The following is a 60,948-nucleotide window of genomic DNA, read 5'->3' on the forward strand; positions in this document are numbered from 1 at the left end:
GAATTATTTCGCGGGGGCACTTTGCAATTGGAAGGAACACGACTACGCCAATAAAACCCGATCCCAGAACTGCCAAGTCAGAGTCTGCCAGGACGCTAGCAGGCTTCGTTTGTTGTTGTGTGCGCCGTTTGCAGCGCCGTGTATCACTTGTATCATCGCATGTTTACTGCTGCTGCTGCTTGCGATGGTGTTCAGAGCTATCCTGCGAGATTATCCCAATTCACGTGATCGCACTGTCAGGTAGAGTCGCAAATCTGTCGATTAGCGGCGCCTGAAACCCCACACACTCACGTGGCATGAACCCCCATCACGTCACCTGAACCCCCACAACTCACTCACGTCGCCTGAACCCCACTCACTCACGTGACCTGAACCCTCACAACTCACTCACGTGACCTGAACCTCCACACACTCACGTGGCATGAACCCCCACTCACTCACGTAGCCTGCATCGTCCGTCACTTCTCAGCCTCCACCACCACCACCACCCACTACTACCACCACCACGACCCACTACTACCACCACCATCCAACACCTACCACCATCTCCCACTACTACTACCACCACCACCACCCACTACTAACCCCACCACCACCCACTACTACCACCACTCACTACTACCACCACCATCCAATACTACCAGCATCCCCACCCACTACTACCACCAGCCACTACTACCACCACTCACTACTACCACCACCACCACCCACTACTACCACCACCACCACCCACTACTACCACCATCCCCACCCACTACTACCACCATCCCCACCCACTACTACCACCAGCCACTACTACCACCACCACCACCACCCACTACTACCACCACCACGACCCACTACTACTACCACCATCCAACACTACCACCATCTCCCACTACTACTACCACCACCACCACCCACTACTACCACCACCACGACCCACTACTACCACCACCATCCAACACTACCACCATCTCCCACTACTACTACCACCACCACCACCCACTACTAACCCCACCACCACCCACTACTACCACCACTCACTACTACCACCACCATCCAATACTACCACCATCCCCACCCACTACTACCACCAGCCACTACTACCACCACTCACTACTACCACCACCATCCAATACTACCACAATCTCCACCCACTACTACCACCACCCACTACTACCACCACCACGACCCACTACTACCAGCATCCCCACCCACTACTACCACCACCCACTACTACCACCACCACGACCCACTACTACCACCATCCCCACCCACTACTACCACCATCCCCACCCACTACTACCACCACCCACTGCTACCACCATCCCCACCCACTACTACCACCATCCCCACCCACTACTACCACCAGCCACTACTACCACCACCACCACCCACTACTACCACCACCACTACCCACTACTACCACCATCCCCACCCACTACTACCACCATCCCCACCCACTACTACCACCATCCCCACCCACTACTACCACCAGCCACTACTACCACCACCACCACCCACTGCTACCACCACCACCACCCACTACTACTACCACCACCACCACCCACTACTAACCCCACCACCACCAACTACTACCACCACTCACTACTACCACCACCATCCAATACTACCACCACCACCCACCACTACGACCCTATAAATCACTTCGATTTTGCGTTCTTTCGATATTCGTCGTCGCACCTTTCAGGAACGCATCCCCCCCCCCCCACGTAAACCGAGGTATTGACGCACTGTGTTTCGGTTCAAGTACAGCTTTGTATATCTGCTAGACTTGGACATTGAACATCAGAACAACAAGACCGAGAGAGATAAGAAATCGTGGCATTCGAAATGTTTTGCGACGGCAGGTTTGCTGGACCCGAAGGGTTGACCAACGTCAATGTCAGAACAAGGTTGCAGCATAGAAGAATTTAACACGTAGCAGGCTTTCGCGACCAATATTATTCATGATCAAGGTTTTTGGGTTTAGACCGCGTTATTTATAAATGTGTCGTAAACCCTCCACCACCCGACACGGCCAAACAGTAAAAAAAATGTGTCACTTTGTCAAAGGACAAAATAATTCAAGACTAATTAGAGAATCCATTTAAATTTAGAGAAATAGAAATACCTTCAATCGCTCTGACAGCTACAGGCTTAGTGCGGCCTGGAAGCGTATTATCAAATAAATACAATTACAATTCCTTATAAGGGAAACAAATACCAATGAATAACAATTGAATGACTACCAATCTATGTTGGTGTCTTTCTTGCCTTCCTTCTCGCAAAATCATCCACTAGATCGTCAAAATGTCGCTGTCTGACAAGGTCTATTGACACAAGTGACAATATCAGCTGAGATGTGTTTGGCCACATGCAACTCCGCAGCTCATTTTTTATTCTGCCTGAAAGGGAAAATGTCTGCTCGGTCCTGGCAGTTCGTCACTGGCAAAGGTAGAAAAATCCCAAGCGCCTCGAAAAACATTGGGGACACATTTTCGATTTAAAGCTTTCGTGACTGCAGGGATTCATCTTCTTGGTTCTTTCGGTAAAGTCACGGAGAATGGAAATAATAAAATAATAAAAATAAAACATAATAAAATAATTCTCACGACGTTTCGGCTGCTTGCGTTGTGGCCGAAACGTCGTGAGAATTATTTTATTATGTTTTATTATTTTATTATTTCCTTTCTACGTGACTTTACCGAAAGAACCAAGAAGATTGGGGACACACACTGACTATCAGATTAGGTGCCTGCAACGTCTCAAACAATTTAGTTGGGTACTTCTCAACCTCAGAGTCAGACATGAAAGTACTTGAGAATTGGATGAGTTCGTTGGCAAAATTCATGTCCAGGTCTGATGGATATGCAGTGGAGAGTGCATTTACCTTTTCCGCTGTGACATCCAGTGTTAGACACCTGATCTGACATCAACATAACTCCAAAGAAACTGGTCAAACGCTTGTGAGCGTCCAAGCGATGTTCTAGGCACGCCACTAGCTGATCAATCACATAGAAATGTTTCTATTTTTAACTTCTTCCTCGCCTCAAGTGTCACACCGGGCTCCGAGCTCTCATCTGCAAACGTTAATATAGCATATCTCAATACTGATTAAATAATAATTGAATCAATATAAATCGATCATGACAGCACCCTTGTTGTCGTTATTGGGCCTCCCCAATAATGACCACGGGGAGGCCCAAGACCGGTTGAGATAATCGTCATTGGTGTTGGTGGGCCGTGAGACGGGGAATCGAAGTTACCACCACCAACACCACCACTACACACCACCACCAACACCACCAACACCACCACTACACACCAACACCACCACTACACACCAACACCAACACCACCACTACATACCACCAACACCACCAACACCACCACTACACACCAACACCAACACCACCACTACATACCACCAACACCACCACTACACACCACCACTACACACCACCACTACACACCACCACTACACACCACCACTACACACCACCACTACACACCACCACTACACACCACCACTACACACCACCACTACACACCACCACCACTACACACCACCACTACACACCACCACCAACATCACCACCACTATAAACCACCACCAACACCACCACTACACACCACCACCAACACCACCACCACTACAAACCACCACCAACACCACCACCAACACCACCACCAACACCACCACTACATACCACCACCAGCACCACCACTACACACCATCACCAACACCAACACCACCACCAACACCACCACTACAAACCACCACCAACACCACCACTACATACCACCACCAACACCACCACTACACACCACCACTACACACCACCACCAACACCACCACTACACACCACCACCAGCACCACCACTACTTACCACCACTACACACCACCACCAACACCACCAATACACACCACCACCAACACCACTACTACACACCACCACCAACACCACCACTACTTACCACCACTACACACCACCACCAACACCACCAATACACACCACCACCAGCACCACCACTACACACCACCACTACACACCACCACCAACACCACCAATACACACCACCACCAACACCACCACTACACACCACCACCAACACCACCACTACACACCACCACCAACACCACCAATACACACCACCACCAACACCACCACTACACACCACCACCAACACCACCAATACACACCACCACCAACACCACCACTACACACCACCACCAACACCACCACTACACACCACCACCAACACCACCAATACACACCACCACCAACACCACCACTACACACCACCACCAACACCACCACTACACACCACCACCAACACCACCACTACACACCACCACCAGCACCACCACTACACACCACCACCAACACCACCACTACACACCACCACCAGCACCACCACTACACACCACCACCAACACCACCACTACATACCACCACCAACACCACCACTACACACCACCACCAGCACCACCACTACACACCACCACCAACACCACCACTACACACCACCACCAGCACCACCACTACATACCACCACCAACACCACCACTACACACCACCACCAGCACCACCACTACACACCACCACCAACACCACCACTACACACCACCACCAACACCACCACTACACACCACCACCAGCACCACCACTACACACCACCACCAACACCACCACTACAAACCACTACCAACACCACCACTACACACCACCACCAACACCACCACTACACACCACCACCAACACCACCACTACGTACCACCACCAACACCACCACTACACCCCACCACCACTACACACCACCACCCCAACATTACCACCACATTACCTCACCCACGCCACCACTTACATCACCACCACCACCACCCCCACCGCCTCACACCACGACATCACCACCCCCGCCGGTCACCCGCGCCGCCCTCTCCTCCTCCCCACTCTCGCGTCTCCTATCTTTAGACTCCTCCGCTGCCTCCCTCCCCCTTCCACTCCCTCCCACTCCCTCCCACTCCTTCCCTCCCCCTTCCCTCACCCTCCCTCCCACTCCCTCCCCCTTCCCTCACCCTCCCACTCCCTCCCACTCCTTCCCTCCCCCTTCCACCCTCCCCTTTCCCTCCCACTCCCTCCCTCCCTCCCACCCACCCCCTCCCTCACCCTTCCCCTCCCTCCCATCACCAACAACCACCACCACCAACCACCACCACCAACCACCAACCACCACCACCAACCACCAACAACCATCATTATCAACAACAACAACCGCCATTCGCCACTAAGTGGCGGTGACGTCACCACGACGCTTGTGCCAGGCCAAGTGCACCTTGAGGCCACGTGAAGTGTCGAACGCCCGCTGGCAGGAGGTCACGGGGCAGACCCAGCAGGTGCCACGGGTCGACTGACCGAGATGACCGAGATGACTGGCTGATGCACCACCTGTGCCCCCTACTGTGCCAACTTGCTGTGCTTTAGCCACCCGGCGCTCCGCTCGTTGTTGTGAGCGTCGCTCCTCCGCCCTCCGTTGTAGCTGGAGGGCGACTGCCTCCAACTGCCCAGTAGCGTCCTTCACGAGCCTCCTCCACAGAGGCCGATCTTGACACCGCTGGTACCAGTCATCGGCAAGTCCACTCAGCTCCACGTCCTCCTGCACTACATCACTCCATCTCTTCTCTAGTCCGTGCCGCGCCCGTTTAGCCCCCTCGATCCGGCCGAACAAAAGCTGTTTAGGCATGCGGTGGCTGGGCATGCGGGCTACATGACCCAGCCAACGCAGCCTTGCCTGCCGGAGGAGCTCACCGATGGGACTTTGTCCAGATCTTTCAAGGATTTGTGAGCTCCTCACACAATCCAGCCTGCAGGTTAAACCCAGGATGGATCGTAGGCAGGCCAGCCTAAATGTTTCTAACCGGCGAAGATGCTCCATTAGGGGGGGTCCACCATCACCACCATCACCAACCACCACCAACAACAACCACCACGACCCCAATCACCGCGCCTCGTGACGTCACGATGCCTCGGATGAGTCGAGACGCAGCGGGCTGAGAGGGATCGCTGTCAATCACCCCCCCCCCCCTCTATCCCCCCCTCTACCCCCCCTCTACCCCTCCCCCTCTACCCCCCCCCCCCCCGTCTACCCCCCCCCTCCTCTACCCCCCCCACACACTCAACACCCCCCCACCCCACTCGTCTACCCCCTCACCCTCCTCCCTCATCATCGTACAGCCCCCCCCTCACCCGCCCTTTAGATCCCAGACAGCCCCTCCCCCCTGTCCTCCCCCCCCACCACTCCCCCCCCACAATCCATCACAGCGGACCCTGTCCCCGGATCTAACTCATCAACCCTCAAATCTGTCGCGAAACAGACGACACAACGCGCTCGCCCTCCCCTCCCTCTCTCCCCACGCTCTCCCCCTATCTCTAGTGACACTCTGTCCCCACGCTCTCCCCACGCTCTCCCCACTCTCTCCCCCATCTCTAGTGACACTCTCCCTCTCTCTCCCCACGCTCTCCCCACGCTCTCCCCCATCTCTAGTGACACTCTGTCCCCACGCTCTCCCCACGCTCTCCCCACTCTCTCCCCCATCTCTAGTGACACTCTCCCTCTCTCTCCCCACGCTCTCCCCACGCTCTCCCCCTATCTCTAGTGACACTCTGTCCCCACGCTCTCCCCACGCTCTCCCCACTCTCTCCCCCATCTCTAGTGACACTCTCCCTCTCTCTCCCCACGCTCTCCCCACGCTCTCCCCCATCTCTAGTGACTCGCTCTTTTCTCTCCCCACGCTCTCCCACTCTCTCCCCACGCTCTCCCCCATCTCTAGTGTCACTCTCTCTTCTCTCTCCCCCACTCTCTCTCTCTCTGATGCTCTCTCGTACCTTCGCGCTCTCCTCTATTCTGTCTCATCCATCTCCACTCTCTCCCCACTCTCCACTCTCACTCCCCACTCTCCCTCTCTCTCCACCCTCCCTCCCCACTCTCCACTCCCTCTCCACTCTCTCTCCACTCTCTCTCCACTCTCCACTCTCTCCCCACTCTCCCCACTCCCCACTCTCCACTCCCTCCCTCCCCACTCTCCACTCTCCCCACTCTCCACTCCCTCCCTCCCCATTCTCCACTCTCTCCACTCTCTCCACTCTCCCTCCTCACTCTCCCCACTCTCCACTCTCTCTGCCCACTCTCTCCACTCTCCCTCCCCACTCTCCACTCTCTCTCCACTCTCTCTCCACTCTCCACTCTCTCCCCACTCCCCACTCTCCACTCTCCCCACTCTCCACTCCCTCCCTCCCCACTCTCCACTCTCTCCACTCTCTCCACTCTCCCTCCCAACTCTCCCCACTCTCCACTCTCTCTGCCCACTCTCTCCACTCTCTCTCCCCACTCTCCACTCTCTCTCCACTCTCTCTCCCCACTCTCCACTCCCTCCCTCCCCACTCTCCACTCTCTCCACTCTCTCCACTCTCCCTCCCCACTCTCCCCACTCTCCCCACTCTCCACTCTCTCTGCCCACTCTCTCCACTCTCTCTCCCCACTCTCCACTCTCTCTCCACTCTCTCTCCCCACTCTCCCTCCACTCCCTCTCTCTCCACCCTCCCTCCCCACTCTCCACTCTCTCTCCACTCTCTCTCCCCACTCTCCCTCCACTCCCTCTCTCTCCACTCTCTCTCCCCACTCTCCACTCTCTCTCCACTCTCCCTCCACTCCCTCTCTCTCCACCCTCCCTCCCCACTCTCCACTCTCTCCCTCTCTGAGAGAGAACAATAACTCGAACGGACAGCAGCCCAGAGATAACGAGACACAAAGACAAAGGCGCCCCGTGTAGCCTGCGACAGACTGCCGGGGGCAAGTGCTGCTGTTAGCGAGCAGCGCCTATGAAGGCCGGCACGGCACGAAAGGCGTTGGGGTGGCACACACCACGCCTACCCGGCCGCCTTTGTCTCCCCGAGGGCGATGTTTACTACACGCCGCACCAGGTATTCGTTTGAGGCTGAGTCGACCTAGGGGAGGCACAAGACCGGTTCAGATGGCCGCCACTGGTGTTGGTCGTAAGCGGGGAATCGAACTGGTCGGGTTTGTAGTGCAATACACTAACCGTGCTAACCGCTGCACCACCGCTCCCCTGTGATAACGAGCCAAAGATCCCCCTATAGCCTTAACAGACTGTTGGGGCAAGTGCTGTTAGCGAGCACCTATCAAGGCCAGAACGGCACACGAGGGGGGGGGGGGGGGTGGGTGGCCAGCGCTACGCCCGGCCGCCTTTGTCTTTCCGGTAGCGATGTTTCCTACACACCGCACCAGGTACTCATTTGAGGCCGAGTCGACCTAGGGGAGGCCCAGGACCGGTGGTGTTGGTGGTGGACGGGTTCGTAGCGCGAATCGCTGCGTCGCCGCTGATAACGACACAGCCCACGCAGACTGCGAGGGGCTGTAGCGGAGCAATTATGAAGGCGGGCACAGCACACATGGTGAGACAAAGACCACCCCCCCCCCACGCTATCCCCCCCTCCCCCCACCATCTCCCCCCACCACCCACCATCGAAAAGATCTGATTGATGTCAATTCTAATGATGTTCTAGAAGGGCTAGAGAGCTGAGAGTTACCGATGTAATGCAGTGAGCAGTAAAATAAAAATCCATTGTTGCACTGAACTTCAATGCTCCCCACCTTCGACCCACCCGCACTGACCCAGAGTGGTGAAGTATGGTCAAATACCCCCCCCACCTCGCCCCAAACAAACTTTTTCAACACAAGTGGCAACATTCGTCAATAACACTCACTACCCTAATATGTAACGAAAAAAACATTACAGGCAACGTTTCGGGCACAGGCCCTTGCTCATAGCAGCTGGCCTGGGTAGGGAGATGCTACGCCGAGGCAGCCGTGCAACCGCTCATTGCTACTCGGCGCCACATCGCTCCGTTCGCTCGATCGCGTTTGATGTCCGATTCGTAACCCGCCTTGTAAAAACACGTGTTCGCTAACACACTCGTCGCGTTTTTAGTCCCAATTCGCGTCGTCGAAACAACACGCGGCGTCACCGAACACAAGGCCGGCCGTACATCGTCACTTTATTACGAGCGCTGCCCACGCTCACGTCGCTTCGATTATAGAGGTTGTTTGTGTTGGATCGCGCGAATAACACATTGTCCTGCGGAGGGAGCTGGTAGGAACGTTGGGTTGTTCGGTCAATGGCCAGGGTCAACGGCGGCGTGGGGAGGGGCTGGGTGGGGAGGGTGGGGAGGGGCTGGGTGGGGTGGGAGGGGTGGGGCTGGGTGGGGTCGGGGCTGGTCACCCCGTGGTGCCCTTATAAAACTCAACGTTTAACCTACTCACGCCGGCTTGTGCCCGCCCTCACAGTCGGGCATATTTGCGGAATACACCACGCCGCCGTTGACCCTGCAGGCCATTGACCGAGCAACCCAACGTTCCTACCAGCTCCCTCCGCAGGACAATGTGTTAAAAGAAAACACCACGCCGCCGTTGACCCTGCAGGCCATTGACCGAGCAACCCAACGTTCCTACCAGCTCCCTCCGCAGGACAATGTGTTAAAAGAATACACCACGCCGCCGTTGACCCTGCAGGCCATTGACCGAGCAACCCAACGTTCCTACCAGCTCCCTCCGCAGGAATCTGTTGTGTAGGTGAGAAACTTGATGAAATTAGCTGCCGGTTGGCGATGGTAGGGTTAAGGACACATTTCTATTTATGCGATCTAATGGGGCCGTCCATAAATGACGTCACGCACCTAGGTGGGGGGGGGGGGGGGTCAGACATTTGTGACGATGTGTGACGAGGGGAGGGGGGGTTTGAAAAATGTGACGTCACATCAAAATGCGCAACTTTAAATAAATATAGACAACACGTTCTACTTAATTACATAGACTTTATAATAAATGTTTTCTCCTACAACATCAGAGTGCAGCGCCACATTAAATACGCACTACAATGACAATAGTTTAAAGCGATTTGAAGCATGTTTTCTTTTGGGGGAGGGGGGGGGGGGAAAGAGCTTTGTGACGTCATATTTGAGGGGGGGGGGGTCTGACTTTTTGTGACGCCGTGTGACGAGGTGGGGGGGGGTCAAAAATCGTCCAAAATCGCGTGACGTCATTTATGGACGGCCCCTAACCCCATAAATCCTTTATTGTGAATAGTATTGGTCGCGAAAGCGCTTCTACTACTACCACTACCACCACGTGTTAAACTGACTGTCGCTTCTTCTTGGTTCTTTCGGGAAAGTCACGTAGAAGGGAAGTAATAAAATAATAAAAATAAAACATAATAAAATTATTCTCACGACGTTTCGGCCACAACGCAAGCAGCCGTCCTCAGGTGAAAACCAGGTCCGTCGAGGCGACAGAGTCTGAGTGCTATAATTTTATTATGTTTTATTTTTATTATTTTATTACTTCCCTTCTACGTGACTTTACCGAAAGAACCAAGAAGATGAATCCCTGCAGTCACGAAAGCTTTAAATCTAAATTTGACTGTCGCTTCTCGTTATCGATCGCCTCTCAGCCTTCGCCACCCCCCCCCCGGTGACCCGTGTCGATTCACGACGTTAAGATGCACGACGTTTCGAATTCACGACGCTTAGATTAAATTTCGATTTAAAGCTTCTTTCGTGACTGCAGGGATTCATCTTCTTGGTTTTTTTCGGTAAAGTCACGTAGAAGGGAAATAATAAAATCATAAAAATAAAACATAATAAAATACAATTCTCACGACGTTTCGGCCACAACGCAAGCAGCCGTTTTCAGGTTGGTGGTGCTCATTCAGACGCCGTCTTTCCGACAGACCTGTTCTTCACCTGAGGACGGCTGCTTGCGTTGTGGCCGAAACGCCGTGAGAATTGTATTTTAGGTTTTATTTTTATTATTTTATTATTTCCCTTCTACGTGACTTTACCGAAAGAACCAATAAGACGCTTAGAATAAGAACGTTTCGATTCGCGGCGTTTCGATTCACGTCGTTTCGATTCACGACGTTTCGATTCACGACGTTTCGAATTCACGTCGCTTCGATTCACGACGTTTCGAGTCACAACGTAAAAATAATAGAAATAATAAAAATAAAATAATAAATCACGACAACTCTATCATCAGGTGGGACCGTCACAGCAATATCATCATTATCACTACGACACAAGCACGCCCACCACCCTAGCTAGCAGAGGGTGGGTGGGGGAGGTAATCTACTGGACATCTGTAATAAAAAAAAAGCTTCATAGCTCATCGGATTCCTCCAGTATAAAACAACGAAACTTCTGATCATTCGTATCGGCATCGCTCCGCTCATGAAGATCGCGATCCTGCATCGCCACCTGGCGGACAAGTGGCGGCGTTGCTGCCGTTGAAGAAAAAAAAGACGAAAAATCACCCAGAACGACGACGACGGAACACGGAGTCGATAATGGCCGACACCGCGTGGCAGAGGTCGCAAACGGGTTTTGATTCCTTACCCGTACCCGGCCGCACCAGGGTCGCAAACGGGTACCCGTACCCGGCCGTACCCGTACCCTACCCGTACCCTACCCGGCTGGGTACGGGTAGGGTACGGGTATCAGGTACCTGATTGCGACCTCTGGGATGAAGCCATGTTGCAGGCGCGGGTGGGTTGATTCTAGGAACTTGAATTGTGAAAAGAAACAAGACGTTGGGAAATGAGTGACAAACGGTTACTCATTAGTGACTCACGGCCTACCCGTACTCGTACCCGGCCGCACCAGGGGCGCAAATGGGTACCCGTACCCGTACCCGGCCGGGTACGGGTAGCAGGGTATCGGGTAGGGTACGGGTATCGGGTACCTGGTTCCGCCCTCTGCCGCGTGGCCTTAAAAGAGAAAACAAATCTATCTCCATATCTATGTAAAAGGCAAATTTGTGATTATGTGTGTCTGTTCGAAATGTTTAGCGTACTTCCCGACATGCAACAAGCTTGAAATTTGCCATGTGGGTACTTTCCAGACTGTACACCAAGCAGAAATTATAAAAATATCATAAAACAAATTTGGGGGAGGGGGGGAGCTCAATAATGCATTTATTTTTTGCACGGCAAGTGAGCTGTGACGTCAAATGTGTAACATAGAGACCCGTAGGCACACACACAGAGACCCACAGATTCACACAGAGACCTATAGACACACACATAGACCTATAGACTCACACAGAGACCCATAGACTCACACACAGAGACCCATAGCCTCACACAGAGACCCATAGACTCACACAGAGACCCATAGACTCACACAGAGACCCACAAACTCACACAGACCCATAGACTCACACAGAGACCCATAGACTTACACAGAGACCCATAGACTCACACAGAGACCGATAGACTCACACAGAGACCCACAGACTCACACAGAGACCCACAAACTCACACAGAGCCCCACAGCCTCACACAGAGACCCACAGACTCACACAGAGACCCACAGACTCAGAGACCCACAGACTCACACAGAGTCCATAGACTCACACAGAGACCCATAGCCTCACACAGAGACCCATAGACTCACACAGAGACCCATAGACTCACACAGAGACCCACAAACTCACACAGACCCATAGACTCACACAGAGACCCATAGACTTACACAGAGACCCATAGACTCACACAGAGACCGATAGACTCACACAGAGACCCACAAACTCACACAGAGCCCCACAGCCTCACACAGAGACCCACAGACTCACACAGAGACCCACAGACTCAGAGACCCACAGACTCACACAGAGTCCATAGACTCACACAGAGACCCACAAACTCACACCGAGACCCATAGACTCACACAGAGACCCACAGACTCACACAGAGACCCATAAACTCACACAGAGACCCACAGACTCACACAGAGACCCACAGACTCACACAGAGACCCATAGACTCACACAGAGACCCACAGACTCACACAGAGACCCACAGACTCACACAGAGACCCACAGTCTCACCCAGAGACACAGACTAACACAGAGACCCATAGACTCACACAGAAACCCATAGACTCACACAGAGACCCACAGACTCACACAGAAACCCATAGACTCACTCACACAGAGACCCACAGACTCACACAGAGACCCATGAATGAACATATATATATTTTGTAAAATATCTTCGGCTGCCCATCACGAACGATGATGACCGCGGAGCTCAGCGATGATCATCATCATCAGCATCATCATCAGCATCATCATCAGCATCATCAGCAGCAGCATCAGCAGCAGCAGCAGCATCATCATCAGCAGCATCAGCAGCAGCATCATCAGCACCATCAGCAGCAGCATCATCATCAGCAGCAGCAGCAGCATCATCATCAGCAGCATCAGCAGCAGCATCATCAGCAGCATCAGCAGCATCATCATCAGCAGCATCATCATCATCATCAGCTCCCCTGCACGCCGGTGGGATGAGAGGCCCAGTTCCTTGGGCGGCAGCGCCGGCCGCATTGCGGCCAAAATTCGCTGTGCTAGTTGCTGCTGCTGCTGGTGCTGGTAGTGGTGCTGCTGCTGCTGCTCCTGCTGCTGGTGGTGCTGCTGTAGCTGCTGCTGCTGGTGGTGCTGCTGCTGCTCCTGCTGCTGGTGGTGCTGCTGTAGCTGCTGCTGCTGGTGGTGCTGCTGGTGCTGCTGCTGCTGGTGGTGCTGCTCCTGCTGCTGCTGCTCCTCCTGCTGCTGGTGGTGGTGGTGCTGCTGGTGGTGCTGCTGGTGCTGCTGCTACTACTGCTGCTGCCGCCGCTGCTGCTGCTGCTGCCGCCGCTGCTGCTGCTGCTGCTCCTGCTGGTGCTGCTGCTGCTGCTCTTGCTGGTGCTGATGCTGCTTGTGCTGATGCTGCTGTTGCTGCTGCTGCTACTACTGCTGCTGCTGCTGATGCTGCTGCTGCTCCTGCTGGTGCTGCTGCTGCTGCCTGCTGCTGCTGCTGCAGCAGCTGCTGCTGCTGCCGCCGCTGCTGCTGCTGCTCCTGCTGGTGCTGATGCTGATTGTGCTGCTCCTGCTGGTGCTGATGCTGCTTGTGCTGATGCTGCTGTTGCTGCTGCTGCTACTACTGCTGCTGCTGCTGATGCTGCTGCAGCTGGTGCTGATGTTGTTGTTGCTGCTGCTGCTGCTACTACTGCTGCTACTGCTGCTACTTCTGCTGCTGGTGCTGCTGCTGCTCCTGCTGCTCCTGCTGGTGCTGCTGGTGCTGCTGCTGCTGCTGATGATGATGCTGCTGATGATGCTGCTGCTGCTCCTGATGGTGCTGCTGCTGCTGCTGGTGCTGCTGCTGATGATGCTGATGATGCTGATGATGATGCTGATGATGCTGGTGCTGCTGCTGGTGGCGCTTGACGGCGATCGGTTCAATTTCCACGCTTTGTTCTTCAGCTGCCCTTGAGCCAGTCGACCACGGCCACTCCTCTCCACCGCGCTCGGTGGGAGAGGACGACTCCTGCCACGGCGGTGGCGGTGGTGACGGTGGTGACGGTGGTGATGGTGACGGTGGTGGTGGTGACGGTGGTGATGGTGACGGTGGTGGTGGTGACGGTGGTGATGGTGGCGGTGGTGACGGTGGTGGTGGTGGTGGTGACGGTGGTGGTGGTGGTGACGGTGGTGATGGTGGCGGTGGTGACGGTGGTGGTGGTGACGGTGGTGGTGGTGGTGGTGGTGATGACGGTGGTGATGGTGGTGACGGTGGCGGTGGTGACGGTGGTGGTGGTGACGGTGGTGACGGTGGCGGTGGTGACGGTGGCGACGGTGACGGTGGCGACGGTGGTGGTGGTGACGGTGGTGATGGTGGCGGTGGTGACGGTGGTGGTGGTGACGGTGGTGGTGGTGACGGTGGTGATGGTGGCGGTGGTGACGGTGGTGGTGGTGACGGTGGTGGTGGTGGTGACGGTGGTGATGGTGGCGGTGGTGACGGTGGTGACGGTGGTGGTGGTGGTGGTGGTGATGACGGTGGTGATGGTGGTGGTGGTGACGGTGGCGGTGGTGACGGTGGTGGTGGTGACGGTGGTGACGGTGGCGGTGGTGACGGTGGCGACGGTGGTGGTGGTGACGGTGGCGGTGGTGATGGTGGTGGTGGTGACGGTGGCGGTGGTGACGGTGGTGGTGGTGACGGTGGCGGTGGTGGTGGTGACGGTGGTGGTGATGGTGGTGGTGACGGTGGTGACGGTGGTGGTGGTGACGGTGGTGGTGGTGACGGTGGTGGTGACGGTGGTGGTGGTGACGGTGGTGGTGGTGACGGTGGCGGTGGTGACGGTGGTGGTGGTGACAGTGGCGGTGGTGACGGTGGTGGTGGTGACGGTGGCGGTGGTGACGGTGGTGGTGGTGACGGTGGTGGTGGTGACGGTGGTGGTGGTGGTGACGGTGGTGGTGACGGTGGTGATGGTGGTGGTGGTGACGGTGGTGGTGGTGACGGTGGTGGTGACGGTGGTGGTGACGGCGGTGGTGACGGTAGTGACAGCAGTGGTGACTGGTGGTGATGGTGGCGGCAGTGACGACGGCAGTGGTGGCTGACGGCGGCGGTGACGGTGACTGTGGTGACGGTGACTGTGGTGGCGGTGTGTCCAGGCTCGCGTTGCGACGTCGGGAGAGACCCCCGATGCCCACGGGGCAGCTGCCAGCGCTGCTAGCGCTGCCAGCGCTGCTGCTAGCGCTGCTGCTAGCGCTGCTAGCGCTGCTGCTAGCGCTGATAGCGCTGCTAGCGCTGCTGATAGCGCTGCTGATAGCGCTGCTAGCGCTGCCAGCGCTGCTGCTAGCGCTGCCAGCGCTGCTGCTAGCGCTGCTGCTAGCGCTGCTAGCGCGGCTGATAGCGCTGCTAGCGCTGCTGATAGCGCTGCTGATAGCGCTGCTAGCGCTGCTGCTAGCGCTGCTGCTAGCGCTGCTAGCGCTGCTGGCGCTGCTGGCGCTGCTGGCGCTGCTGGCGCTGCTGATAGCGCTGCTGGCGCTGCTGATAGCGCTGCTGATAGCGCTGCTGGCGCTGCTGCTAGCGCTGCTGGCGCTGCTGATAGCGCTGCTGGCGATGGGACCGCTGCTAGCGCTGCTGCTAGCGCTGGGAGCCGTCGTCGCCCGCCGCGTCCACCACGGCGTGGAAGCAGCGGAGCAGATCCCTCACGTCGCTGTCCTGTGACACGGTGACGCACACACGGTGACACACACGCGGTGACACACACACGGTGACACGATCAGTAACACACACACGGTGACACACACACGGTGACAGACACGCGGTGACACGCACGATGACGTGTGCGGTGACGTGCGCGTTGAAATGCGCGGTGACACGAGACAAAGACAAAGATCCCCCGCGTAGCCTTAACAGGCTGTTGGGGCAAGTGCTGTTGGCGAGCAGCACCTATGAAGGCCGGCATGGTACACGAGGGGGTGGGTGGCCAGCCCGGCCGCCTTTGTCTCCCCAGCGGCGATGTTTACACACCGCACCAGTTACTCATTTGAGGCTGAGTCGACCTAGGGGACGCCCAGGACCGGCTCAGGTAATTGTCACTGGTGCTGGTGGCCATGAGCGGGAATCAAACCACGGCGCTTGTGCCAGGCCAGGTGCACTTTGAGGTCACGTGAAGTGTCGAAGGCTCGCTGATAGGTCACAGGACAGACCCAGCAGGTGCCATGGGTTGGCTGACTGAGATGACCGGTAGATGCACCACCAGCTGTACCCCCCTACTGTGCCAGGCTAGGTGCAGGAGGTCACGGGACAGACCCAGCAGGTGCCATGGGTTGGCTGACTGAGATGACCGGTAGATGCACCACCAGCTGTACCCCCCTACTGTGCCAGGCTAGGTGCAGAAGGTCATGGGACAGACCCAGCAGGTGCCATGGATTGGTTGACTGAGATGACCGGTAGATGCACCACCAGCTGTACCCCCCTACTGTGCCAGGCTAGGTGCAGGAGGTCACGAGACAGACCCAGCAGGTGCCATGGGTTGGCTGACTGAGATGACCGGTAGATGAACCACCAGCTGTACCCCCCCTACTGTGCCAACTTGCTGCATTTTAGCTGCCCTGAGCTCCGCTCGTTGTTGTGAGCATCGCTCCTCTGCCCTCCGTTGTAGCTGGAGGGCGACTGCCTCCAACTGCCCAGCAGCGTCCTTCACGAGCCTCCTCCACAGAGGCCAATCTTGACACCGCTGGTACCAGTCATCGGCAAGTCCACTCAGCTCCACGTCCTCCTGTACCACGTCACTCCATCTCTTCTCTAGCCCACGTCGTGCCCGTTTAGCCCCCTCGATCCGGCAAAACAGAAGCTGCTTGGGCATGCGGTGGCTGGGTATGCGGGCTACATGACCCAGCCAACGCAGCCTTGCCTGCCGGAGGAGCTCACCGATGGGAATATGCCCAGATCTTTCAAGGATTTGTGAGCTCCTCACACAGTCCAGCCTGCTGGTCAAACCCAGGATGGATCGTGGGCACCACACACAGTGACACGTGCATTGACACCCATAGGGCAGTTGGTACGCTGGTGTGTGTGTGTCACTGTGTGTGTCACTGTGTGTGTCACTGTGTGTGTCACTGTGAGTGTGTGGGGAGCGATAGTGTAGCGGTTAACGCGCTGCGCTATGAACCCGGCGACACGGGTTCGATTCCCGCGCACTGCCAACATCAGTGACAATTATCTGAACCGGTCCCGGGCCTCCCCTGAGTCGACTCAGCCTTAAATGAGTACCTGGTGCGGTGTGTAAACATCGCCACTGGGGAGACAAAGGCGGTCGGGCGTGGTGCTGGCCACCCACCCCCTCGTGTACCGTTCTGGCCTTCATAGGTGCTCGCTAACGGCACTTGCCCCTACAGTCTGTTAAGGCTATCCGGGGGATCTTTGTCTTTATCTTTGTGTGTCACTGTGAGTGTCACTGTGTGTGTGTCACTGTGTGTGTGTGTGTCACTGTGAGTGTGCCACTGTGTGTGTGTGTGTCACTGTGTGTGTGTCTCTGTGTGTGTCGCTGGGTCAGCGTACGTTTGTGGTGGACTCATCGTCGTCGTCGTCGTCGTCCGTGCTGTTGGTGTCGTCGCTGTCCACCTCGAAGTCGTCCTCGTACAAAATCTCAGCCAGGGCCGGATCATCCGGGATCTCTGCAGAGACACGACGATGGGCGGGACACGTGGGGAGACACGTGGTGAGACACGGTGAGACACGTGGGGACACGGTGAGACAGAGAGAGACACATGGGGACGCGGTGACACAGAGAGACAGGGACAGGGTGGACGTGGGGAGACAGGGTGGACGTGGGGAGACAGGGTGGACGCGGGGAGACAGGGCGACATCCGAAGACCTGGAGAGGCAGGGGGACGTGGCCAGACACGGGGGTTGACAGTCAAACACGGAGATGCAGAGAGACAGAGAGACACGCGGATGGGTGAGACACGGGGGTGGGTGAGACATGAGGGACACACACAGACAGAGACACAGGGAGACACGGAGACACACACACAGACACAGGGAGACACGGGGACACACACAGACACAGGGAGACATGGGAGAGAGACACAAAGAGACACAGGGAGACACGGGCACACAGAGACAGGGAGACACGGGGACACACACACAGACACAGGGAGACACGGGGACACACACACAGACACAGGGAGACACGGGGACACACACACAGACACAGGGAGACACGGGGACACACACACAGACACAGGGAGACACGGGGACACACACAGACACAGGGAGACACGGGGACACACACAGACACAGGGAGACACGGGGACACACACAGACACAGAGAGACACGGGGACACAGAGGCAGACAGGGGAGACATGATGGGACACGGTGAGACAGGGAGACACGGCGATGTGAGGTGGGGGGGGGGTGAGTAGGGCGGGGGGGGGGGCTAAGTCGGCTGTGTTGATGTGGGGGGGGGGGTGTTTGCCCACCAGGGGTCGTGGCGCGTGCGCGACGGGAGGCGGATTTGCATGGAAATTGTTGTAATCTGAGAACACGGGGGGGGGGGGGGCATGGCCGGAGAGTTCTGTGAGAGTGTGAGAGAGTGTTTCTCTAGAGAGTGTGAGAGAGTGTGAGAGAGTGTTGCTCTCGAGAGTGTGAGCGAGTGTGGCTGTAGAGAGTGTGAGAGAGTGTGAGAGAGTGTTTCTCTAGAGAGTGTGAGAGAGTGTTGCTCTCGAGAGTGTGAGCGAGTGTGGCTGTAGAGAGTGTGAGAGAGTGTGAGAGAGTGAGAGAGTGTGAGGTTGTAAGAGAGTGTTTCTCTAGAGAGTGTGAGAGAGTGAGAGAATGTGAGGTTGTGAGTGAGTGTTTCTCTAGAGAGTGTGAGAGAGTGTGAGAGAGTGTGAGATTGTGAGAGAGTGTTTCTCTAGAGAGTGTGAGAGTGAGAGTGTGAGAGAGTGTTGCTCTCGAGAGTGTGAGCGAGTGTGGCTGTACAGAGTGTGAGAGAGTGTGAGAGAGTGAGAGAGTGTGAGGTTGTGAGAGAGTGTTTCTCTAGAGAGTGTGAGAGAGTGAGAGAATGTGAGGTTGTGAGAGAGTGTTTCTCTAGAGAGTGTGAGAGAGTGTGAGATTGTGAGAGAGTGTTTCTCTAGAGAGTGGGAGAGTGAGAGTGTGAGAGAGTGTTGCTCTCGAGAGTGTGAGCGAGTGTGGCTGTAGAGAGTGTGAGAGAGTGTGAGAGAGTGAGAGAGTGTGAGGTTGTGAGAGAGTGTTTCTCTAGAGAGTGTGAAAGAGTGAGAGTGTGTGAGAGTGTTTCTCTAGAGAGTGTGAGAGTGTGTGAGAGTGTTTCTCTAGACAGTGTTTCTCTAGAGAGAGTGTTTCTCTAGAGAGTGTGAGAGTGTGAGAGTGTGTGAGAGTGTGTGAGAGAGTGTTTCTCTAGAGAGTGTGAGAGAGTGTTTCTCTAAAGAGTGTGAGAGAGTGTGAGCGTGAGAGTGTGAGAGAGTGTGAGAGTGTTTCTCTAGAGAGTGTGAGAGAGTGTTTCTCTAGAGAGTGTGTGAGAGTGTTTCTCTAGACAGTGTTTCTCTAGAGAGAGTGTTTCTCTAGAGAGTGTGAGAGTGTGAGAGTGTGTGAGAGTGTGTGAGAGAGTGTTTCTCTAGAGAGTGTGAGAGAGTGTGAGATTGTGAGAGAGTGTTTCTCTAGAGAGTGTGAGAGTGAGAGTGTGAGAGAGTGTTGCTCTCGAGAGTGTGAGCGAGTGTGGCTGTACAGAGTGTGAGAGAGTGTGAGAGAGTGAGAGAGTGTGAGGTTGTGAGAGAGTGTTTCTCTAGAGAGTGTGAGAGAGTGAGAGAATGTGAGGTTGTGAGAGAGTGTTTCTCTAGAGAGTGTGAGAGAGTGTGAGATTGTGAGAGAGTGTTTCTCTAGAGAGTGGGAGAGTGAGAGTGTGAGAGAGTGTTGCTCTCGAGAGTGTGAGCGAGTGTGGCTGTAGAGAGTGTGAGAGAGTGTGAGAGAGTGAGAGAGTGTGAGGTTGTGAGAGAGTGTTTCTCTAGAGAGTGTGAAAGAGTGAGAGTGTGTGAGAGTGTTTCTCTAGAGAGTGTGAGAGTGTGTGAGAGTGTTTCTCTAGACAGTGTTTCTCTAGAGAGAGTGTTTCTCTAGAGAGTGTGAGAGTGTGAGAGTGTGTGAGAGTGTGTGAGAGAGTGTTTCTCTAGAGAGTGTGAGAGAGTGTTTCTCTAAAGAGTGTGAGAGAGTGTGAGCGTGAGAGTGTGAGAGAGTGTGAGAGTGTTTCTCTAGAGAGTGTGAGAGAGTGTTTCTCTAGAGAGTGTGTGAGAGTGTTTCTCTAGACAGTGTTTCTCTAGAGAGAGTGTTTCTCTAGAGAGTGTGAGAGTGTGAGAGTGTGTGAGAGTGTGTGAGAGAGTGTTTCTCTAGAGAGTGTGAGAGAGTGTTTATCTAGAGAGTGTGAGAGTGTTTCTCTAGACAGTGTTTCTCTAGAGAGAGTGTTTCTCTAGAGAGAGTGTTTCTCTAGAGAGTGTGAGAGTGTGTGAGAGTGTGTGAGAGAGTGTTTCTCTAGAGAGTGTGAGAGTGTTTCTCTAGAGAGTGTGAGAGAGAGTGTGAGAGAGTGTGTGAGAATGTTTCTCTAGAGAGTGTGAGAGAGTGTTTCTCTAGAGAGTGTTTCTCTAGAGAGAGTGTGTGAGAGCGTCCCTTCTCTCAGCGTGTGAGACGTGGACCCCCATCTCATGGAACATCTCCGCCGGTCCGAAACATTCCCGCCGGCCTGCCCACGTGACCCATGCTGGCTCTAACCAGGCTGCATTGTGTGAGGAGTTCATGGATCCTTGAAGGATCTGTGAACTCCTCACACAATGCAGCCTGGTTAGAGCCAGGATGCATTGTGTGAGGAGTTCACGGATCCTTGGAGGATCTGGATTGCAGTCCCATCGGTGTCAGAGGTGCAGACGATACAGGGACAGCGCAGAGATGAATTCACCCGCTCAGCGCAATCATCGCTCCGGGAATAGCAATTCGGGCCGTGATATGTTTCAGCCGATTATTGTGGCCCCCCATTTAGAGCCACTTCGGGTGTCACCTTCACCCCTGGCACGGGGGGGGCAGAGATGGGAGATGAGGGGGGGTAGAGATGGGGGGGGTGGTAGAAATGGGGGGGGGGGGTGGTAGAGATGGGGGGGGTGGTGATGGGGGGTGGTTATGGGGGGGGGTGGCAGAGAAGGGGGGGGTGGTAGAGATGGGGGGGGGGGGTGGTGATGGGGGGTGGTGATGGGGGGGGGTGGCAGAGAAGGGGGGGGTGGTAGAGATGGGGGGTGGTAGAGATGGGGGGGGGGTGGTAGAGATGGGGGGGGGGGTAGAGATGGGGGGTGGTAGAGATGGGGGGGGGTGGTAGAGATGGGGGGGGTAGAGATGTCCCCACCGCCAGCCTCTCACCGTAGCCCTGTCCGTCACGCAGGGCCAGGCCCAAGTTCCTGCCGGCCCCGGGGCCCACGTGACCCTCCATCCCAGGGCCCACGTGCTCCTCCATCTTGGGGCCCACGTGACCCTCCGTCCCAGGGCCCACGTGACCCTCCGTCTCGGCGCTCCTCCTGTCTGAGCGCCGGAGCGATTCCAACTCCTCCTCCTCCTCCGCTGCCGTCGCGGCTTCGTCGATGTTCTGGAGAGGGAGAGAGACGGGCGAGGTGGCGTCACCTGGATTTTGAGTCCACGTGTCTGTGTGGATACTTGTGTGTGCCTGTGTGTGCGTGTGTGTGCGTGTGTGTGAGTGTGTGTACGTGTGTGTGCCTGTGTGTGTGCATGTGTGTGTGTGAGTGTGAGTGCCTGTGGGGGGAGCGGTGGTGTAGCGGTTAGCGCGCTGCGCTATGAACTTGGCGACCCACGTTCGATTCCCGCTCATGGCCAACACCGCCAGTGACGATTATCTGAACCGGTCCTGGGCCTCCCCTAGGTCGACTCAGCCTGAAATGAGTACCTGGTGCGGTGTGTAAACATCGCCACTAGGGAGACAAAGGCGGCCGGGCGTAGTGCTGGCCGCCCACCCCCTCGTGTACCGTTCTGGCATTCATAGGTGCTCGCTAACAGCACTTGCCCCTACAGTCTGTCAAGGCTATGCGGGGGATCTTTGTCTTTGTTTGTGTGATTGTTCCCCCACCATGAGCGCTGTCAGGTGGTTGGCCGTGTTGCGCAAGCGGTTGATGTTTCGCTGCCGCAGGTTATTGAGTCGGTGGTCCTCGGCCACCTCCCTGGACACACACACAGAGACACACAGAGATACACACACACACAGATACACACACACACAGACACACACACAGAGACACACACACAGAGACACACACACACACACAGAGACACACACACACACAGAGACAAAGGTCCCCCGTGTAGCCTTAGCAGACTGTCGGGGGCAAGTTGATTTCGTGAGCAGCACCACCTATGAAGGCCGCACTGCGGCACACGAGGGGGCGGGTGGCCAGCACCACGCCCGGCCGCCTTTGTCTCCCCAGTGGCGATGTTTACTACACACCGCACCAGGCACTCATTTGAGGCTGAGTCGGCCTAGGAGAGGCCCAGGACCGGTTCAGATAACAGCGCACAGCTTCCAGCGGCTTTCCAATATGGGACAGAAGAACATTCCAGACGGCCGCAGAAGAGCATCTGACGCGGCGTGCGAGTCCACGGGTCTCTGCGTGATGAGTCTGTGGGTTTCTGTGTAAGTCCTTGAGTCTTTATTTGCCTACTCTCAGGCTTTTTCAGTAAAGTTCCGTAGGTGAAAAATAAAATTAATAGAAGTAATAATAGAAATAAAATAATAAAAATCACGACGTTTCGGAGGCAACACAAGTCTCCGTCATCAGGTGGGACCGTCACAGCCAGAGGTCGCAACCGGGTACCCGATACCCGTACCCTACCCGATACCCGGCTACCCGTACTCAGCCGGGTACGGGTAGCCGTTTGCGACCCTGGTGCGGCCGGGTAAGGAATCAAAACCCGTTTGCGACCTCTGGTCATAGCAAAAATGACTGCATCAAGTGAGGCAAAATTCCAAAAGACCAGCCCTTAAATACAAGTTAAGGGGGGGGGGGGGAGGGGCTTATTTGAACGTGGGGGTGGTGGGCGGTGCTACAAGAGAAATTGGTCAACGTCGTCATGTGCAAGAGAAACAATCGCTGTCCCTCGACCTAAACCGATGTTGGTTGAGAATCCAAATACAAAAAGGCAGTAGGTGTTAAACGCTGGGGATGTCAACACTCGGTAAAGTAGAAAAGTACCTGTCACATAAATCTTTAAATCTTTTTTACATGGTTAATAACATCTTTCCAATAATTACTCAGTTTGTACCCATCATCACGGTTGAAGTAATGTCTGCGTTTGTATATCTTGTCAATCTTATGTGCCTACGTTGAATTCCTTTCGCACCACGCGTAGCGAACCGTGCTAATCGAAGGTGCGGGAAATGATCCACTTTGACTTGAGTTGCCCACGTACTGGACTTGCGAAGAGTACTCCTGTTAGAGGCTATACGGGAGACCTTTGTCTTTGTGTGCGTGTGTGTGTGTCAGAGGTCGCAATCGGGTACCCGATACCCGTACCCTACCCGATACCCAGCTACCCGTACCCGGCCGGGTACGGGTACGGGTACCCGTTTGCGACCCTGGTGCGGCCGGGTACGGGTAGGCCGTGAGTCACTGGTGAGTCACCGTTTGTCACTCATTTCCCAACGTCTTGTCGCTTCTCACAATTCAAGTTCCTAGAATCAACCCACCCGCGCCTGCAACATGGCTTCATCCCAGAGGTCGCAATCAGGAACCCGATACCTGTACCCTACCCGTACCCGGTACGGGTAGGGTACGGCCGGGTACGGGTACGGGTACCCGTTTGCGACCCTGGTGCGGCCGGGTACGGGTAAGGAATCAAAACCCGTTTGCGACCTCTGGTGTGTGTCTGTTGTGGGGAGCGGTGGTGTAGCGGTTAGCGCACTGGGCCATGAACCTGATGACCCGAATTCGATTCCTGCTCAAGGTCAACATCGCGTACCTGGTGCGGTGTGTAGTAAACATCGCTACTGGGGAGACAAAGGCGGCCGGGCGTGGTGCTGGCTGCCCACTCCCTCGTGTGCCGTGCCGGCCTTCACAGCTGCTACTCGCTAACGGCACTTGCCCCGCTAGTCTGCTAAGGCTACACGGGGGATCTTTGTCTTTGTCCGTCAGCGCGCTGCCGTTACGAAACCCGGCGTCCCGAGTTCGATTCCCGCTCACGGAATAAATAAATAACGAGCATCTGAAACCGGTCATGGGCGTCGCCTAGGTCGACTCAGCCTGAAATGAGCACCCAGCGGCGCTGTGTGAACACCAAGCACCGGGGAGACACGTGGGGGGGGGGGGGTGGTGGATAATCTTGGTCTGTGTCCCTCACTGCAGCTTTCTTGCGTGGAGATCGGCTGTCTGGAGCTTGCGGATCCGCATCCTCTCGCGCGGGGTCATGGCGCGCACCTGTGCGCACGCTCGCAGCGTCTCCAGGTGGACCTTGCGCTGCCTGCAACGCGCACGCACAGAGACGAAGATCCCCCCCCGTGTAGCGTTAGCAGATTCCTCCGGCACGAGCTTAACTGGATATTGTTTTACGTGGTTTAGTGGTAATTAAATTTCGATTTGAAGCTTTCGTGACTGCAGGGATTCATCTTCTTGGTTCTTTCGGTAAAGTCACTCACAGACTCACACACACTCACACACTCACACACTCACAGACTCACACACACTCACTCACACACGCACGCACACACTCACACGCACACACTCACATACTCACACTCACTCACACGCGCACGCACACACTCACAGACTCACACACACACGCACACACACACTCACACACTCACAGACTCACACACACACGCACACACACGCACGCACACACTCACAGACTCACACACACACGCACACACACACTCACACACTCACAGACTCACACACACACGCACACACACGCACGCACACACTCACAGACTCACACACACACGCACACACACACTTACATACTCACGCACACTCACACGCACACTCACACTCACAGACTCGCACACACTCACTTGCACACACACACGCACACACTCACACGCACACTCACACACTCACATACTCGCACACACTCACTTGCACACACACACGCACAAAAAAAGTCCCCCCGTGTAGCCTTAACAGACTGTAGGGGCAAGTGTTGTTAGCGAGCACCTATGAAGGCCGGCACGGCACACGAGGGGGTGGGTGGCCAGCACCACGCCCGGCCGCCTTTGTCTCCCTAGTGGCAATGTTTACACACCGCACCAGATACTCATTTGAGGCTGAGCTGACCTAGGGGAGGCCCAGGATCGGTTCGGATAATGGTCACCGGTGTCGGTGGCCGTGAGCGGGAATCGAACTCGGGTCGCCGGGTTCGCAGCGTGGCGCTAACCGCTGCACCACCGTTCCCCACACACACGCACACAGGCATGTGTACACACACACGTACACAGGCACACAGGCATGTGTACACACACACACGCGCACACACGCACACGGGCATGTGTACACACACACACGCGCACACAGACATGTGTACACACACACACACACGCACACACGCACACGGGCATGTGTACACACACACACGCACACAGGCATGTGTACACACACACACGCGCACACAGACATGTGTACACACACACACACACGCACACACGCACACGGGCATGTGTACACACACACACACACACAGGCATGTGTACACACACACACGCGCACGGGCATGTGTACACACACGCGCACACAGACATGTGTACACACACACACGCACACGCGCACAGGCACACAGGCATGTGTAGACACGCACACACGCACACAGGCATGTGTACACACACACACGCGCACACACACACACAGCCATGTGTACACACACACACACAGGCATGTGTACACACACACACACACAGCCATGTGTACACACACACACACAGCCATGTGTACACACACACACACACAGCCATGTGTACACACACACACACAGGCATGTGTACACACACACGCACACACGCTTGTGTACACACACACACGTGCGCACACACACACAGGCATGTGTACACACGTGCGCACACACACACAATCACGGCCAGCTAAGCCGACAGGTGCCATGGTCACACGCCAGCCGAGGCATGCCGCCGCCGTGTCTGATGGCATTTGGGCAGTCGACAAGGAGGGAGGGAGGGCGGGAGGGTTGAAATGAACCGAGGTGGGCAATCAATCGGGTTGCCCTCTAATCCCCCTCACCCCCCCCAAATCTCCCCCCCCCAATCTCCCCCTCCTCTCCGCTCCCAGCGCTGAGACCCTCACGTGCACAGTGAGGGGGAACGGAACGGTGGGGGAAGCAATCACGCGGCAGTGCGGTTTGTCCACGTGTTTGTTTACCATTCTCCCAGGGGGGGGGGGCAGGTGTGTGTGCTTGTGTGGGTGCGTGTCTGTGTGTCTCTGTGTAGAGCGGTAGTGGGGAGCGGTGGTGCAGCGGTTAGCGCGCTGAGCTATGAACCCGGCGGCGAACAGAGTTCGATTCCCGCTCACGGCCAACACCCAGTTACGATTATCTGAACCGGTCCTGGGCCTCCCCTAGGTCGACTCGGCCTCAAATGAGTACCTGGTGCGGTGTGTAGTAAACATCGCCACTGGGGAGACAAAGGCGGCCGGGCGTGGTGTTGGCCATCTACCCCCTCATGTGTCGTGCCGGCCTTCATAGGTGCTTGCTAACAGCATTTGCCCCTACAGTCTGCTATGGCTACAGTGGGGGTCTTTGTGTGGGTGAGTGTGGGTGAGTGTGGGTGGGTGAGTGTGTGGTTGTGTGGGTGTGTGGTTGTGAGTGTATGGCTGTGTGGGTAAGTGTGTGGTTGTGTGGGTGAGTGAGTGGGTGAGTGTGTGGTTGTGTGGGTGAGTGAGTGGGTGAGTGTGTGGGTGAGTGTGTGGGTGAGTGTGTGGGTGAGTGTGTGGTTGTGTGGGTGTGTGATTGTGTGGGTGAGTGTGTGGCTGTGTGGGTGAGTGTGTGGTTGTGTGGGCGAGTTTGTAGCTGTGTGGGGAGTGGGTGGCTGAGTGAGTGTGAGTGAGTGAGTGTGAGTGAGTGAGTGAGTGTGAGTGAGTGTGAGTGAGTGAGTGTGTGAGTGAGTGTGAGTGAGTGTGTGTGAGTGAGTGTGGGTGAGTGTGGCTGTGTGGTTGAGTGTGTGTGTGGGTGAGTGTGAGTGTGTGGCTGTGTGTGTGGGTGAGTGTGGCTGTGTGGTTGAGTGTGTGTGTGGGTGAGTGTGTGTGTGAGTGAGTGTGAGTGTGTGAGTGAGTGTGAGTGTGGGTGGGTGTGTGTGAGTGTGGGTGAGTGTGTGGGTGAGTGTGTGAGTGTATGGGTGAGTGGGTGAGTGTGTGGGTGAGTGAGTGGGTGAGTGTGGGTGAGTGTGAGTGTGTGAGTGTTTGAGTGTGTGTGAGTGTATGAGTGTGTGTGTGTGAGTGTGTGAGTGAGTGTGAGTGAGTGTGAGTGAGTGTGAGTGGGTGTGAGTGAGTGTGAGTGAGTGTGTGAGTGAGTGAGTGAGTGTGAGTGAGTGTGTGAGTGAGTGTGAGTGAGTGTGTGTGAGTGAGTGTGAGTTAGTGTGAGTGTGGGTGAGTGTGTGAGTGAGTGTGGGTGGGTAAGTGTGTGGGTGAGTGTGGGTGTGTGAGTGTGAGTAAGTGTGGATGAGTGTGAGTGAGTGAGTGTGGGTGTGTGTGTGTGAGTGTGTGAGTGTATGGGTGAGTGGGTGAGTGTGTGGGTGAGTGAGTGGGTGAGTGTGGGTGAGTGTGGGTGTGTGAGTGTGTGAGTGTGTGTGAGTGTGTGAGTGTGTGTGAATGTGTGAGTGAGTGTGTGAGTGAGTGAGTGTGGGTGAGTGTGAGTGTGTGTGAGTGTGTGAGTGTGTGAGTGAGTGTGTGGGTGAGTGTGTGAGTGTGTGTGGGTGAGTGTGAGTGTGTGAGTGCGTGTGAGTGTGAGTGAGTGTGTGGGTGAGTGTGTGAGTGTGTGTGTGTGAGTGTGAGTGTGTGAGTGTGTGTGAGTGTGTGAGTGAGTGTGTGAGTGAGTAAGTGTGGGTGAGTGTGTGGGTGAGTGTGTGAGTGTGTGAGTGTGTGTGAGTGTGTGTGTGAGTGTGTGAGTGAGTGTGAGTGTGGGTGAGTGTGTGGGTGAGTGTGTGAGTGTGTGAGTGAGTGTGTGTGAGTGAGTGTGTGAGTGAGTGTGAGTGAGTGTGTGGGTGTGTGAGTGAGTGTGTGAGTGAGTGTGAGTGTAAGTGAGTGTGAGTGGTGAGTGCTCACAGGGCCCACACCAACTCACGGCACTTGGGACGTCTCCTCCTCCTGCTGCTGCTGCTGATGCTGCTCCACTCCGCTCCGTCTCCTCTCAGCTCCCAGTTGCTCCTCCAGCCGGGAGAGGGAACTCTGTGGCAGAGGTGGGGGTCAGGGGGGGGTCAGGGGGGGGTCAGGGGGGGGGTCAGGGGGGGTCAGGGGGGTTCAGGGGGGGGTGGAGTGGGGGGGCAGAGAGGGGGACTGAAACCAGGCACAAGCGGTCAGGAGGAGCGGGAGGGGTCGAGGGGTCAGAGGGGTCAGAGGGAGAGGGGGGAGGAGGGGGCAGAGGGGGAGAGGGGGGAGGAGGGGGCAGAGGGGGAGAGGGGGGAGGAGGGGTCAAGGGGGCGAGGGGTCAAGGGGGCGAGGGGTCAGAGGGGTCAGAGGGGTCAGAGGGGTCAGAGGGGGAGAGGGGAGAGGGGGGAGGAGGGGGCAGGGGGGGAGGAGGGGTCAAGGGGTCGAGAGGTCAGAGGGGGAGAGGGGGGAGGAGGGGTCGAGGGGGTGGGGGGAGGCAGGGGGGGCGGGGGGGGGGTTAATCTGTGGGGGGGCGAGGGGGGCGGGGCAGGGTGTAGCCACCTGTATCCGCTGCTGGATGAACGGCTCGTGCAGCAGCTCCTCTGCCGAAGGGCGAACGGACGTCTCCTTGCTGAGCATCCTGCACGCAACGCGCACGCAGACAAAGGTCCCCCGTGTAGCCTCCGCGGGCCGTTGCGGCAAGTGCTGTTCGTCGGGGGGGGGGGGGGGTTTCTTGGGGGCTGTAGCAGGAAGGACCTCTCGGTGACGATGTTGACGTTAGTGATGGGGAGCTGATGGTGGTGGCAATGCTGCTGATGATGATGGTGGTGGCAGTGGTGATTATGACAACGGTGATGATGATGATGGTGACAGTGATGATGATGATGATGGGGAGTTGATGATGGTGGCAATGGTGATTATGACAACGGTGATGATAATGATGGTGGCAGTGATGATGATGACGAGAGGGAGTTGATGATGGTGGCAATGGTGATTATGACAACGGTGATGATGATGATGGTGACAGTGATGATGATGATGATGGGGAGTTGATGATGGTGGCAATGGTGATTATGACAACGGTGATGATGATGATGGTGGCAGTGATGATGATGACGAGAGGGAGTTGATGATGGTGGCAATGGTGATTATGACAACGGTGATGATGATGGTGACAGTGATGATGATTATGATGATGGGGAGTTGATGATGGTGGCAATGGTGATTATGACAACGGTGATGATGATGATGGTGACAGTGATGATGATGATGATGGGGAGTTGATGATGGTGGCAATGGTGATTATGACAACGGTGATGATGATGATGGTGGCAGTGCTGATGATGATGGTGACGAGAGGGAGTTGATGATGGTGACGTTGGTGATTATGACAATGGTGATGATGATGATGGTGGCAGTGATGATGATGATGATGGTGATTATGACAACGGTGATGATGACAATGGTGATGATGATGGTGACAGTGCTGATGATGATGGTGATTATGACAATGGTGATTATGACAATGGTGATGATGATGGTGACAGTGATGATGATGGTGATTATGACAACGGTGATGATGACAATGGTGATGATGATGGTGACAGTGATGATGATGATGGTGATTATGACAACGGTGATGATGACAATGGTGATGATGATGGTGACAGTGATGATGATGGTGATTATGACAACGGTGATGATGACAATGGTGATGATGATGGTGACAGTGATGATGATGATGGTGATTATGACAATGGTGATTATGACAATGGTGATGATGATGGTGACAGTGATGATGATGATGATGGTGATTATGACAACGGTGATGATGACAATGGTGATGATGATGGTGACAGTGCTGATGATGATGGTGATTATGACAATGGTGATTATGACAATGGTGATGATGGTGACAGTGATGATGATGATTATGGTGATTATGACAACGGTGATGATGACAATGGTGATGATGATGGTGACAGTGATGATGATGGTGATGGTGATTATGACAACGGTGATGATGACAATGGTAATGATGATGGTGACAGTGATGATGATGGTGATTATGACAACGGTGATGATGACAATGGTGATGATGATGGTGACAGTGATGATGATGATGGTGATTATGACAATGGTGATTATGACAATGGTGATGATGATGGTGACAGTGATGATGATGATGATGGTGATTATGACAACGGTGATGATGACAATGGTGATGATGATGGTGACAGTGCTGATGATGATGATGGTGATTATGACAACGGTGATGATGACGATGACGGGGGGGGGGAGGGGGAGGACCTTCCCCCCCACCCCCCACCCCCACCCCCCCACCCACCCCCACCTCTGCAGGAGTGCGTTGAGAGCGGGCGGGAAGCCGTGCGGCAGGGCTGGAGCCGGCTCCTCCAGGATGCGCCGCAGGATCTGCACCCACGTGGAGGCGGCAAACGCCGGGCGCAGGGCGCACATCTCGTACAGCACGCAGCCCACGGCCCTGGGGGGGGGGCGGGGGAGGGGGGAGGGGGGAGGGGTCGGGGGGGTCAAGTTCACAGCTGGGCGGCAGTGGTGGTGGTGCCGGTAGTGCTCGCTGAACTTCCTTCGTGCTAACCGGGGATTGATGAGGTGTGGTGGTGGTGGTGGTGGGTGAGGTGTGGTGGTGGTGGTGGTGGGTGAGGTGTGGTGGTGGTGGTGGTTGGTGATGTGTGGTGGTGGTGGTGGTGGGTGAGGTGTGGTGGTGGTGGTTGTTGGTGATGTGTGGTGGTGGTGGTGGTGGGTGAGGTGTGGTGGCGGTGGTGGTTGGTGATGTGTGGTGGTGGTGGTGGTGGGTGAGGTGTGGTGGTGGTGGTTGTTGGTGATGTGTGGTGGTGGTGGTGGTGGGTGAGGTGTGGTGGTGGTGTTGTTGATGAGGTGTGGTGGTGGTGGTGGGTGTGGTGGTGGTGGTGGTGGTGGTGGTTGTTGATGATGAGGTGTGGTGGTTGCTGGTGTGGCTGGTGAGGTTTCGGAGGTGCCGGTAGTGAACTTCCTTCGCGCCGTACGGAGCCAACCATGCTAACCGGGGGTTGGTGAGGTGTGGTGGTGGTGGTGGTGGTTGATGAAGGTGTGGCGGTGGTGGTGAGGTGTGCTGGTGGTGGTGGTGGTGGTGGTGAGGTGCGCTGGTGGTGGTGGTGTTGGTGGTGGTGGGTGGTGAGGTGTGGTGGTGGTGTTGTTGATGAGGTGCGGTGGTGGTGGTGGTGGTGTTGGTGGTGGTGGGTGGTGAGGTGTGGTGGTGGTGTTGGTGGTGGTGGTGGGTGATGAGGTGTGGTGGTGGTGGGTGATGAGGTGAGGTGTGGTGGTGGTGGTGGGTGATGTGGTGTTGGTGAGTGATGATGGTGAGCGGGCGTGTGAGTGGGTGGGACCTTCCCGCTCACCAGACGTCGGCCTTGGCCCCGTAGGCGTGCAGCTGCAGCACCTCGGGGCTCATGTAGAGCGGCGTGCCCGTGAACGTGGAGGCCATGTCGGCCGGGGCCTGCAGCAGACGCGACACCCCAAAGTCTCCTGCACGCGGGGGGGCGGGGGGGGGGCACGGCACCACAACAACGATGACAACAACAACGGTGACGACAACAATGACAACAACAACAATGACGACAACAACAGCGGTAATGACAACAACAACGATGACGACGACAACAATGACAACAACGATGACAACAACAACAACGGTGACGACAACAACGACAACAACAATGACAACAACGACAACAACAATGACAATGACAACAACGACAACAACAATGACAATGACAACAACGACAACAACAATGACAACAACAATGACGACGACAATGATAACAACAACAGGGTCAATGACAACAACAACAAAAACAATGACGACAACAACAACGACAACAATGACATGTATATTGGTCTCCATGTAAGTCTATGGGTCTCTGTGTGAGTCTATGGGTCTCTGTGTGAGTCTATGGGTCTCTGTGTGAGTCTATGGGTCTCTGTGTGAGTCTATGGATCTCTGCGTGAGTCTATGGGTCTCTGTGTGAGTCTATGGGTCTCTGTATGAGTTTATGGGTCTCTGTGTGAGTCTATGGGTCTCTGTGTGAGTCTATGGGTCTCTGTGTGAGTATATGGGTCTCTGTGTGAGTCTATGGGTCTCTATGTGAGTCTATGGGTCTCGGTGTGAGTCTATGGGTCTCTGTGTGAGTATATACGTCTCTATGTGAGTCTATGGGTCTCTGTGTGAGTATATACGTCTCTATGTGAGTCTATGGGTCTCTATGTGAGTCTATGGGTCTCTATGTGAGTCTATGGGTCTCTATGTGAGTCTATGGGTCTCTATGTGAGTCTATGGGTCTCTGTGTGAGTCTATGGGTCTCTGTGTGAGTATATACGTCTCTATGTGAGTCTATGGGTCTCTGTGTGAGTATATACGTCTCTATGTGAGTCTATGGGTCTCTGTGTGAGTATATACGTCTCTATGTGAGTCTATGGGTCTCTATGTGAGTCTATGGGTCTCTGTGTGAGTCTATGGGTCTCTATGTGAGTCTATGGGTCTCTATGTGAGTCTATGGGTCTCTATGTGAGTCTATGGGTCTCTGTGTGAGTCTATGGGTCTCTATGTGAGTCAGCCGCTCACCAATCTTGATGACGTCGTTCCTGCTCAGGAAGATGTTCTTGGTCTTGAGGTCGCGATGGATGATGCAGCTGTTGGGGGCAGCAGCAGCAGCAGGAGTAATAGCAGCAGGCAGTAGCAGTAGCAGCAGCAGGAGTAATAGCAGCAGGCGGTAGCAGCAGCATGCAGCAGTAGTAACAGTAGCACCAAGAAGTAGCAGTAGCAGCAGTAGTAGTAGCAGCAGTATAAGTTGCACGAAGCAGTAGTAGCAGCAGTAGCAGTAGCACCAAGAAGCAGCAGTAGCAGCAGCAGGCAGCACGTAGAAGCAACAGCAGCAGTGCGCAGCAATATATAGAAGCAGTAGCAGCACGTGGCAACAGTAGTAGCAGCAGGAGCAGCAGCCATGATGAGTCTGTTAGTCACGCCGTTCTGAAGAGGAACTCAAATACAAAACATCTGCTCAACTAAAACTAAACTATTTATTTTTTTGAGCAAGCAAGGCCGTAGCTCTTAAATTTAGAAGCGACCTGACTATCAACAATTATAGCTCAACCATAGAGACCCACAGAAACCCATCGAGACTCATAGAGACCCACAGAAGCCCATATTCATCGATTTGGATCAAATCCACGACCTCCTGTACATCAGGCGAGGTAGTTAACATCTCATAGACACCAGTGAAGGCACTGGTCCTTCTACTACACGGCGCACAGACGTCTGTTCTGATGACAGCGGTGATGCTGTTGGTGGTGATGCTGTTGGTGGTGATGCTGTTGGTGGTGATGCTGTTGGTGGTGATGGTGGTGATGCTGTTGGTGGTGATGGTGTTGGTGGTGTTGGTGGTGATGCTGTTGGTGGTGATGGTGTTGGTGGTGTTGCTGTTGGTGGTGATGCTGTTGGTGGTGATGCTGTTGGTGGTGATGGTGGTGATGCTGTTGGTGGTGATGGTGTTGGTGGTGTTGGTGGTGATGCTGTTGGTGGTGATGGTGTTGGTGGTGATGCTGTTGGTGGTGATGCTGTTGGTGGTGATGGTGGTGATGCTGTTGGTGGTGATGGTGGTGATGCTGTTGGTGGTGATGCTGTTGGTGGTGATGGTGTTGGTGGTGATGCTGTTGGTGGTGATGGTGGTGTTGGTGGTGATGCTATTGGTGGTGATGCTGTTGGTGGTGATGGTGTTGGTGGTGATGGTGTTGGTGGTGATGCTGTTGGTGGTGATGCTGTTGGTGGTGATGGTGTTGGTGGTGATGCTGTTGGTGGTGATGGTGGTGTTGGTGGTGATGCTATTGGTGGTGATGCTGTTGGTGGTGATGGTGTTGGTGGTGATGGTGTTGGTGGTGATGCTGTTGGTGGTGATGCTGTTGGTGGTGATGGTGTTGGTGGTGATGCTGATGGTGGTGATGCTGTTGGTGGTGATGCTGTTGGTGGTGATGGTGTTGGTGGTGATGCTGATGGTGGTGATGGTGTTGGTGGTGATGCTGATGGTGGTGATGGTGTTGGTGGTGATGCTGATGGTGGTGATGCTGTTGGTGGTGATGGTGTTGGTGGTGATGCTGATGGTGGTGATGCTGATGGTGGTGATGCTGTTGGTGGTGATGCTGATGGTGGTGATGCTGATGGTGGTGATGGTGTTGGTGGTGATGCTGATGGTGGTGATGGTGTTGGTGGTGATGCTGATGGTGGTGATGCTGATGGTGGTGATGCTGTTGGTGGTGATGCTGTTGGTGGTGATGCTGATGGTGGTGATGGTGTTGGTGGTGATGCTGTTGGTGGTGATGCTGATGGTGGTGATGGTGGTGATGGTGTTGGTGGTGATGGTGTTGGTGGTGATGCTGATGGTGGTGATGGTGTTGGTGGTGATGCTGTTGGTGGTGATGCTGATGGTGGTGATGGTGGTGATGGTGTTGGTGGTGATGGTGTTGGTGGTGATGGTGTTGGTGGTGATGGTGATGGTGGTGATGCTGTTGGTGGTGATGGTGTTGGTGGTGATGCTGATGGTGGTGATGGTGTTGGTGGTGATGCTGTTGGTGGTGATGCTGATGGTGGTGATGGTGGTGATGGTGTTGGTGGTGATGGTGTTGGTGGTGATGGTGTTGGTGGTGATGGTGATGGTGGTGATGCTGTTGGTGGTGATGCTATTGGTGGTGATGCTGTTGGTGGTGATGCTGTTGGTGGTGATGGTGTTGGTGGTGATGCTGATGGTGGTGATGGTGTTGGTGGTGATGGTGTTGGTGGTGATGCTGATGGTGGTGATGGTGTTGGTGGTGATGGTGTTGGTGGTGATGGTGATGGTGGTGATGGTGTTGGTGGTGATGGTGATGGTGGTGATGGTGATGGTGGTGATGCTGTTGGTGGTGATGGTGTTGGTGGTGATGGTGATGGTGGTGATGGTGTTGGTGGTGATGGTGATGGTGGTGATGCTGTTGGTGGTGATGGTGTTGGTGGTGATGCTGTTGGTGGTGATGCTGTTGGTGGTGATGGTGTTGGTGGTGATGCTGATGGTGGTGATGGTGTTGGTGGTGATGGTGTTGGTGGTGATGGTGTTGGTGGTGATGGTGTTGGTGGTGATGCTGATGGTGGTGATGGTGTTGGTGGTGATGGTGTTGGTGGTGATGCTGATGGTGGTGATGGTGTTGGTGGTGATGGTGTTGGTGGTGATGCTGTTGGTGGTGATGCTGTTGGTGGTGATGGTGTTGGTGGTGATGCTGATGGTGGTGATGGTGTTGGTGGTGATGGTGTTGGTGGTGATGGTGTTGGTGGTGATGGTGTTGGTGGTGATGGTGTTGGTGGTGATGCTGATGGTGGTGATGGTGTTGGTGGTGATGCTGTTGGTGGTGATGGTGTTGGTGGTGATGCTGTTGGTGGTGATGGTGTTGGTGGTGATGGTGTTGGTGGTGATGGTGTTGGTGGTGATGCTGTTGGTGGTGATGGTGTTGGTGGTGATGCTGTTGGTGGTGATGCTGATGGTGGTGATGCTGTTGGTGGTGATGGTGTTGGTGGTGATGCTGATGGTGGTGATGCTGTTGGTGGTGATGGTGTTGGTGGTGATGCTGTTGGTGGTGATGCTGATGGTGGTGATGCTGATGGTGGTGATGCTGTTGGTGGTGATGCTGTTGGTGGTGATGCTGATGGTGGTGATGCTGTTGGTGGTGATGGTGTTGGTGGTGATGCTGATGGTGGTGATGCTGTTGGTGGTGATGGTGTTGGTGGTGATGGTGTTGGTGGTGATGGTGTTGGTGGTGATGCTGTTGGTGGTGATGGTGTTGGTGGTGATGGTGTTGGTGGTGATGGTGTTGGTGGTGATGCTGTTGGTGGTGATGCTGATGGTGGTGATGCTGTTGGTGGTGATGCTGTTGGTGGTGATGCTGATGGTGGTGATGGTGTTGGTGGTGATGGTGTTGGTGGTGATGCTGATGGTGGTGATGCTGTTGGTGGTGATGCTGATGGTGGTGATGCTGTTGGTGGTGATGGTGTTGGTGGTGATGCTGTTGGTGGTGATGCTGTTGGTGGTGATGGTGTTGGTGGTGATGGTGTTGGTGGTGATGCTGTTGGTGGTGATGCTGTTGGTGGTGATGCTGTTGGTGGTGATGGTGTTGGTGGTGATGGTGTTGGTGGTGATGGTGTTGGTGGTGATGGTGTTGGTGGTGATGGTGTTGGTGGTGATGGTGTTGGTGGTGATGCTGTTGGTGGTGATGCTGTTGGTGGTGATGCTGTTGGTGGTGATGGTGTTGGTGGTGATGGTGTTGGTGGTGATGCTGTTGGTGGTGATGGTGTTGGTGGTGATGGTGTTGGTGGTGATGGTGTTGGTGGTGATGCTGTTGGTGGTGATGGTGTTGGTGGTGATGCTGATGGTGGTGATGCTGTTGGTGGTGATGGTGTTGGTGGTGATGGTGGTGATGCTGTTGGTGGTGATGGTGTTGGTGGTGATGCTGTTGGTGGTGATGGTGTTGGTGGTGATGCTGTTGGTGGTGATGGTGTTGGTGGTGATGGTGTTGGTGGTGATGCTGTTGGTGGTGATGCTGATGGTGGTGATGCTGTTGGTGGTGATGGTGTTGGTGGTGATGGTGTTGGTGGTGATGCTGATGGTGGTGATGGTGTTGGTGGTGATGGTGTTGGTGGTGATGGTGTTGGTGGTGATGCTGTTGGTGGTGATGGTGTTGGTGGTGATGCTGATGGTGGTGATGGTGTTGGTGGTGATGGTGTTGGTGGTGATGGTGTTGGTGGTGATGCTGTTGGTGGTGATGGTGTTGGTGGTGATGCTGATGGTGGTGATGGTGTTGGGTGGTGATGCTGATGGTGGTGATGGTGTTGGTGGTGATGGTGTTGGTGGTGATGGTGTTGGTGGTGATGCTGTTGGTGGTGATGGTGTTGGTGGTGATGCTGTTGGTGGTGATGCTGTTGGTGGTGATGGTGTTGGTGGTGATGCTGTTGGTGGTGATGGTGTTGGTGGTGATGCTGATGGTGGTGATGGTGTTGGTGGTGATGGTGTTGGTGGTGATGGTGTTGGTGGTGATGCTGTTGGTGGTGATGGTGTTGGTGGTGATGCTGTTGGTGGTGATGGTGTTGGTGGTGATGGTGTTGGTGGTGATGCTGTTGGTGGTGATGGTGTTGGTGGTGATGCTGATGGTGGTGATGGTGTTGGTGGTGATGGTGTTGGTGGTGATGCTGTTGGTGGTGATGGTGTTGGTGGTGATGCTGTTGGTGGTGATGCTGTTGGTGGTGATGGTGTTGGTGGTGATGCTGATGGTGGTGATGGTGTTGGTGGTGATGGTGTTGGTGGTGATGGTGTTGGTGGTGATGGTGTTGGTGGTGATGCTGTTGGTGGTGATGCTGTTGGTGGTGATGGTGTTGGTGGTGATGGTGTTGGTGGTGATGGTGTTGGTGGTGATGCTGATGGTGGTGATGCTGTTGGTGGTGATGGTGTTGGTGGTGATGGTGTTGGTGGTGATGGTGTTGGTGGTGATGCTGTTGGTGGTGATGCTGATGGTGGTGATGCTGTTGGCGGTGATGGTGTTGGTGGTGATGGTGTTGGTGGTGATGGTGTTGGTGGTGATGCTGTTGGTGGTGATGCTGATGGTGGTGATGCTATTGGTGGTGATGGTGTTGGTGGTGATGGTGTTGGTGGTGATGGTGTTGGTGGTGATGGTGTTGGTGGTGATGCTGTTGGTGTTGGTGGTGATGCTGTTGGTGGTGATGCTGATGGTGGTGATGCTGTTGGTGGTGATGGTGTTGGTGGTGATGCTGATGGTGGTGATGGTGTTGGTGGTGATGGTGTTGGCGGTGATGCTGATGGTGGTGATGCTGTTGGTGGTGATGGTGTTGGTGGTGATGCTGATGGTGGTGATGCTGATGGTGGTGATGGTGTTGGTGGTGATGGTGTTGGCGGTGATGCTGTTGGTGGTGATGGTGTTGGCGGTGATGGTGTGTGTGGTGATGGTGTGTGTGGTGATGGTGTTGGTGGTGATGCTGATGGTGGTGATGCTGATGGTGGTGATGGTGTTGGCGGTGATGGTGTTGGTGGTGATGCTGATGGTGGTGATGCTGTTGGTGGTGATGCTGATGGTGGTGATGCTATTGGCGGTGATGGTGTTGGCGGTGATGGTGTTGGTGGTGATGGTGTTGGTGGTGATGGTGTGTGTGGTGATGGTGTTGGTGGTGATGCTATTGGCGGTGATGGTGTTGGCGGTGATGGTGTTGGTGGTGATGGTGTTGGTGGTGATGGTGTGTGTGGTGATGGTGTTGGTGGTGATGCTGTTGGTGGTGATGCTGATGGTGGTGATGGTGTTGGCGGTGATGGTGTTGGTGGTGATGGTGTGTGTGGTGATGGTGTTGGTGGTGATGCTGATGGTGGTGATGCTGATGGTGGTGATGCTGATGGTGGTGATGCTGATGGTGGTGATGCTGTTGGTGGTGATGCTGATGGTGGTGATGGTGTTGGTGGTGATGCTGATGGTGGTGATGCTGATGGTGGTGATGCTGTTGGTGGTGATGGTGGTGATGCTGGTGGTGGTGATGCTGATGGTGGTGATGGTGTTGGTGGTGATGCTGATGGTGGTGACGCTGTGTGTGGTGTTGGTGGTGATGGTGTTGGTGGTGATGGTGTTGGTGGTGATGCTGTTGGTGTTGGTGGTGATGCTGTTGGTGGTGATGCTGATGGTGGTGATGCTGATGGTGGTGATGGTGTTGGTGGTGATGCTGTTGGTGGTGATGCTGATGGTGGTGATGCTGATGGTGGTGATGCTGTTGGCGGTGACGCTATTGGTGGTGATGCTGTTGGTGGTGATGGTGTTGGTGGTGATGCTGTTGGTGGTGATGCTGATGGTGGTGATGGTGGTGATGCTGTTGGTGGTGATGCTGATGGTGGTGATGCTGTTGGTGGTGATGGTGTTGGTGGTGATGCTGATGGTGGTGATGCTGTTGGTGGTGATGGTGGTGATGCTGATGGTGGTGATGCTGATGGTGGTGATGGTGTTGGTGGTGATGCTGATGGTGGTGATGGTGATGGTGGTGATGCTGTTGGTGGTGATGCTGTTGGTGGTGATGGTGTTGGTGGTGATGCTGATGGTGGTGATGGTGATGGTGGTGATGCTGTTGGTGGTGATGCTGTTGGTGGTGATGCTGATGGTGGTGATGCTGATGGTGGTGATGGTGTTGGTGGTGATGCTGATGGTGGTGATGGTGATGGTGGTGATGCTGTTGGTGGTGATGCTGTTGGTGGTGATGCTGATGGTGGTGATGCTGATGGTGGTGATGGTGTTGGTGGTGATGCTGTTGGTGGTGATGCTGTTGGTGGTGATGCTGATGGTGGTGATGGTGGTGATGCTGTTGGTGGTGATGCTGTTGGTGGTGATGGTGGTGATGCTGTTGGTGGTGATGCTGTTGGTGGTGATGCTGATGGTGGTGATGCTGATGGTGGTGATGCTGTTGGTGGTGTTGGTGGTGATGCTGATGGTGGTGATGCTGATGGTGGTGATGCTGTTGGTGGTGTTGGTGGTGATGCTGATGGTGGTGATGGTGTTGGTGGTGATGCTGATGGTGGTGATGCTGTTGGTGGTGATGCTGATGGTGGTGATGGTGGTGATGCTGTTGGTGGTGATGGTGGTGATGCTGTTGGTGGTGATGCTGTTGGTGGTGTTGGTGGTGATGCTGATGGTGGTGATGCTGTTGGTGGTGTTGGTGGTGATGCTGTTGGTGGTGATGCTGATGGTGGTGATGCTGTTGGTGGTGATGCTGTTGGTGGTGATGCTGTTGGTGGTGATGCTGATGGTGGTGATGCTGATGGTGGTGATGGTGGTGATGCTGATGGTGGTGATGCTGATGGTGGTGATGGTGTTGGTGGTGATGCTGATGGTGGTGATGCTGTTGGTGGTGATGCTGATGGTGGTGATGCTGTTGGTGGTGATGCTGTTGGTGGTGATGGTGTTGGCGGTGTTGGTGGTGATGCTGTTGATGGTGATGCTGTTGGTGGTGATGGTGTTGGTGGTGATGGTGGTGATGCTATTGGTGGTGTTGGTGGTGATGCTGTTGGTGGTGCTGCTATTGGTGGTGGTGGTGCTGCTATTGGTGGTGTTGGTGGTGATGCTGTTGGTGGTGCTGCTATTGGTGGTGGTGGTGCTGCTATTGGTGGTGATGCTGTTGGTGGTGTTGGTGGTGATGCTGTTGGTGGTGCTGCTATTGGTGGTGATGCTGTTGGTGGTGTTGGTGGTGATGCTATTGGTGGTGCTGCTATTGGTGGTGATGCTATCTCTGCGCCTACCTGCTGTGCATGTAGTGCACCCCGAACAGCAGCTGCAGCAGCCAGTCGAGCAGCAGGTCATAAGGAAGCGCTTCTCCTGCCCCTCCTCGACTGGAGCGACACTGCTCCAGCCTCGCGTCCAGGTCTCCACCCTGTGCACACGCCGACATCAACATCGTCATCAACATCATCGTCAACATCCTTGTCATCAACATCGTCATCATCGTCATCATCAACATCCTCATCAACATCCTCGTCATCATCGTCATCATCAACATCGTCAATATCGTCGTCAACATAGTCGTCAACATCAACATCGTCTCCATCAACATCGTCGACACCATCATCATCGTCGACACCATCATCATCATCACCTCCATCGTCACCATCATCATCGTCATCATCATCACCTTCTTTATCACACTCAGCATCATCATCACCTCCATCGTCATCATCGGCACCATCATCAACATCACCTCCATCATCACCATCGGCACCATCATCATCATCGGCACCATCATCAACATCACCTCCATCATCACCATCGGCACCATCATCATCGGCACCATCATCATCATCGGCACCATCATCAACATCACCTCCATCATCACCATCGGCACCATCATCATCGGCACCATCATCATCATCGGCACCATCATCATCATCACCTCCATCATCATCACTCCATCGTCATCATCTGCACCATCATCATCGGCACCATCATCATCATCATCGGCACCATCATCATCATCACCTCCATCATCATCATCACTCCATCGTCATCATCTGCACCATCATCATCTGCACCATCATCATCATCATCACCTCCATCGTCATCATCGGCACCATCATCATCGGCACCATCATCATCATCATCGGCACCATCATCGGCACCATCATCATCATCACCTCCATCATCATCACTCCATCGTCATCATCGGCACCATCATCATCATCACCTCCATCGCCATCATCGGCACCATCATCATCGGCACCATCATCATCATCGGCACCATCATCATCATCACCTCCATCATCATCATCACTCCATCGTCATCATCGGCACCATCATCATCATCACTCCATCGTCATCATCGGCACCATCATCATCATCACCTCCATCGCCATCATCGGCACCATCATCATCGGCACCATCATCATCATCATCATCATCGGCACCATCATCATCATCATCACCTCCATCGTCAACATCGTCATCATCATATTCGTCATCATCAATATCGTCATCATCAATATCGTCATCATCAATATCATCATCACCTCCATCATCGGCACCATCATCATCATCACCTCCATCGTCAACATCGGCACCATCATCACCACCACCACCACCACCGCCACCACCACCGCTCTGTCACCTCGCACAGCTCGGTGACGATGCACAGCAGGTCGCGCTCCAGGAAGCTGGCGTGGAGCCGCACGATGCACGGGTGGCGCAGACGCGCCAGCAGCCGCGCCTCGGTGTGCGCGTGCACCGTCTCGTCCGCGCGCAGCTCCCCGACGGGCACCGTCTTCAGCACACACCTGCAGCAGCAGCACACACCTGCATCAGCAGCAGCACACATCTGCAGCAGCAGCAGCACACCTGCAGCAACAGCAGCACACACCTGCAGCAGCAGCAGCACACACCTGCAGCAGCAGCAGCACACACCTGCAGCAGCAGCAGCACACACCTGCATCAGCAGCAGCACACACCTGCAGCAGCAGCACACACCTGCATCAGCAGCAGCACACACCGTCTTCAGCACACACCTGCAGCAGCAGCACACACCTGCATCAGCATGAGCACACACCTGCAGCATCAGCACACACCTGCAGCATCAGCACACACCTGCAGCATCAGCACACACCTGCAGCATCAGCACACACCTGCAGCAACAGCACACACCTGCAGCATCAGCCCACACCTGCAGCATCAGCACACACCTGCAGCATCAGCACACACCTGCAGCATCAGCAGCGGCCTTGGCAGACAGTTGTGTGAGCGAGCGAGTGAATAACCGAGCGCTGAGTGAGCGAGTGGGCGGGTGGGCGAGCGAGTAAGTGGGCAGGTGCGCGAGTGAACGGGTGAGTCACCTACGTGACTTTACCGAAAAAACCTCAGAGTAACAATACTCACATGGCCTCACCACCACCAGCAGCAGCAGCGGCCTTGAGATCCCGCACCAGGTAGACGCTGCCGAAGCTGCCGGCTCCCAGCCTGCGCTGCACCTCGTAGCGGCTCGCCACCACCTCCAGCCCCACCACGGCCGGCGACGATGCCGACGACGACGACGATGCCGGCGATGGTGATGGTGGCGTTGGTGGTGGCCGTGGCGGCGGTCGCTCCGGCGTGGGCAGAGACGGCTTCACCTGGCGGAACCTGGACATGGCGGTGGTGGTGGCGGTGGTGGTGGCGGTGCTGGTGGTGGTGGCAGCGCCACGCGGGAGGTCGCGCACCGTCGCCTGCTGTCACCTGCGGAGCACAAGGGAGAGGCGGTCGTCTTAGTGGGCTCGTGTGTGTACCTGTGTGTGTACCTGTGTGTGTACCTGTGTGTGTACCTGTGCGTGTACCTGTGCGTGTGTGTACCTGTGTGTATACCTGTGTGTGTACCTGCGTGTGCGCGAGCGAGTCGGAAGCCGCGCACACACACACACACACAGGTGAGTGTGCGTGTGTACCTGTGTGTGTGTGCGTGTGTACCTGTGTGTGGTTACCTGCGTGTGCGCGAGCGAGTCGGAAGCCGCGCACACACGCACACACACAGGTGAGTGTGTGCGTGTGTGCTGCTCTACGTCACGTTGCCCCGGGCGACGCGCGTCAGAAAGACGGCGTCTCACGGTGGCACACAAAAGGCCCTCACAGTCCTCCTCACAGTCCTCCAAGCCTGGGGGGGGGGGGGCGGGGGGGCACCGAATAGGGGGCCGTAGTCAGGCAACTACCTCCTGCGGGACACGCACAAAGACCCCCATCCCCCCCTCCGCTCCTCCCCACACAGTCACACTCACTCACACAGCCACCCACACAGCCACACACACACCCACCCACACACTCACCCACCCACACACTCACCCACCCACATAGCCACCCACACATCCACACAGCCACACACTCACCCACCCACCCACTCACACACTCACCCACCCACCCACATAGCCACCCACACATCCACACAGCCACACACTCACCCACCCACACACTCACCCACCCACACACTCACCCATCCACATAGCCACCCACACATCCACACAGCCACACACTCACCCACCCACTCACACACCGACCCACACAACCACTCACCCACTCACCGACCCACACAGCCAGTGCACTAACCACACCACTCCTGCTCCTCTACACGCGTGCGCACACAAACATGTGAACGTCCTATGGGACACACACACACCCACACACACAGACACACCCACACACAGATACCACACTACCTACACTCAAGCAGCAAGATTTTAGAAGCACCGCTTTGTTTACGCGGCCAATACCAGAGTCAATGTTTTTTTTCTCAACCGGGGTTGCTCGTCTTATGGGCTGTACATATGTTGAACTTCTTTCGACTATTGTCCCATCATCTCATGGAGTCCCTGGCACCTAATAATATGCTACACGGTGGGGGGGGGACATATCAGCCCCCCCCCAAATATTCAAATATGCTCAAAATGTCCCCCCCCCCCCCCAATATATTGTGGTTATGGTTGTACTTTATTAATCCATAATCTCTGCCATTAATAGCATACAATGAAACAAGAAATGGTAAAAAAAGTAAAAACAGAGCAATGTAATACAATACACTATTCAACATTATTGTAAAAAATCTAATAAATATTCCATCCCATGTGTTACTGAATTTTTTAATATTTTAGGCAGGAATTTTCGATTTAAAGCTTTCGTGACTGCAGGGATTCATCTTCTTGGTTCTTTCGGTAAAGTCACGTAGAAGGGAAATAATAAAATAATAGAAATAAAACATAATAAAAGACATGTATTTTATTATGTTTTACTTTTATTATTTTATTCTGATGCATGCATCCTTAATTAATTCAGGCTGTATCTTAAACCAAAGAAATGTATTTTTTTTAATTAATTTTACCATCTTCTTGGTTCTTTCGGTAAAGTCAAGTAGAAGGGAAATAATAAAATAATAAAAATAAAACATAATAAAATACAATTCTCACGACGTTTCGGCCACAACGCAAGCAGCCGTCCGCAGGTGAAGAACAGGGCTGTCGGAAAGACAGACGCTGTCTTATTTATATTATTTTATTATTTCCCTTCTATGTGACTTTACCGAAAGAACCAAGAAGATGGTAAAATTAATTTAAAAAAATACATTTTCTTTGGTTTAAAATACAGCCTGAATTAATTAAGGATGCATGCATCAGAATAAAATAATAATAAATAAAACATAATAAAATACATGTCTTTTATTATGTTTTATTTATATTTTTTAATTATTTCCCTTCTACGTGACTTTACCGAAAGAACCATAAAGATGACCTTGGTGTAAGGAGACACAGACAGTCGGCCAGGCGCGCTTACAACCACACAAACTCACCCACTCGGCTGATCATTCATCATTTGTGCACAGGTCGCTTCTAACAAAGATGCCAACGGTTTCAGTAAAACTCAAAATAAAGTTTTAGTTTTATTTGCATTTTTTTTTTCTTTCAAAGCGATGTGTTTTACCTTTCCTCTACTTTGCATTCCTTTGGTGGTATTTTTTTAAAATTGTTTGTTGTTGTTGTTGTTACGTTCTGACCACGTGCCCCTTTTCTGTAAATCTGTCAAAGAGCTTTACGGCTCATCGGATTTCCCCCAGTATCAATGCAGATTCTGATTCTAAAAGGTTCTCGCTCACAAGAAGCTGTGCGAGTTAGTAACGACGCAGACGCAGCAGCAGCAGTAGCAGCAGTACCTGCACGTGTGTAATGTGAGTGTGTGTTGAACTTATTTTAATTTTTTTTCGGTAAAGTCACGTAGGTAAAAAAAAAATGAATAAAAGTAAAATAAAAAATAAAATAAAAATCACGACGTTTCGGAGGCAACACAAGCTTCCGTCTTCAGGTGGAACCGTCACAGCACGCTCGCTGTATCAAGTGATTAATTTTAAAGTTTTTTTACCTACGTGACTTTACCGAAAAAAACTAGGAATATGAATCCTTGCAGTCACGAAAGCTTCAAATCTAGAATGTGTTGAACTTCTTTCGCGCCGAACGTGGACGAACGTGTTGGTTATCTGACTCAAGTCAGGTGACGTTCAGGGTCTTTCTTTCAGAGGCTTTACCACCACCGCCGCTCCTGGTTAACTTAACCAATATTAATAATAATAATATCACGTGTTGTTTACAACGCGGTGGGTTTACGCCGTTTAATCAACGCGGGTTGTAGACACAGCGACTAACTCTCTTGTACACACACACTCGGCGTTGCCGGGGCAACAGCGGGCTCGTTCATTATTGGCTGGCTGGGGGGGCGGGGTAATCTTGGCACTGCAGCGGGAAGGACCAATCACAAGCCAGCAACAGGCATTAACGCAACAACACCAGCCAATCACATGCCAGCCAATCACAAGCCAGCACCAGTCATTAACGCACCAACACCAGCCAATCACACGCTAGCACCAGACTAACACATCAGCCAATCACACGCCAGCACCAGTCATTAACACACCACACCAGCCAATCACACGCTAGCACCAGACTAACACATCAGCCAATCACACGCCAGCACCAGTCATTAACACACCACACCAGCCAATCACACGCTAGCACCAGACTAACACATCAGCCAATCACACGCCAGCACCAGTCATTAACACACCACACCAGCCAATCACACGCTAGCACCAGACTAACACATCAGCCAATCACACGCCAGCACCAGTCATTAACGCACCAACACCAGCCAATCACACGCTAGCACCAGACTAACACATCAGCCAATCACACGCCAGCACCAGTCATTAACACACCACACCAGCCAATCACACGCCAGCACCAGTCATTAACGCACCAACATCAGCCAATCACACGCTAGCCAATCACACGCCAGCACCAGTCATTAACACACCAACACCAGCCAATCACACGCCAGCACCAGTCATTAACACACCACACCAGCCAATCACACGCCAGCACCAGTCATTAACACACCAACACCAGCCAATCACACGCCAGCACCAGTCATTAACACACCACACCAGCCAATCACACGCCAGCACCAGTGAGTGGGCCAGTGAGTGAGTGCTTCAAATCGCTTTAAACTATTGTCATTGTAGTGCGTATTTAATGTGCCGCTGCACTCTGATGTTGTAGGAGAAAACATTTATTGAAAAGTCTATTTAATTAAGTAGAACGTGTTGTCTATATTTATTTAAAGTTGCGCATTTTGATGTGACGTCACATTTCTCAACCCCCCCCCCTCTCGTCACACATCGTCACAAATGTCTGACCCCCTCAGGTGCGTGACGTCATTTATGGACGGCCCCTTAGACCAGAGGACGCCAAAAGGCGTACACAGCACAAAGACTCAGCCACTATCAGAGTGATGGTGAACACCTCTTCACATATTTTGTTACTGGCAAAGGAGGTCCCATGATGTGTGTAAGTTATGATACAAATTATGTGCGTGACGTCACGGACGTGATAGCGTGACGTCACGGAAGATAAAATGTGGAGTGACGTCACAGAGGGTAATATGTGGATGACGTCATGGTAGTGGAAGACACGGATTACGTCACGGAAGTGAAGACGCGGAAAACGTCACGGAAGTGAGGACACAGCGGGTATCGCGAACAACACGTGACGTCACGGAAGTTGAAGACGCGGATGACGTCATGGAATTGAAGACACGTCGACGCAGCGGAAGCGAAGACACGGATGACGTCACGGAAGTGAAAATCGCAGAGGAACGTCACGGAAGTGAAGACGCGGAAGTGAAAATGCTGATGACATCATGAAAAGTGACGTCACCTCAAAACGAATCGTCACCGTGACGTCACGGTAGACACCGATGACGTCACCCGCGCAGAAGGAAGCGGTAGCCGTGGGCACGGCGGTACAGTGGGTACAGTGCGCTGCGCGTTAGCGAGTGGTGATCTCGAAGCCTGCGTCGTTTCGCCGTGTTCGTAACAACTTTTAAAAGAACCGCCCCCTCCATCCATCCCTCCTTCCCTCAATCCGAAGAGCTACCCAGGCGCCGTGTTTACAAAGACGACCACCAATCCCAACACCACATCCACCATCACCCCCATCACCACCATCACCACCCCCACCACCACTCGCCAATTTGCTGTTCCGTTTAAACCGTCCCAAAGGCGTCGCGCGCGATGGGGAACGGCATGAACAAGGTAAGAGCGAGACCAGTTCGCCTGTTTCACATTGACAGGGGGGGTCTCCCCGGGGGGGTCTCCCCCCCACCACCCCCACCCACCACCCACCACCACCCCCCACCACCCCCCCACCACTACTGATGGTGGTGTTGTTGGTGGTGTTGTTGGTGGTGTTGTTGGTGGTGTTGTTGTTGGTGGTGGTGTTGGTGGTGGTGTTGTTGGTGGTGGTGGTGGTGTTGTTGTTCGTGGTGGTGTTGGTGGTGTTGGTGGTGTTGTTGGTGGTGGTGTTGGTGGTGGTGTTGTTGGTGGTGGTGGTGGTGTTAGTGGTGGTGTTGTTGGTGTTGTTGGTGGTGGTGTTGGTGGTGTTAGTGGTGGTGTTGTTGGTGGTGGCGTTGGTGGTGGTGTTGTTGGTGGTGGTGTTGGTGGTGTTGTTGGTGGTGTTGTTGGTGGTGGTGGTGTTGGTGGTGGTGTTGTTGGTGGTGGTGTTGGTGGTGGTGTTAGTGGTGGTGTTGTTGGTGGTGGTGTTAGTGGTGGTGTTGTTGGTGGTGGTGTTGGTGGTGGTGTTGTTGGTATTGTTGTTGGTGGTGGTGGTGTTGTTGTTGGTGGTGGTGGTGTTGTTGTTGTTGGTGGTGGTGGTGTTGTTGGTGGTGGTGGTGGTGTTGTTGTTGGTGGTGGTGGTGGCCGCGAGCGGAGATGGAGTTCGGGTCGCCCAGGTTCGTAGCGCAGCGCGCTAACCGCTGCCCCACCGTTCCCCCGAGTGCATGCGCAAGCAACAGGTAAAGCCCCCCCCCCCTCCTCCCGTGGGGGTGTTGTGGTCAGACCACGTGGTGGTGGTTGTGGCCAGACCACGTGGTGGTGGTTGTGGTCAGACCACGTGGTGGTGGTTGTGGCCAGACCACGTGGGGGGTGGCTGTGGCCAACGTCACGTGGGGGGGGGGGTGTGGCAAGATCACGTGGTGGGTGGTTGTGGTTAGGGTCACATGGGGGTGGTTGTGGCACCACCACGTGGTGGATGTTGTGGCTAGAACCACGTGGTGGGTGTTGTGGCCAGGGTCACGTGGTGGGTGTTGTGGCCAGGGTCACGTGGTGGGTGTTGTGGACAGGGTCACGTGGTGGGTGTTGTGGACAGGGTCACGTGGTGGGTGTTGTGGCCAGGGTCACGTGGTGGGTGTTGTGGCCAGGGTCACGTGGTGGGTGATTGTGGCCAGGGTCACGTGGTGGGTGTTGTGGACAGGGTCACGTGGTGGGTGTTGTGGCCAGGGTCACGTGGTGGGTGTTGTGGCCAGGGTCACGTGGTGGATGTTGTGGCCAGTCACGTGGTGGGTGTTGTGGCCAGGGTCACGTGGTGGGTGTTGTGGCCAGGGTCACGTGGTGGGTGTTGTTGCCAGGGTCACGTGGTGGGTGTTGTGGCCAGAGTCACGTGGTGGGTGTTGTGGCCAGGGTCACGTGGTGGGTGTTGTGGCCAGGGTCACGTTGTGGGTGTTGTGGCCAGGGTCACGTGGGGGGTGTTGTGGCTAGCACCACGTGGTGGGTGTTGTGGCTAGCACCACGTGGTGGGTGTTGTGGGCAGAACCACGCTGGGGTTGGAGTGAGCGGCTAGTCCAGCCTTGCCGTCCACAACAATCCGGTTTGTCGGGTTCTTCATTGCAAGGCGCCAACACAAAGACACCCAAAACAAAGAACCCCCCCTCCCCCGTGTAGCCTGTAACAGTGTTGTTAGCGAGCAGCAGCACCTATGAAGGCCGGCACTGTGGCACACGAGGGGGTGGGTGGCGTGGCCAGAACACCACGCCCGGCCGCCTTTGTCTCCCCCCCAAGTGGCGACGTTTCCTACACAGCGCGCCAGATACTCATTTGAGGCTGAGTCAACCTGGAGAAGGCTCAGAACCGGTTCTAATGATCGTGGTGGTGGCCGTGAGCGGGAATCGTTCGCGCTCACCGCAACAGCCATCAGACATGGTCTATCCGCTGCTGAATGAAGACCATCAACCAAAGGGGGGGTCGCCTCCATATCTCACGACACGAAAAGTTGCCATCATTGCCAAGCAAAGATCCCCCGTCGACACTGCTATACACTACACTATACACTACTATACACTACTATACACTACACTACTATACACTACACTATACACTACACTACTATACACTACAGTGTAGTGTATAGTAGTGTAGTGTATAGTGTAGTCACTACACTATACACTACACTATACACTACACTACTATACACTACAATACAAGACACTATACACTACACTACTATACACTACTATACACTATACACTACATTACTATACACTACAGTGTAGTATATAGTAGTGTATAGTGTAGTGACTACACTATACACTACACTACTATACACTACAATACACTACACTACTATACACTACTATACACTACTATACACTACACTACTATGCACTACGCTTGTGTTGCGTTTCGGACGCAACACAAGCGTCCGAAACGTCGCGATTTAATTTATTTTCTGCCTACGGGACTTTACCGAAAGAACCAAAGAATATTTAAATCGGTTTGTTTTGTATTGAGAAAAAAAAATGTTGTGCTCAACATTAAATTGCATGCTTTTTGTGTGTATTTGCAGGTGTTGGAAGGCTTGTACCTGGGCAACATTAAAGGTGCAGTATTTAAAATGCATTTTAAATCGTAATATCTTATTTCTGGTTTTCTGGTCAATGATATCTATTTGTATTTTACCCGGTGCAAGGCCCCACTGAGTTCTGTTGCTACTTTTTGGTGGATATCGGGACCACGTGAACATGTCTAGCAGCACTATGAGACATCTCCTTTAGCAGTGGCAAAATATAGTGATAGGTTTTTACCCTTTCAACTGGTACAAAAACTGACACCTTTATACAAGGCATCATGTTTGCAATAACCGCAACACAAGCAGTCAAAATGCAAACAAAAAGAAACAACTCTGATAATGGTAATGATATGCACTGTCCTTGAAGTTGATTGGTCCACACCTGAGACAGCTTTCCTTAGAGCCTAGTCTCCATTGGTGTTGGGCCAGATGACGCCAAAAGGCGTACAACTCAAAGACAGTGCACTATCAGAGTATTGAGAGCTCGGGGTAAGCATTTACACTATGAGACATCTCCTTTACCAGTGGCAAAATATAGTAATAGGTTTTTACCCTTTCAACTGGTACAAAAACTGACACCTTTATACAAGGCATCATGTTTGCAATAACCGCAACACAAGCAGTCAAAATGCAAACAAAAAGAAACAACTCTGATAATGGTAATGATATGCACTGTCCTTGAAGTTGATTGGTCCACACCCGAGACAGCTTTTCTTAGAGCCTAGTCTCCATTGGTGTTGGACCAGATGACGCCAAAAGGCGCACAACTCAAAGACAATGCACCATCAGAGTATGAGAGCTCGGGGTGAAGCATTTACACCAGAAATTTGGAAAATTCTTTCAATAAACTTTGAAAGAAAGCCGAATGATCTCTCGGCTCAAAACAAACATCTGATTTCGCGTCCCTCTTGTGTCGGTCGTGGAAATTCCACGTTCCCATGGGCGAGGACGAGTATATCCACAGGATGGTACCATGGCTGACTTTCCACAAGGGTGGCGGCTCCTTTGATCGACCCCAGAGAGATTTGGCCGGGTGGTGTGCGCAAGTCCCTGTTGGTGCGCATGATAACGCATTGGAAGGGGGGGGCGGGGCTGCACGGGAGGAGATCTTTGTCTGCTGTTGTGTTTGTGTGAGATCTGCCATGCAGCTGTTTACTTTGACCCTCCCCCACCTCGCCAGATTCCGCCGACTTGAAGCAGCTGCGGGATCACAACATCAGCCACATCCTGTCGGTGCACGACGCGGCCAGGGAGGCTCTGGAGGTGTGGGGCACCACCACGAGGGGGTGGGGGAGGGGTGGGGGAGGGGTGGGGGAGGGGTGGGGGAGGGGTGGGGGAGGGGTGGGGGAGGGGTGGGGGAGGGGTGGGGGAGGGGTGGGGGAGGGGTGGGGGAGGGGTGGGGGAGGGGTGGGGCCCTGTAGCTCCACGTGCCAGAGGTCAAGCCAGAGGTCGCAAACGGGTTTTGATTCCTTACCCGTACCCGGCCGCACCAGGGTCGCAAACGGGTACCCGTACCCTACCCGTACCCGGCCGGGTATTGGGTAGGGTACGGGTATCGGGTACCCGATTGCGACCTCTGGGATGAAGCCATGTTGCAGGCGCGGGTGGGTTGATTCTAGGAACTTGAATTGTGAGAAGAGACAAGACGTTAGGAAATGAGTGACAAACGGTGACTCACCAGTGACTCACGGCCTACCCGTACCCGGCCGGGTACGGGTAGCCGGGTATCGGGTAGGGTACGGGTATCGGGTACCCGATTGCAACCTCTGGGTCAAACCCAGCACACAACTTGATGTGCACTGACTCTCTGACTTTGCCTTTGTCGACCTACGGGTCGTGAGTCACCCAACGCTAGCGCTTCAACACAAAGTATGATCTGTGTTTTGATTTAGTGTGCTGATCTTAAAGGTGCATTGAAAAATGTTGATACTCCGACTGATGCTCCTGCTGTTGTGGAGTGACTCATGCAGACAGCTATGGCTGCAGGGTTTTTGGTAATACATGTTGTTTACGTTGTTTATTGTGAAAATTCGGTTACAGTTCCTATGACCACTGTTTCATTGCTTTTATGGCTTTATTTTGGTGATTTTCGAAAAGTTTTTTGGTTTGGCCATGTTTGTTTGTTGTAGTACAGAGTAAGACTGATTGCCTTAATCTAAGTTGTCTTGTGGTTGTTGTTGTTTGACTTGCATCCCACTGGGATTTTTGCACACAGCATTGGTGTATGGTGCTTTTTCTGCAATATTTTGCTGTGTTTTCTTGGATTTTCTGTTTGCACTTAGTCACTTTAAGATGTTTTCTTGTTCATGTTTTTTGTTTGTTGCGGTTGCACCCGATTCAAGAGCCGAACGGCTCACAGGGCTATACCTAATCAATGAACTTGAATAGGTTCCCAAAGTTTAACGGTTAGGCTTGGTGACCCAGAGCTCGAACTCGGGACGTGCAAAGTGTCCCTGACCTGGGCCCATTACGAACCACTCACGATGACCCCCCCCCCAACGCCTTGTGTTTTCGCTTCCTTCTGCGTGCGCCGTTTCTCTCGCGTAGGAAATGACCTACCTCTGCATCCAAGTGTCCGACACGCCTTCGCAGAACCTGTGAGTTCCACCGCCTGTAATCCCTTGCGCACATGCACGCCCCCAACCCCCCGGTTTTTTAAGACGACGTTTTGAGTTTGCACGGCGATTTTGTCGAACCGGGTGAGAACCGGGGAGACCAGAAACCATTCTTGGCTGGCCATCGAACAAAGACGGTCACAGCATCGCACGCGCTTTCAGATAAACTAAGATTCACTTTCATCTTCTTGGTTCTTTCGGTAAAGTCACGTAGAAGGGTAGTAATAAAATAATGAAAATAAAACATAATAAAATAATTCTCACGACATTTCGGCTACAACGCAAGCAGCCGTCCTCAGGTGAAGAACAGGGCTGTCGGCGAGACAGCATCTGAGAATTATTTTATTATGTTTTATTTTTATTATTTGATTACTTCCCTTCTACGTGACTTTACCGAAAGAACCAAGAAGATGAATCCCTGCAGTCACGAAAGCTTTAAATCGAAATTTAAGATTTACTTTGTTTTATTTGGCCAGGAAAGGCCCACTAAGCGATGTAGCTCTTCCTCAGAAGCGACCTGGCCACAATCGATAGCTCAACGAAGTGGCTTATCACGTGGACATTTATAGCAGCCAAATACTCTGCGAGTGGAGGGGAAAACCGGAGGACCCGGAGAAAAATCTACGTGGCCACGAGGAGAACAAGCAAATTCCAAATACACAGCAGCAGGCGGTGTCAGGGTTGGGATTGAACCCACAACCTTCTGTACACCAGGCGAGGTAGTTAACATCTCCTAACCAGCGTGATGATGATGAGAGAGAGACACGCAAACTCCAAATGCACAGCAGCAGGCGTCAAGGTTGGGATCGAACCCACGACCTCCTGTACACCAGGCGAGGTAGTTAACATTTCCTAGCCAACGTGATGATGATGAGAGAGAGAGAGTACACCAGGCGAGGTAGTTAACATCTCCTAGCCATAAGTGTTCATTCACGGAAGACCGGCGTTGTCGTGAAAACGTGTTGCGTGTGTTTCAGGCGCGCTCATCTTTTTCTCTCTTCCGTCAGGACGCAGCATTTTAAAGATTGCATCCAGTTCATCCACAAGTGCCGCTTGGAAAAGAAGGGCTGCCTTGTTCACTGGTAAGTGCCCCCCTCTCCGTTGGGTTTATTTCCCACCTCTCGGCCTTTTTCCGGTTCACCGTTGGAGCTGCTGAAACTCCACGTAAAACAGCGGCGCTGTACGATAATCAAGTACGATAATCAAGTAACTCCCCGTTCGCTCTGTGTTTACAATGATCTATATCATCTCGGTCAACCCATGGCACCTGCTGGGTCTGTCCCGTGACCTCCTGCCAGCAGCGAGCCTTCGACACTTCACGTGGCAGCCTCAAAGTGCATCAGGCCTTGCACAGGTGCCGTGGTGACGTCACCATCACTTAGTGGCGAATGGCGGGTGTTGGTATTGGCGTACTGCAGCCTTAACCTTCAACGATGTGAGTTCAAATTTCGATTTAAAGCTTTCGTGACTGCAGGGATTCATCTTCTTGGTTCTTTCGGTAAAGTCGCGTAGAAGGGAAGTAATAAAATAATAAAAATAAAACATAATAAAATAATTCTCACAGTCTTCCCGACAGACCTGTTTCTTCACCTGAGGACGGCTGCTTGCGTTGTGGCCGAAACGTCGTGAGAATTGTATTTTATTGTGTTGTATTTTTATTATTTTATTATTTCCCTTCTACGTGACTTTACCGAAAGAACCAAGAAGATGTGCTTGACTACTTGAACGTGAATTTGTAGTCGTTGCTCTACATCTACATGAGAAGATTGCATCACACAGTTGCACAACTGCGTTCATCATAATTAAATTGTGAAACATTTAGGACGGCATGCGTAAACTGTACACGTAACACAACTGCCGCGCTCAACACGGTGAAGGCAGCGAAATCGAAATGGGCTTGCGTTCATTTCCACCGCAGTTACAAAGGGACGTGCACCGTCAACATGGCAATTTGCGTTTATCATCATGAGTTCAGAACTTTTCAGCGTCTCTCTCCATGCACGTACGTTAAACTATTTCGCCCTCGTACGTAGCCGACCGCGCTGATCGGAGGTGCGGGGGAAGGACAACAAAGATGGTGGTTACCGCATCGCGCGGCACTTCGAGATGCGCTGCTTCTGCGGCCGTCTGGAACGCTCTTCCGTCTGATATCAGGAAGCCACTGGAGCTATTAAATCATCTAGATTGACAAACTCATTTCTTTAGTTTGTTGTCCTTCCCTCCGTACCTCTGATTAGCACGGTTTGCTACGTGCAGTGCGAACGAAGTTCAACTAATGTACGTGACGTATACGCATGCCGCGGTTTCACTTAACCACCCCTGGGCTTCATGCGGACTCTCTCTCTCTGTATGCATTCTTCTCTGTCACTCTCACCCTCGTGGTTGTCGACTTGTATCTGCGGGGAAACCCAAGCAGGTCTTTCTTTCACTTCTGCATTCCCTTGTGGTCCCAATGACGGTCCTACCACTAGCATGCTGTCACTGATATACTGTTTGTTGTTCGTTACGCATGTGGTTTTTGTGACTTTATTGAATGCTGCTTTGTGATACTGTACACTCGCCACCTACCCACTCATTCACTCGCACACTCATCCACACAATCATCCACACAATCATCCACTCACACGGTGACCCACTCACTCATTCACCTACTCACCTGCCCACCCACTCACTCACCCACCCACCCATTCTTCTACCCACTCACCCACCCACCCATTCTTTTACCCACTCATTCACCTACTCGCTCTCCTACTCACGCACCCACTTATTTTCATACCCACTCACCACTCAATTACCTACTCACTCACCTACTCACCCACTCACTCACCTACTCACTCATTCTCCTACCCACTCACACCATCCACTCATTCACCTACTCGCTCCCCTACTCACCCACCCACTCATTCACCTACTCACTCGCCTACTCACCCACTAATTTTCATACCCACTCACCACTCGTATAACTACTCACCCACCCACTCATTTACCTACTCACTCACCTACTCGCCCACCTACTCATTCTCCTACCCACTCACCCATCCACTCATTCACCTACTCACCCACCCACTCATTCACCCACCCACTCATTCACCCACTCACTCACTCACCCACAAATTCTCCTACCAACTCACCCGCTCACCCACTCACTCACTCACCCACAAATTCTCCTACCAACTCACCTGCTCACGCACCCACTCACCCACCCACCCACAAATTCTCCTACCAACTCACCCACTCACCCACCCACCCACAAATTCTCCTACCAACTCACCCGCTCACCCACCCACTCACTCACCCACCCACAAATTCTCCTACCACCTCATCCGCTCACCCACTCACCCACCCACCCACCCACAAATTCTCCTACCAACTCAGCCACCCACCCACTCACCCACCCACGCCACTCTTTGCAAACCAACCTCGTCGGTTGTCACGCATGGCTTGTGTGCGAATCAACAATCGACGCGAGGCTGCGATCGCCGTTGAGTCGTCGTCGTCGTCGTCATCTTCGTCGCTGCTGTGTCCCCAGCCTGGCGGGCGTGTCCCGGAGCGTCACCATGGTGGTGGCCTACATCATGACGGTGACGTCGCTGGGCTGGGAGGAGGCCCTCGTGGCGGTGAAGACGGCCAGGACCTGCGCCAACCCCAACCTCGGCTTCCAGCAGCAGCTGCAGATGTTCCAGAACGAGCAGCTCACGGAGGTGGGCAGAGACACGGGGGGGGGGAGGCGGTCCATCGTGGGTTCGATCCCGACCCTGACGCCTGCTGCTGTATATTTGGAGTTTGCGTGTGTCTCTCTCTCTCTCTCCGTGGTGAGATGTTAACTACCTCGCCTGGTCTACAGGCGGCCCGTCGTGAGTTCGATCCCGACCCTGATGCCTGCTGTATATTTGGAGTTTTCGTGTCTCTCTCTCTCTCTCTCCGTGGTGAGATGTTAACTACCTCGCCTGGTCTACAGGAGGTAGTGGGTTCGATCCCGACCTTGACGCCTGCTGTATATTTGGAGTCTGTCGCCTCTCTCTCTCCCCGTGGAGATGTTATCTCCCTCGGCTGGTATACAGGCGGTTGTCGTGAGTTCGATCCGGACCCTGACGCCTCTTCTATATTTAGCGTGTCCTCTCTTTAGCTCTCTCCCTGCGGCAGCGTGGAATTTTCTTCGGGTCCTCCAATTTTTCCCTCCACATTTTGAATCGGCGTCACACGTTCAGAGTATTGACACATTTCCACGTGGTGGTGATGATGATAAGCCGCTTCGTTGAGCTCTCATCTGTGATGGCTGGGTCACTTCTGAAAAAGTTGGGCCTTACCTGGTAAAAAAGTGGGCCTTACCTGGTAAAAGAGAAAATAGTTTTCGTTTTATCTCCTCCTACTGGCAAACTGATGGCCGCTTTGCAGGCCAGGTGCTCAGTCTCGCTGTCCCGCACAGGGGCAGCTGTTACTGGGGGTGCCCTTTACAAATGTGGCTGCCCCCCCCGCTGGAAGTGAAGGGCGCGATATAAAACCCCGCGGCGTCATTCATTACGTTTTTGCAGGAGAATGTGAAGTTGCTATTTGTAATATAAAGCAAGTCATTGGCATCTAAACTCCCAGCACTGGGGTGTTTTGGGCCACAGTATCAGTTACGTTGCACGGTTATTTTGTTTTGTGGTTATGGGAAGGAGGCAGAGAAAGCGGAGGAAAGCCATGCAGAGCAGGGGGAGAGAATACAATCTCCACTCACACTCGCACATTCACTCACTCGCTCTGCAGGACAGGGGAGGACACACAAACTCCACTCCGTGTGTAGCCAGGGTCTGCGTGCGTCCGTGTTCGTCTGTGCGAGGGTCCGTGTTCGTCTGTGCGCGTGTCCGGGCGTGCGTTGGTCCGCGCATGCATCCACTTGGGTCCGTGTGTGTGTCTGTGTGGGTCTGTGTGTGTATCCACGTGGGTCCGTGTGTGTCTGTGTTGGTTGGTGTGTATCCGTGTGTACGTCTGTGTGGGTCCGTGTGTGCATCCACGTGGGTCCGTGTGTGCATCCACGTGGGTCCGTGTGTGCATCCACGTGGGTCCGTGTGTGCATCCACGTGGGTCCGTGTGTGCGTCCGTGTGGGTCCGTGTGTGCATCCACATGGGTCTGTGTGTGCGTCCGTGTGGGTCCGTGTGTGCATCCACATGGGTCCGTGTGTGCGTCCGTGTGGGTCCGTGTGTGCATCCACATGGGTCCGTGTGTACGTCTGTGTGTGTCTGTGTGTGCATCCACGTGGGTCCGTGTGTGTCTGTGTTGGTCCGTGTGGGTCCGTGTATGCGGCCACGTGTGTCCGTGTGTGCATTCACGTGGGTCCGTGTGTGCGCCCCTACCCCTGACGTACTTCCCCTTCGTCTTTGCCTGCGTGTGTAGACGCGCCAGTGGCTGCGCGCGGAGTTTGGGGAGCCGTCCCCGGACGACGAGCTGGAGGCCCGCGCTCTCCTCGCCCGGCACGAGCAGCAGCAGGAGCACCGCGACACCCGGGACGGGGCGCACTGGCCGCCGAGGGGACAGCCATCGTACTCGCTGCACCACCTCGGCTCCTCCTCGCAGCCAGACAGCGACGGCTTCCGCTAGCGGGGCCGGTGGGGCGGGCGAGGTGGGGGTGCGGATGGGGGGGGTTTGACGCGCGTGGGTCCGTCCCTGTGTGTCCCTGTGGGTGTGTGTGGGTGGATCTGTGTGTGGGTCCGTGTGGGTGGGTCCGTGTGGGTGTGTGCGGGTGGATCTGTGTGTGGGTCCGTGTGGGTGGGTCCGTCTCTGCGTCCATGTGGGTCCGTCTCTGCGTCCGTGTGGGTCCCTGTGGGTTCCTGTGGGTTCCTGTGGGCCGTGTGTGCGTCCGTGTGGGTGGGTCTGTGTGGACGTTCGTGTGGGTCCGTGTGAGTCCGTGTGGGTGGGTCTGTATGGACGTTCGTGTGGGTCCGTGTGGGTGGGTCTGTCTGTGGGTTCCTCTGGGTCGTGTGTGGGTCTGCGTGGGTGCCTGTTGGTTCGTGTGTCGCCCTGTGGTTCCGTGTGTGCGTGGTTCCGTGTGTGTATCCCCTACCCCTGCCGTGCTACCCACTCCCTACTTAACCCCCTGTTCGGTGTTGGGTCCCCTTGAGGTTGGGTCCAAGTGTGAACGGGGCGCCACGCTGGCTAGGAGATGTTAACTACCTCGCCTGGTATACAGGAGGTCGCGGGCTCAATCCCGACCCTGACGCCTGCTGCTGCTGTATATTTGGAGCTTGCGCGTCTCTCTCCCCGTGGTGGCGTGGATTTTTCTCCGGGTCCTCCGGGTTTTTCCCTCCACGTTCAGATTAGAATCGACGTGCGTTTATAGAGTTATTTGGCCGCTGTACAATTTCCACGTGATGATGGTAAGCCTCTTCGTTGGGCTGTCATTTGCGATGGTCAGATGGCCTCTGAATAAGAAGCTGCATAGCTCAGTGCGGCCTTGCCTGGTTAAAATATAAAAAATAGTTGAGTAGTTTTTAATGTGGGTGGGCTACTCTCACGGAGAAGGCCTTGCCTGGTTAAAATACAAAAATAGTTAGGTAGTTTTCGATTTAAAGCTTTCGTGACTGCAGGGATTCATCTTCTTGGTTCTTTCGGTAAAGCCACGTAGAAGGGAAATAATAAAATAAAACATAATAAAATAATTCTCACGACGTTTCGGCCACAACGCAAGCAGCCGTCCTCATGTGAAGAACAGGTCTGTCGGAAAGACAGCGTCTGAATGAACACCAACCCAGCTTAAATATACGCTGCCAAGCTTGGTGGTGTTCATTCAGACGCTGTCTTTCCGACAGACCTGTTCTTCACCTGAGGACGGCTGCTTGCAGTTGTGGCCGAAACGTGAGAATTATTTTATGTTTTATTTTTATTATTTTATTATTTCCCTTCTACGTGACTTTACCGAAAGAACCAAGAAGAATAGTTGAGTAGTTTTGAATGCAGCTGGGCTACTCTCACTGAGAAGGTCCGGTGTGAACAAAACTTTTGACGGCAGCGCTGCGTTGGTTGCTCGTCGGGACTCGGGCCCCGGAGAAAACCGTCCAGATCCGTGAAGGCGTTGCCCAAAGCTTGTCCGTCCGTGCGTCTTTTCCGTCCGCGTTGTCCGTCCGTCTTGTCTTTCTTGAAACGAGGGGGGGGGGGGGTGTTCAGGACGAGTCTCGTAGAGTCCGATGCAGTGCGAATAAAAACGTTTAGTTACCGAGCCGCCGCGTCACTGCTGCCCCGGGACTTCACCGTAGAGAGGGAACACCGGGCGACATTGGTGAGCGCGGTCGGATACGCACGGTGCCAGTGAAGCTCAACGT

At 54.0% G+C, this 60,948-nt stretch overlaps 2 protein-coding genes across 3 annotated transcripts; one reads left to right on the forward strand and one right to left on the reverse strand.

Moving 5' to 3' along the window:
• Positions 1-15,961: 15,961 nt before the first annotated feature.
• Positions 15,962-43,969, reverse strand: LOC144951778 (serine/threonine-protein kinase Nek11-like). 2 transcript variants are annotated; one of them, XM_078882150.1, is made up of 14 exons: positions 43,805-43,969; positions 43,227-43,562; positions 42,466-42,631; positions 41,108-41,238; positions 33,379-33,446; positions 32,156-32,282; positions 31,093-31,242; positions 29,301-29,379; positions 28,717-28,820; positions 24,778-24,897; positions 22,514-22,604; positions 21,796-22,018; positions 17,943-18,058; positions 15,962-16,097 (listed from the first exon to the last, which is right to left on the reverse strand). In XM_078882150.1, the coding sequence occupies exons 2-14, from the start codon at positions 43,475-43,477 to the stop codon at positions 16,020-16,022; spliced, it is 1,704 nt and encodes a 567-aa protein (XP_078738276.1). In that variant the 5' UTR covers positions 43,478-43,562; positions 43,805-43,969; the 3' UTR covers positions 15,962-16,019. The 2 variants fall into 2 exon arrangements, with proteins under 2 accessions (XP_078738276.1, XP_078738275.1); XM_078882149.1 differs by lacking the exon at positions 43,805-43,969 and adding an exon at positions 43,701-43,757.
• A 4,160-nt stretch (positions 43,970-48,129) lies between these two features.
• Positions 48,130-59,245, forward strand: DUSP22 (dual specificity phosphatase 22). The gene is made up of 7 exons (XM_078881983.1): positions 48,130-48,447; positions 51,032-51,065; positions 52,215-52,297; positions 53,582-53,631; positions 54,657-54,731; positions 57,179-57,350; positions 59,027-59,245. Exons 1-7 carry the CDS (start codon positions 48,427-48,429, stop codon positions 59,228-59,230), a joined length of 639 nt encoding a protein of 212 aa, XP_078738109.1. The 5' UTR covers positions 48,130-48,426; the 3' UTR covers positions 59,231-59,245.
• The last annotated feature ends 1,703 nt before the right edge of the window (positions 59,246-60,948 follow it).

Source organism: Lampetra fluviatilis, chromosome 63, assembly GCF_964198595.1.
Source record: "Lampetra fluviatilis chromosome 63, kcLamFluv1.1, whole genome shotgun sequence".
Classification (NCBI taxonomy): Eukaryota; Metazoa; Chordata; class Hyperoartia; order Petromyzontiformes; family Petromyzontidae; genus Lampetra; species Lampetra fluviatilis.

Excerpts from the sequence above, each read along its gene's own strand:
- LOC144951778 (XM_078882150.1), bottom strand. The coding sequence starts at position 43,477 with ATGTCCAGGTTCCGCCAGGTGAAGCCGTCTCTGCCCACGCCGGAGCGA. Across the intron at positions 22,019-22,513 it reads ACCACCTGACAGCGCTCATG|AACATCGACGAAGCCGCGAC; the intron begins GTGGGGGAACAA and ends CTCCCTCTCCAG. Across the intron at positions 16,098-17,942 it reads ACGATGAGTCCACCACAAAC|GACAGCGACGTGAGGGATCT; the intron begins GTACGCTGACCC and ends ACCGTGTCACAG.
- DUSP22 (XM_078881983.1), top strand. The coding sequence starts at position 48,427 with ATGGGGAACGGCATGAACAAG. Across the intron at positions 48,448-51,031 it reads TGGGGAACGGCATGAACAAG|GTGTTGGAAGGCTTGTACCT; the intron begins GTAAGAGCGAGA and ends GTGTATTTGCAG. Across the intron at positions 57,351-59,026 it reads AGAACGAGCAGCTCACGGAG|ACGCGCCAGTGGCTGCGCGC; the intron begins GTGGGCAGAGAC and ends CTGCGTGTGTAG.